We start from the raw sequence: 72,089 nt of genomic DNA, 5'->3' as shown, positions 1-72,089 counted from the left end.
CCCCACACATTTCATCTCAGTCTTGCAGAGAATGATTCTTTCTTCTCTTAGCTGCTGCATCTTTGCATACACACACACAAGCTACACTGACCTTTTCTACCACCATATTTCTTTAACGTTTTGAAGTAACTTGCTGGGTCTTATCCTCTTAGTCCTTATGATATTTCTGTCATCAAAGAACCTTCCTCTAATAGAAATCATCTTCCAAGCTAATTTTCCTTTCTCCAGTGCTTGTCCTTCACGGTATTTTTCCAAGGTGATTCGTGTTCTGTTACTTTTGGCCTGTGTTACTAACTAATCCCTCTGTCCCATGTTGCTGGCCTGTCTGTTTTCTTGCCTCTTCTCAATCTAGGATAACACCCTGAATTTTATTAAAATGTTGTTTACACCCCTTTCTAGCTCATTCCAACTCAGATTATTCTGTAATTTTGTGACTACTGGAAGTATAAAATCAGGCAAGACCAAAGACCAATCCTTAAATATTTACCTGTGCTCCCTATAAACTTGTGTTCTCTTTGTCTGTTAGCCTTGTTTTGGTCCTTCATTCCAGACTTCAGAACAAATAAGATATTTTTTTGCACAAGCAAGTGCAGTCAAGCTTTTTAAGGATGTTTTTGGGAAACATTGGAGCCAGTCTTCCATTCTCATGCTCTCCATTTTTATGTCAGTAGCTGCCTGGATTTGAGGCAGAGGATGATCAAACCAATTGTTTAAAAAAATGGCTTAGATCCAAAAATAATACATTTATTCTGTTCCACTCACCATTGATTTGGTAATGCCATAAAAAAGTATTATCTTTGTCAGGCAAGATCTATGTTTTATAAATCCTGCTTCTTACTGCTCATCATTGCATTACCCTCTGCAAATGAAGTGACTATTTCTTAAGAAGACATTTTCTATTGTTTTTGTCTTTTTCCAGGGCTAGAAGCTAAACATATATCATTGTAATTAGTAAGAACTTTCTTAATTCTTTTATGAATGCTGAGACAGTGCCACATTTGCTTTTCTGTTCAACACTGGCAGAAAGAGGACAAAGACATAGCTGCCTCCTTCCCCTCCTAGCACCTCCACACACCTGTGGTGTGTGATTCTAACCACTTGATGGTGCAGGAGTTGTGGTGGAATGTGGCTACCACTGCTGCTTCTAAATCTCAGGATTTTGCATGATAATTTATGATGAAAGTTATAGTAGCTTTAAGGGAATCCAGGAAGAATGAGTTGAATCATATGTTTGTTATTTAGTTTTTATTTTTTGTTTCAGTTTCTCATTGCCAATAGATTATTGTCAGGAAGCATTAAAGGTCCCCAAAGGATGTGCTGCCAGAGTGTGATGGTCTTATGCCTATGTGCCTGTATCATAAGATGGTCTGGCTATAATTGGTTTAAACACTGCTAGAATTGCCCCATAATTTCTTCCTGACTTATTCTGCAGCTGTGTCCAAGTTCGAAAGGTACATTAAGCAATGCTTCTGAAAGTACTTTGAGTTTTATTTCCACAAGGGCAATACTACTGACTGCTCAGTTCCTCTGCTGTCCTGTGCATTTGGCCACTACCAAACATCAGCAAGCACAATCTCATTTCTGGTGTAAGATATTAGCCAGATATATAAGAAAGTAAAGTTAGGTTGCCTTGAGGTAGGGAGGTGAAGTTATCAAAGGTTGACTCCCTTGACTGCTTTGAACTTCAGCACATGAAGTAGTACACCTTTCTCTTCTGCTAAGAGAAATAAATATTGGAAGGCCTGGAAAGCAAGTTCATCCAGAGTTGTCCTAGAGTCCTAGTGTGAGATGTTATGGACTCATCTGTGTACTCACCTGAAAAATCAAGGTTTACTTTGAAAAACAAGTTTTTTAACTAATACACTGACTTGCAGCATAAGTAACTTAAACATCTATTTTGTTTCTGTTCTTGCTCCACAGTGCTGAGCTTGCCCTGTTGTCCACAGCTGTGCAAGCTGCAGCTGGGAAAGGACAAGGGTTTTGCTGAGGTTCTCTGCCTGTGAATATGTTGTGTTTTGGTTTGGGTTCTAGACATGGCAAACGTTCTCTGAAGCTTACCTCCCCATCCAAACAGGAAAACACTGTTGTATTCCTAAATTGTTTTTTCTTTCTAGTGTTCCACAAAATAAGAACTATAACAGCAAAAAATGCAGCTAGCCACTACTGAGCTCACTGACAACTCCAGGCTGAGAAGCCACACTTAATAGTGGCTTCATTTGGGATGGAGTAGGGAGGGGATGGCTTTACCTGACATTATCAAGTCTGATCATCCACCAGTGAATTTACATCTTGCTCAGTTGTACCCTCATGTGGGAAAGATGAGGTATAGAACTAAGGAAAGAACCCACAGCAGCAATATTCTCTAAATATACCACTGACTGTAAACCAAAGAAGAGTAGAACATTGGATTTCAAAAATAATGGAAAATATCCCTTTCTTCATATCCATGGTCTTTCAAATTATGTTTATTTCCATTTACACACACACACACACACACACACACACATATTTATACACATTTATGCATACATATTTATATTTATCTGGACTGCTTACTAATTAGAATCAATACAATGTGTTGCCTGCCTCCTGTTCATTGTGTCTGCTTCCTTGTTCTGCAGTCAAACCCTAAATGCAAGCAAGTTCCTTTTTCCTGGGAAGTGTATGATCAAATGGAGATCAAAGCAGAATCTGAGTTCAGGGTGTGTAATTTTTGGCTGATCAAACACAGATGTGTTCCCCCCTGCGTGGAAAAGAAGGTTGGAGGAAGTTAACTAACTGGCTATAACATTTCCTTTGCATTATCAATTGGCAGTTCAAAGGGCTCCTCCCAAATCAGAAATAAACTCTCTTTGCTACCATAGGGCATATTAACCACAGACATCCTTGCAAAATAATCTTACAGATGAAATACAGAGTCATACACAGACCCTGCCTCAGTCTGAAAGTCTACTTGGGAGTTTTTTCTGGTCCCTATTTGTCCACTTAGCAGACACCCAGCTAAGGGGATTGTACTGCAGAGTGGAGGGCCAAATGCAACAAGAGCAGAAGTTGCTCGCACTGCTTCTGTGTTTTTTCACATACTGTTTTCTCCAGAGAGGTAGCTGATCCTAAAAAAAGCTGGGAAGATGTGATTCAGATATCAGTGCTATCAGTGGGCAGATGATATGGCCTACACTTTTGATATCATTCTAATCTCCGAAAGCTAGATTGTTTTAAGACATGACATTTAACATATCCCCTGCTAATGTTGTTAGCATTAACTGGTATAGTCCTGGCTATACTTGTTGTGCAAATAAGAATCTGATTCTTCCTTTGATCTTGCTAAATTGCTTAAAGCCCAACAGATGTCAGTAATCCTAGCATCATAAAACAATATGCATTTTACCATCAGAAAGAAATGCATTTTGGTCAGCAAATATATTGAAGTTTCAGTTTCCAAAGAGGTTATAAATAACAGTGCATAAAACAGGATATGTTTTAGGATGAGTGTATAATAGCAGTTTATAAAACAAACATTTGGAAATAACTTCTAAATTATATTCAGAAGTGGAAACAAAAGGGGCAAAAATATTTCAGGATCCACAAATATGGACACTGATTCACACAATTAGGAAAACAGCTAGAGGACTGTGAGTTAATACAGAGCCTCCAGAAGTTGCTTTAAATGTGGATAACTGAGATCACATGTGTACATGTGTAGGGGAAGATCCCAAAAATTCATTAGGAAAAATCAGGTAGCATGGTCTCCTGACATGATTGTATTTCCTAGTAAATTCCATCAGACCTCTGAAATCTAATAGAGATTTTTCTGTTCTAGCTGGTGACTAGAAAAAGGACAAAAGGTTTCTGGTAAAATTACTATCAGAACATTGACAAGGGTATTATCAGGTGAGTTAACATTCCTCCCAGAACAAGGAAGGTGAAAATCCTGTAGCAGGGTATACAGTAAATGGTCCACATGTTAAGCTTGCTGAAAATGCAGATCTGAGCAGAGCTGGTGCTTGTTCAACCATTTGTCCCTCTGCTGTATCTGGAGGTGGTGCTCAGGCTCTGCTCTGCATGGACAGGTCTCACACTGAGAGGGATGAAACCAAGTTCGTCTTCAGCAAGGTCAGACTTGGAGAAGCCAAAAAAAAGTGTCCCCCTGCCTCACTCTGCCGTGGGGTATGGTCTGACTTGGATCTCCATCATGAAGAAGATCCTGTTTCCAGTATGTTCTCTGGGCATCCAAAATGTGTTCACTCAAGCTGTTTCCCAAGCAGTTTCCTCCAAACTTGCTGGGGAAGCAGGTGCAGAAAAGGAGGGTTCCTCTGCTATCCTGTTCTCTCCTACTGGGAGAAAGCAGGTGCTCACCTACAATAAGCAAAAACACGTAATCAAAGCAAATGTGGATGTGTTCTGTAACTCCATTATAGACAATCACCTGTGGGATCTCTGACATTTTCAGACAGAAAAGGAAACAAACCTGTCCTGTTCCTGTCACCTCTGCAACAGAGTCAAGCACAGACATTGACACTTGAGAAAGAGGTGCTCATTTTGTATCTTCCAGTACCCAAAGGTAAAAGGTTTCACTAAGAATGCAGTATGAGAGGGGTATATTTAAACCAAAGCAGAAGAGAAGATTTATGCTGTCTGCTATGTGTGCTTAAAGAAGTCTGCAGCAGTAAAAGCCTATGAAGACTGAAGGATTAGAAACACAGCCGAACAAAGCTCCAAGAGGGCACTTTGGTACAGACCTTAAACTTCCCGATGGAAATAGAAGAGACAGAACAGTTTGCTTATAAAATATAGGCACTAACTGAAAGTGATTGGGTCCTGCCACTTAATAAATTGCCATTCATATGCTGAGGCTTTATCAGTGTGTGGGTGCATGCTCTTAGCCCTTCCTGACTGTAAGATAAAAAATGTGTTAACTTAAACCACCTTCACAGAGCCCAAGCTGGTGCATGTTGGATTTCAGCTCAGCAGTGAGCATGTGTATGCTCAGTAACAAGTGGTACCTGTTAAAGTGACATGAACTGCTCACAGATCTCAGATTATGCAGTGATAGGTGTACTAGAAGCCGAAGACACAGAAAACTTCTGGGCTGAAAACTGTGTAGCTCTATTGATCTGATGCCAGCTGAAGATTGAGCCTATTGCACTTAGAGAACAGATATCTACTTTTGCTTCTAAAAAAAAAATCAAAAAATCAAAAATCAAAATAAATGGTGACTACAGAACCTTTTTCTGGCTTTTGTTCTAAGACTCAGCAAAGCTGGTGAGGGGAAAATATCGAACACTTGGACAGGCATAGTTTAGTTAGAGACTCAACACAGGCAGAAAAAAAGAAGTTCAAACTTGGCCCTGTTGGCTCATCTCGCCCAAGTGAAGAAAATGGGAATGAAACAGGTTGAATGTGTGGTCATCCATCACAAGGACTTCTGGATAGCTTCCAGTGCCCAGAGAGAGTAATCTGTGAGGTTAACAAAGGAACACTGGTGATGAAATGCTCAGTTGGTTTGCTAACAGAAACCAGAGATGGCAAATGGGACAGAGGGGTAGAGAGAGACAGTGGGTAAGAGTGACAAGAGGCAATATGTTGAGCCTGTTCTGTTTCTGCTATATATAGGAGGTAGCGGTTATCTTAGAGAAGGAAATGTAGAACAACATGTGCAGATTTGGAGATGATGTGGAACTGACAACCTGAGAAATACCATCCGTAAAGGAAGTAAGTTGAAGATGCTGAGAAATCTGCCTTATGTGTAGGATATGAGGAATGAGAAGGCAGTGCAAACCAAAGATGGAGAAACCAGAATATGATGGTGTGAACTGTGTTCATTTGCTCATTTGAAATCTTGGTATTGTTGCAGGGCAATGACTCAGAAGCCAGAGGGGGAGTCACTGAGGGAAGAAAGCCCAGGCCAGAATAGATACCCAGGACACATTTGCAAAGAGCTAAAAATAGGAGAAATACCTTAGTTTTCACACAATAAAGAAAGTTGCTAGATGTGAAGAATAAATGTGTGAACATTCTTGGAGTCCATAGTCACTTATGCAGTAATATGCCAAATAGTTTTTCTGTGGTGGCAGTGGTAATTAAAAGTGTAAGAGCAGCACTGGAGGCTCAGCAGCCCCCCAGGCGTCTGGCATTGATACCCGAAAAGAAGCTAAGAATGTATTTCACCAGCCACCATGGGAATCTGAAATTGTGTAGCCAATGCTTTCAGAGCTTCTTCTTGAACTTTAGGACATATTTCACCTACACCAAACCATATATAAAACACCTTGTATGCATTGTTCAGCTGTAGAAATTCTCTTGAGTGCATATATGGCATTTACATGAATGATGTTCCCCCACATCCTGACTCCACTGTCTTGAAACCAGAGACCTTACTCCTCTACAGCTCAAATCTAAAGTGGGTCCCAGGCTTCAGATACAAAATTTCCAGAATGGAGAGATTACCACTGAAATGTGTGTGAGATCCAGTGATGGACACATGGCACACACAGCCTACAGAGCTCTCCCATTCACATTACAGGGGCTTGGGGTCAGACACAGGGCCTGGAAACTCCTGGGGAGACTTAGCAGTGACACTGAAAAAGAGGATGGAAGCAGTCAGTCCAGCTGCCTACTGAGGTCTCTGGGAAGAATGTGAATGAAGCTTGAAGCAAAATAAATATGAAGAAAATGAATGAAACTTGAAGCAAGATGAGCATTAATGACTGAGCTGTGGTAAGGCAAAAGGAGAGCACCAGCCTGGGTAGACAGAAGAGGCAGTGAATCTTCTGTAAGGCTTTTTTTCATAAAATATTGACAACTTTTATTAAAATATATAAAATACCATAAAATATTTCTCATTTGGATGCTGCCCAACCACCCTCACAAAAGAGCACTCTCCACTGACACTCACACTTCTGTGTCTTCTACTAAGCTTTCCTCAGGAGGGTCATGGCAAAATGAGGCTGAAAATCAGGAAATCAACCATTTTCTAAGCTGAGAAGAGCAGTGACAGGATCAATACAGCATGAAACAAACATTGGACACAGCCTAAGCACAGTCTCTAAAGCCTTCATTGCAACTCTGTGGTTTTGGAACATCTCTGAAAGTGAAGAAACAATTTCCTTCTTATTGAAAGCAATGCCCATCAAAGTTACTTTAATGTAGAAAAACAAATGTGGCAATGGGGTTCTGAGGGGCAAATGATGTGAACCCTTGTCACTGATATGAATAAGGGAATTGTTGCTCTTATCACTGTGGATTTGGGGTCCTCACATGTTCTCATAGTTCTCAGCTTTCCATGGCCAAAAATCCTGGCAAACATTGTGTTTACTGCAACAGCACAAATGGCTCTTTTCCACGCACAGAAGTTTTGTGTTTTACATTTCATGTTTTATGTCAGTTCTGTCTGGGTTTATTCCACTTGCTGTCCTCAGAAATCTCTCCCAAGATCCTGCTCCCCAGTAATGTGACTAACAAATCAGAGATGCACCATACTTTCTGCTCAATTAAGAACAGAAAAACAACCCTCACACATGCAGTATCTAGACTATTGCTGAGAACGGTGCTGAGCATTTCAGATGTTCAGGAAAGACTAAAAGGCAGCTAGAATAGAATCTTCACGAAATGCATTTCCTCCCAATCTTTCTTACTCAGTGACACATGATCACTTATCCAAATTTATTTTTTTTAAGAGGAAAGTCGCAGCATTCTATGGTTTTTTTGCTTCCACAGGAATGTGAGAATTTTGGACTCTTTGTAACAAAATGAACCCTTTCAGCAGTAAGAAATCCTGCAACACTAAGTGCCATGCTTCGTGCCCATCCTGTTCTTTCTTCCCCCTAACTCTTCTGGGGACCCTGTGGTTTTATTCCTGTCACCAGCTAATTGTTCTCCAGCTCTGAAATGGTAAATTACAAAATGGAGCTATGAAATAAAGGAGGATGCTGCTCCAGAGACCTGACTAAACAGAAACAAGTGGGGCAATGAAAGCTAACATGGCAGGGCAGCTAGACTGGATGCATGATATTTGCAGATTTAAAGGCCCTTCTAAGTTGTCAGTGGCCTATCAATTTATGCTGGAAGGATTGTCTTTATGCTCCATATGTACATTCCAAATGCTGCAATTCAGGTGCTGATCTTCTTCTGCCACTGAGCCGTTCTGCGGCCTTAGCTAAATCACCTTGTTGGTTCTTCAATAAATTGTGCTCTTGTAAAGCATGATCCCTCTTTAATGTCTCAGTATCATGATATTGACTTGATGGGGACTTCTAATGTTGTAACTTAATTCATAATAATAAAACATAACTAGCTGAGAAAAATCAGACCATTTTCTTATAGCCTTTACTTGGAAGATTTTCCATTTCTTAATGGTCTGAGAGATTTCCACGTTTTGAGGGGAAATAGAAATGGATTTGTAATGTTGTGCACTGGAATATCTTTAAGAAAAATGTATAACTAAAATACCCCTTTAGTATCACTTCATGTTCCTGTAGTCTGCCAGCCTTACACAAATCTAGTCCTGTACAATTTTTTCCTACAAAACAAGCTATTAAAAGATGTTTTTGCTGCTCCTCTGCACTAATAATTTATTTGCACACAAAGATTACTTACAGACTGTTCTTTTTTTTTAGCTGATTTAGTTTGTTAAAAACATCTAATTGATTATATAAGAAAAAGAGATCAATGTACCTTTGCAGATGCCTTTGACTTGTTTTACAGTGATATTTTGCTGTGCTCTACAAAGTTCTATAATCTATACATCTGCTTCTCATTATTATTCTGACTTTTGTTGAGTATATTATCTTTCCAAAGCTACTGTTTGATTTGCCTTTCAGCAAGGGAGACTTCACCTTTCCAAAGTATCTTACTCATATTTTTACTAGGTTTCTGCTCTAAAGCAACCCATTATTTTCAAAGGCTTTCAACAACAGAAGAATATCACTGTGCTCAGAGCAGATGTCTGAACTGGTCAAGAAAATGATTTTTGGGGTTGTGTTTGACCATTTTCAGGGACTTTGGCGGCATGGATTTCTACTACAAGAAAATCTCCAAGCTCACCTATGCCTCAGGCACTCAACATTCACTAAGGCACTGAACCTCTTCTCCTTGTTCATGTGCTCGTGTTCTCCTGTCTTTCATATAAATGCATTGTTACACGTATCTACTAAGAAGAGAATACAATAAAACAAGCTGTAGCCAGTAGTCTCGGTGATGAGATTATTTTGAACTGCTTTTAAAGTTTCTTGTGTTAATGACTGGCAAATAGTTAGGTCCTCTTAAAAGCTTGGCTCCAATACAGTGTAATGGCAGCTGTGAAACATAATTTCCCAAAAAAGCTCTTACAACAGAGGACTTGTGGTATCTCAGATATATACAGCACCTATCTTTACTTCTGAAAGCCCCAAAAACGTACCAATTGTGCAAGCCTGCAGTCCCTTGTTAATTATAATCTGTGTTTATATAGCAGCTCTTTCTCAAAGCTCTTTTCAAACATTAAGACTCCTAGCACTTCTTTTATGTAGGCATTATTATCCCTGTCATTATCATTATCACATCTTCCATTTTATAGGTGGTAAATGAGCAAAATCACACTGTGAGTCAGTAGCTGAATTGGGAATAGAATATCGTAGTCTTGACTTTGTCCCTTGCTTTAATTACTCACTAATATGATTGTTATTTGAGCGTTGAAGTGATTTTGTTCAGTGTAAGATCTCAGCAAATAAGAATGATTCTTTTGATTTGCAAGTTTTTTGTTTGCATAGCTTTCATGCTGATATTTTTCAGCTGTTGGTCTCAGTTTAAGTAGCTAATAAGAGATGCTGTCATCTTCCAATTAAATACATATCAATAAATTTTAATATTATAATTTGAATAATAGACTGGAACAGCTCAAATGAAGCTTAGTCTATCAAGCAATGAAGTATTTAGGTATTATTGTTGTGTCCTAATCTAGTCATAGTAATAACCATGATGGAAATCTATGGAGAAATGTACTTTTGTAAAGTAGCTGGGTTTTAAATGACAGTTGTTATTAATTAGTCTTTTCTTTTAATGTGAAAATACCATATGCAATTACTAAATTAAGTTAAAGCCACTTGTCTATTTTTATTTTTTAGTCAGAACATTTAAGTTGGTATGAAATACACAAATGTGTTCAGTTGAAACTAGACAATTAACCTCATGTTCTCCTTTTCCAGGACTGTTTTAGCCTGGAAAGGCAATCTAACAATTTCATTGGCTCAAACATAGGTAGCTTAGCTTCAAAACATCCCAATGACAGAACCCCACTCGCTTGTTCCTCTGTCATAAGAAATAGAATAAAATATCATAAGAAATAGAATAAAAAAAAAATAAAGATTTTCATAAGTGGTTACTCAGAAGACCCCAAGGTCCAGTCCTGTGAGAAACTGAAGATGCCCTGGGAAGTGAAAGCATGGTACTCCCATACAAGAACCGTAAGACACTCAATATTACAACACGATTGTTTAGAAATAGTGGATTGCCCTTTTTTGTCCTTGTTCATTATCCTTCTCCTTTTCCTCCTCCTTCTTCTTTTAAATAACAAGTTCCAGGATATCTTTGTCATTTCTTTAACTACACTGTAAAAGTCTTGTCCTCTGTCAGTGGTCTGCTTGCCTAAAGGTGCAAAACTTGGTGGTTGGTGAATTGTCATAGAAATGCATGCTGCCTTAAAGGTCTATCTTTCCAAGGGAATAGATCCCTCAAATAAAAGTAGAAAGTCCATTTTTCTCCCTTCTACTTCCCCCAATTATAGACCAAAAAATGCTTGTTGGTTTCAACAAACAAGATCTCTTTCAAGGTGCTTTGAATGCTGTATTTTATGGATGCAGCAGTCACGTACACAGTCTTTAAATACTTGATAACTGTGGGGAAGGAAACCTAGTTGTGCAGTTTGTTTCATAATTATCTGTACTAACAAGGTTACAATTTCCAACATTTGTTCTGCACATGTCAGCATTTTACACTCAGATCTTTAATTCATTTTTCTTTAATGACCTATTCTTTGCTCATAAACCAGACCTCCACATCTCCCAATCACTTTATTAGACAAGTTACAGTGTATCCCACTTCCCCTTCCCCTTGCCCTTGCCCTTGCCCTTGCCCTTCCCCTTGCCCTTCCCCTTCCCCTTCCCCTTCCCCTTCCCCTTCCCCTTCCCTTTCCCCTTCCCTTCCCCTATTATTCCTTTCCTAGAAGACATCACATAATACAGCTTTTTATCCTATCTCAGCTGCGTTTCTACATTTCCCCTCATTAGGAAGACATCCTATTCTCCTGGTATCTGTTCCTGAGAGTTTATGCCCTACTTTAGCACACACTTTGTGGTAAAGGTCCAACTCTTCCTCTCAAACATGTGGAGTAAATATGACAGGCACAGGATTGAAAGTGGCAGATGATATGTACCTATCTGAGAAACACCATAATATTTCTCTGTTTTTTCATGCTATCACAGTTCATGGAATTTTTAAATGCATATTCTTATAAGAATTATTACATATTTTTCTAACTAGAGTAGATGAAACCACATATAGAATATAGTCTTTATAGGCCTGTGATTGAAATGACAAATTATATTTTTATGCTGTATAATTTTCAGTTATGTAATTCCAATTTCTTGAAATCTCTCTTCTCACTGTTATATGTTTCTCCTCAAATAATAGCTATTTATGATTGTCACTTCTACACTGTATCTCTTATGTTCCACCTGCACTTCTTAGTTCTACAAAATGCATTATTCTATAAAAATGTTAATTTTTGCCACATTTTTCCCCATTCTGTAAACTCAGTCTAGACTCCCTGTTCTGTCAACTCAGTTTTCCCTTTGCTTTCCAAGCTTTTCCTTTTTACACTGATGCTATTCCAGCGTGACCCACAAAGGTGGTGAGAGGTAGATTAGCTAAACTTTAGTCCTGGGCTCCTTAAGGCAAGAGAAAATATTTGTATCATAGCAATGATTTAGAGACCTAATTTTAACTGCTGAAGTGTGAAGGTCAGAAGAAGTAAAAAACAGGATTCCTTGGCATAGTGTTACCTAAGCACACAAAGAAAAGTTATGATATCAATACTTTCTTTGAGTACAAACCAGCTAATCAGCCTCCTGCTATCATGCAAGGGCATTACTACATCCAAACATGTTCCTGTAGAGCTTTAAAAAAACTGGCCAACTTTGTTGAGTGTTTATTGCATTGATATTTTCTCCTTATTTCCAGTTGCTGCAGTTGGTTTTATTTTATTTTGGAGAGCATTTTATGTTCTCTCAGAGCACCTCTTGATTAAAATCAGATCATTCTGTTGCTTTCCCAATGTGTTTTCAGTCTAATTTCAGACATGACATGGCAGAAAGTATAATAAAACTTAGCAGAAAGACACAGAGAGAAAACCAAAGAGCCCAGTAATAAGAGATTACATGGTTCTCCAGCAGAGTCTAATACACACAGTGGTGAAGCAAGTTCAAAATGAAATCACAGTAAACAACTGCTTTCTTGCTGATTTCCACAGGTAAAATAAGCTCTTCTGAGACAATGCTATTTTTGTACAAAAAGGATTATTCACAGACACATCGTACATGATATCAGGTAAAGCCAGGAACAATGAAGGGAAAACCTTGAGCTCATTTGTCTGCCAGAGACTTTTCTGTTTTCAAAGGTGCTCATACAGCTCATAAGATGGAGGGCTCTTGCCTTGGAAGAGACCATCAGCTCTGCAGCTTGGGCAGCTCTGTTTACCACATGGGTTTTTGGGGAGGGAAAGAAGCACCTGTGAGGAGCTGTGGCTGCAAGGTACTTGAACCAACACAACAGGCAATTAATGACACATTTAATTTTACTTTTCCTGTGAGCAGGTGCTTGTATCTGACTACAGGGCACAGCACCTTTTGGAATAAGACCTTCACATTTATGGTCCCAGTTTAGAAAATATGGGCATGAAGAAACTTTGTGCTGGTGAAGTTTTGGGATGATACTCTAACTAAAAATTAAAAATTATTCTCACTCCCCATCTCAAAATACAGCCTCAGAAGAAAAAAGCTAAGTGCTACAAAGCTAGTAAAAATTAGTTTTGTTTTAAAATAAATTTTCTAAACTTAATTCAAATTTCTGTGAGAGAAGTGGTGAAAATCCTGACTACAAGCAGGATGACAAATTGAAAGAAGACTGTCCACAAAGACTTTCAGCTATGCAACAATGCAAGAAAAATGCATTTCCAGCAGCTCAGAATTTCTTTTACTATTGCAATAGAGGTAAAGTGGGGATAAAACCAAGGTCTCTTGGATGTTCAGGACCCAGGAGGTAACAGGGGAGCAGAATAAAATGAATGCTGCTAACTTTCTTCATCACACAGTAGTTGATTAAAAAAAAAAAAAAAATTATAAAAGGCCCTGGGCAAAATTTGAGCAATGTACATTGCTGATGAACAGCACAGTGAGCTGGAGTTGACTGGGCATGGATTTTTTTCTAGTAAAGCTAGAAGTAAATGGCTTTGTCATCCATTACACTTTTCCAGCTTTCTTAGATTTCCTCCCTGGAACAAAGCCAGGATATTATGGGGAGCGGGAGGGTTGTTATGTGCCTGGAATGAACAAGAAAATCTCCTGTCTCAGGCTGAGACATGTGCTGCCTGGAGCTGAAAGACCCAAATTCAAGTCCTTTCACTTCCAGCCTTCTGTCTGCGGACAGCAGCAGCAGCCAGACTGTTATCCTAAGTGTCCCGTTCGTGGTGCTGCTGCTCTACTCTGTGTACATCTACAGATCACAGGAGCACATGTGAGGACTACTCTGCCTTTGGCCCATGGGATGACCTAAGGGAAGTGTGGTTGTTTCTTTCTCTCACTTGCAGGTTCTCCCTTACCACCCACTGATGGCAGAGTGCCCTAGGTCACACAGAAGGGATGCAAGCTTGAGGCTGCACGAGCCCACCGTCCTTCAGGACTGGATCTGACCCAGTCACAGAGTTCCACTGAACAAGTGCTTTATTCCATATTAAAAACTGGAGTGACTGTTGTGTGGAATTAGCTCTGAAATGCATTCAAACTGTGTTAGGGGAAGCATGTGAGGGTCTGTTAACATGCAATCAGATTTCAACTGTGGATCATTATGCTTAAACCTCACTCCAGTCTAACTAAGTGGTAAAAATTCCTTTTTCCTCTCTTGGTGATACTCACTGCTACAGCCAGTTGATGTTTCACCTACCACTAGCCATGTTCTCTATTTAAAAACATAATCAAAGTCTGCCCTTCCAAATTCGCTGCATAAGAAAAGTCAAAGGATTAAATGTGGAAGGTCATTACTCTGACCCTGCTGTTCTAAAATGCATTGGCTAATGAATAAAGTAAATTTTAGTGCATTTTTAGTGCATAGTTACAGATAAAACACTGTCCTTCTTTCCTCCCTTTGCAAAAATTTTACTCAGATCCACTTTACATTAGCAGATGTACGCATGTGCAGCTTTAGAATTCTGATGTTATAATTAGATCTGTGTACTTGGTCAGGCAAGCTCAAGATTGTCTACTTAATTCTTCATAGTCTGGACCTATGTTCTACTCCTAGTACCCTTTAGCACCCTGTTGAATTCAGCAAAAGCCTAGAAACCTTCCTCGGTCAGCGTCACATGCATCCTATTTTTTTCTTTTTTAAATTCTCACCATCACATGTGGGAGGTTTCTTCTTTACCAGAACATGAAAAGAATATTTTCCAAAAGTAAGAACAGAAAATGAATATGTAAAATTGTCCTTAAGCTTCATAAAGAATCATCTCCTGAAACTGAAATAATTGTGAGTCCATATCACCCAGACTACCTTCTTCTAAAAGGTGTGGGGTAAAGAAAGAAAAATAGTATCTGCTTGTGAGCTGGGTAACCTGGGGAGCAGAACTGTCAGCCATAGTAAAGCTATTCCAGCTCAGAATCTCTGAAGGACACTTCTAGTATCTGCAGGATCTTAGCTGACATACCAGTGCATATGAAACAAAAAATTGATTTCATTTTGGTTGTAAAATCTGTTATATCAACAGTACTAGGTTTTCAAACCATGTTTAAATCACTGGGTTTCACCTACTGCAGTGGGAGTGTGTAAAGTCCTGAAAGACTTCTACACAGATGGCCTTAATCCCGTGGGGAGATAGCAGATTAATTATCAGGGTTATTGGCATTCTGGGAGTGCTTGGTTTGGCTGGCAAATGACGACATCAATCTCGGCGAAAAAGGCATCATGCATTATTCTATATGCAATCAAGTGCTAAATTTAAACACTGGTGGGACAATAATTTTTTTGCAAGAAGGGTCATTAATAGGCAAGGCCTGAACCACCAAACCTTTACTTACATGAACAGCCTTTGCTCACAGAGGTTACCTCATTAAGCAACTGCCTTAGTGAAAAAAGGGCCTTGTAATACAGGGATTGAGGAATTAGTATCTGAAGGAACAACTTTCCTAATTATAGACTAAAAAAAAATCATGAATGAAAGTCCTTTTGTGGGATTCGGAAGTATGTACTCTGTCTGTTTCTTAATAATGGGAATCAAGAGAAAACTGGGAGTTATCAAGGTTCTAATGAGCACAAACCTTGTTGTAAAATTCAAAAATTATCCCCTTAATATAATGTCCTCTATCACACAGTGACCAATTCTACTTCAGCAAGAAACCTAATCCCCATAAATGTTATACTATTTATATGGTATGCTTGAATTCACTACAACTAATGACCAAATTATTCTTGAAAGAGGACACTCTTAAAGATATCTTGCCCTTTATTTTCATGCCAGACAAAGTAAGGATTTTTCATGACCACATTATCTATATTTTCTATTTATATATTCAAATATAACAGTTAATCAGAGCAAAGGAATAATGCACAATAACTACACAGAATGTTTCCCCCTGTTTTCTAAAACTTCCTGTATTCTGCTCATGGGTATTTGAATCCACTTGATTGGCTTACAGCCAGTATGAACCAGAAAGCCAAGGTATGTGTAATCACAGCAGAGTTATTTCCCTTTCAGTTTACAATCCTTCTCTTCTGACTCTCTTATTAAACATTGTAAAATTAGTTGCCAGAAAGAGCTAGAACAATCTCTGCTTTTAATTTTTTCTAGCTAAAGCAGAAATGTTGCAAAATAGTACATGAGCACACAGAGAAGGGGCTGTGACAGCAGGGAAAGAGTTAAACATTTGCTGAGGTCTCCACCATTGTCCACTCCCTGAACCTATTTTTCATTCTCTACAGTTTAGGAAAAAGCTTGGCGTAATTACCATACTAATATACAAGACACATTTTCACTATTTTCTAATCCTGAAAGCAAGGTATAATGTGAATAATTGAAGACAATGGACAAAAAGTAAAATTAATCCACAAAGGATTTTAAATTTATTTAAGGTAATTTAACTTTCAGTAGCTTTGTGTTGCCTCCCTCAACATGTAAAACCTGAAGACATAGTCATATATCCTAGTGCAATAAATACATAGTCCTAGCTATTCACTTTTCCAATAAACCCCCTTGAGTTAGTAAATTCTTTAGTTTTCAAGTTTATTCAATCCCCAATTTGGTTATTTCTGCCATAAACAGGGCTAACATTCTAAGGTCTCTTCATACCTTTATTATATCTCCTAATATTGTTTTCTTGCAAAAGGCCAATCTTATAGTGTTGTTTGGGGTTTTTTTAAAATTAATTATTTTTAATCACCTGGTAACTTCTGAACAGCAGTCTCAGATCAACTGCTGCAACTTTTCACATGCTTTTGGGATTAAATGCTATCCTTTTTCCCACTTTCAGTTCAGGCTAAAGGATTCAGTGGAGCACAGCACTATTGGTTTATACCTTAGTTGCTTCTGTGTGGGATCAGGAGCATCCTCCAGTGGCACAGACCATGATGAGTGGTCCCCATCCCCTCACCTTGTTTTTCAGCCTCCCATTCAGCTGCTGCATTGCAAAGAATAGTGGGAGGAAATAGGGAATGACCTGAGGATTGATGTGCTGTTTCAGCCTGTGGTGGTTGTTTTCTCCTCTAAGGCAGCAAGCATTGAGCACTGATTAATGCAGACCTCAGATATGCACGTTGGAGGAAGGTAAGAAGGAAGAAAAAAAAGTGCAGGCAGAATGCCAGTGAGGCTACGGAGATGTGTCTGTGTGAGAGAGGTTGGACATGTGTGCAAGGAGTGCTGGGCTGAGAATCATAGAATCATATAATAATTTGGGCTGGAACAGACTTTTAATGCTCACCTATCCAAGTCCACTGCATGGGGAGCTGTGTTTTGGCAATGACACTCGCTGTGCACCTGAGGGAGCTGAGTGAGAGGAGCAGTAGTAAAATGAGTGAGCAAGGGCTTGTACTGGACTGAACGTCTTTCCTCTTTGTGCAGCACCCCCCCAGCATCAAGCTGTATTATTCTGCGGAGGGGAAGGAGTAATGGAAACCCCTATTCCTCCAGTTTTAGAGGAAACATTAAGTTGGAGTCCCTTTGCAAATGATTGGGACTATCCCAACCATCTTGAATGCAGTTCATTCCATGCGGTGTAAATCTTTCTCCACAACAATCACAGAGTTAATAGTGCCTGGCCAAATGTCACAAGCTTTGGTGCATTTATTTATCAGAGACAGTACAGAAGAAATCTGCCTTGAAACAGCAAAGTGCTTAAATGCACAGCTTGCCATCTTCTGTCCACCTCTGTGAAAGGTTCTTGGCTATCAGGGTCAGCAGATCTAATGGATCATTGTTCTTGACTGAAGATTTTTCCAACTCGTGTCACAGTTTATTCTGTACAGATTTTCCTCCAGGCATTTCAGCCACTAGAAAGGATGGATAGTTTCTGTTTTTCCTTGAAGTCCTGTTACTTACACCAGAGCTTTTTAGCAACTCTCCTTCCAGCACATGGGGCTAGTCTAGAGCATAGAACACGGGACCGATGGAACCTCCTGGCCATCAGATCTTGTCCCATGTTGTCAGAGACTACCACATCTGTTTGTTTGTTTTGGAAATGTGAAGAGCTCCATCCTAATGGAATTCTGCCCTTTTAGTACTTCTGAAAGCACTTTTCAAATAACAGATTTTCTTCCGTTCAGAAATCATTCGATTTTTGGCTTAAGTGTGGAGCAGCTCATATGGGCAGCTCATAGCTGTTTATTCTTGACGAAAAAGCCTGCGATGCACTTAGCCTTAGTAAGGCAAGTTTTCACACATATGATGTCCCTGGCATGGCTTCGCTCCCGCAGATTCACACCAGCCTCCCCGGGCGAGGGCGGCCGTGCGGAGGGACGGGGTTTTGGTACCGAGGGCCGCTCGGCAGCCGGCTGCGGCACGGAGCGAGCGCGGCTGGCTCCGGGTGAAGGCTCCGGGGCTGCCTCTGTGCGGCCGCTCTGGGCACGGCGCGACTGCGTGCCTGGGGCCAGGGGCGCAGGGGCTGCCTGCAGTCGGTGCGTGTGGCGCTACCTCCGGCCCTTCTGGGGAAGGGGCTGCGGGCCGCTCTCGGCGCGGCGGCGGCGGGGGGCGGGCAGGGCAGGGCTGGGCGCTGCGAGGGGCAGGCCCGGGCCGGGCCGGGGCGGCGGTGCGGGCGGTGCGGGCGGTGCCGCGGGGCCGTGCGGGCGGCGGCCGGCGGGCCGGGCCCCTGACGTCAGCGGCCGGGGCGGCTGCAGCTGCGGGCGGCGCTCCCCGAAGCGGCGGTGCCTCCGCTCCTGCCTCACTCCGCGCTGCCGCAGCCCCCAGCGCCCGCGGCTCCCGGGCGCTCCCTCGCCGCGCAGGTAACGGGATGGGGGTCCGGGGCGGGCGGCGGCCCCGGCACGGCGGGGCAGGACCCGCTCGGCTCCGGCAGCCCCGAGCCGCCGCGGCGCGGGGCTCTGGCACCCGGCCGCCGCTCCCTCGCTTCTTTTCCCGCGGCAACTAGTTGGGGGAGCGGCCGGGCAGCGCTGCGCGGGGTGCCGGGGAATTTGCGAAGTCGGAGCGGCGGCGCGGTGCCCCGTCCCGGCGCCCCCCGCCGCCCCCCGGCAGGGAGCCGGGGCCGCTCGGAGCGGGGCGCAGGGCGGAGGCTGCCGCAGCCGGGCTTGGGGCGGGGGGAGCTGCGCAGGGTGGGTGCCTCGGGGCGCTGATGTGTCCGGCTCCCTTTGCAGGCTGCTCGGGTACTTCAGAGCGAGCGGGAGGCTGAGCCGGCAGCATCCCGGGCATTTCCAACAAGCGCCCGCCAGCAGCCCGACACCGACTGAAATTTAGACGTCTTCAGACAGGGGAGGAAGATCCTCGTCTTCCGTAGCCTCCTCAATGAGTGCCAAGCTCTCCAAAGAGTTGAGGCTCTCCCTGCCGCCTTGTCTTCTGAACAGGACATCTGCCACCTTAAATACCAGCAGCACCTGCATCACGCAAGTGGGTCAACTCTTTCAGTCCTTCTCGTCCACCCTGGTTTTAATTGTCCTGGTCACACTCATCTTCTGCCTGATCCTCCTCTCCCTCACCACCTTCCACATCCACAAGAGGAAGATGAAGAAGCGGAAAATGCAAAAGGCTCAGGAGGAGTATGAACGGGACCATTGTGCCCGCAGCAGCAATAGCAGCAGCCAGCACCCTGGGACAGTGGTGCAGGGAGAGGCACCCCAAGGAAGAGACAGCCGACTGGGAAGACCCCCCCAGGACTTGGAAATCCAGCGCTCCTCTCCCTCGGCAGCCCCCAGCTCTCAGCAAGCACAGGCTTGTTTGGACACAGCTGGCGCGGGGCTCCTGCAGACGGTGATTTTGTCGTGATGGTTTGGGGGAGACCTCGCGAAGGCACTGATTGATGTTTGTAAATATCTGAGTGATTATTCTAGTCCCCGAAGAAGAAGAAAACATTGCTAATTCAAATGAACGAACAAGCCCATGATTCAAGCGCACGACAGATCACATTACGTTTCTCATTGACTGTGTGAGGAAAGGATGCATCTTTTTACTGGAGAAGGAGCTGCACACAGCTACTAAATATCAAGTCGTCCACCTGCACGAGAGGGTCAGGGGTAGGGGGTCCCTTTTCTCTGGACATTATTACCCCAAGTACAGGGATAATTTGGTTTCCCACGGCTCTTGGGATTCCCACTGCACCCTGTGTCATTGTTACCTGGTGTGGGTTGGGGTATGGGGGGAGAGGCAGGTCTGGTGGGTGCCTTGGGACCCTTGTATCATGGAGTAGACTGGTGGTACACTGTGGTCTCTCCTTTTGTGCTGGGATCTATGCCCCTGTCCCACCTTTCTCACTCTTTTCCAGAACTGGAAAATTGCTTAGTGTAGAAATGGCCATCGGGCTTAACCGCAAGCACCCTCCGACCCCATGGCCCTGTGCCCCCAGCTGCAGCACTGAGTGACCCACTCACTCTCTGGGATGGAGTCAGCTGTCTGCATAGAGTGGTGCCTGAGCATTCCTCTCCCATCAGCTCCCTTCATCTTGAAAAGCATCCCCTTCCCCATGCCATGAACCGTGAAGCCCAAACCCAGTACTGTTCAGTGTGGAAGGGAGAGGTGATGTGCAGTAACTTGCCTGTCCCCTCCCAGGAGAGGTTGTCTTTGTACCTCCTGTTGGTCCTGAAGCAATCTAGTTCTGCACCAGGCACCCTGCACTGAATGCCTGCCTTTACAGCTTTGTCTCCCAGCGAGGAATCCTGCAGCAGTACAGAGATCTTGCTTCTACTTTTTTAGGCTGATGTGTGTTTTCAACCCTTCTAATCTTGTAGACAATTAGGGATGGACAACACTTAATTTTATCGTGTTTCCTCTCTTGGGAAACAAATAATACAGTCGTGCAAAACGTTCGCTCCCAAACCCCGGCAGATACTTATTTTTGAAGTGACTGCTTAGAACTGGTGTCGTTTATCCCTGGCAAATACAGAGAGTTTTGTTGTCTCTGGATGGCGGGTGTGAGTGGCTGCTGGTACTGTGTGTGTTGGAGGACGCAGTGTGGTTTACAGAAAATGCGTCTTTGCTTAGTGAATAAATCAGTGACCATTACTTGAAGGTGCCTTAACAGCATGCCGTATCCAAACTTTGAAACATATAGTGTGGTATCGTAGCAGAGGCAGCCCTCTACTGTACATACTAACATCTGAAAATTACAGCAAAGTGATCCCGAGGGATTTATTCTTTTTTTTTTTTTTTTTTCTTTCTGTTCCATCATTTAAAGTGATTTGAGGATGTAGTAATAGTACCCACTTTTTAAATATTCTGTATCCTTTGTATTTCTTCTCTGACATTCTCTGTCTGCTAGGGTGGCTGACTAAAAAAATCCCAGACGCATAGACCAGGAGTACTGGAACCATAATCTGCGAGTGAATGTCATTGACCAGTTTAAAACTGGGAAAGAGAGTGGCAAAATCCTCCACACTCTTGTAATACCCCCAAAATGCAGAGATTTCAGGGCAGTATTTCTGTTCCCCACTTTTCTCGCTTCCTGATCTTTCCTGGTGTGATGGGAAATTGCTGTTAGGTTTGGATCCGTGCCTCCATGGTTTTAGGGAAGAGCTGTAGCAGGCAGCCCAAGGAGCCGCTCCATCCGCGGAGGTTAGTGTGGCGAGCTGCCGTGCGTGCGACTGAGCGAGGGCTGCTTGCAAGGACGGGAGCCACGGCTGGCCCTTGCTGATATTGGGTACTTCGTTGTTGCTGGGCAAGGAAATTGGCTTTGTTTTGTTTTCCCTAATAAAGGATGCATGAACTTTTGTGTTTAAACTCCTTATGCAACTGCGGCACAGTATTGCACCACAGGGAGTAGATTTAGGACAATGAGGAGTGTTCAGCGAGCACTAATGGAGCTTCCTGAGCGTTGATCTCCACTAAATAGAGAGGTATTACTTTCCCCTTTATTTTGTGCCTTTAAACCACCCCTGTCGCCCCTTTCCCCGCCCCCCCCTCCCATGCCAGACCAACAGTGTATAATTTGGAGTTTTATAAAAGCAATAAGATGTTCCAAATCACTCCAGTGCATTTCTGGTTGATGATTCCACTTCTTTAGTGTCTGAAGTCAGATACTCTTCCTTCTGCCTTATGCACTCAAGGCATGCAATAATTCCCCAGAAGTGTACTGCTTGTCATCACATCTCATTGCAGTTATAAAATTGCCCTATTTTTGAAGAAAAAAAAGAAGGATGGAGAAATATATATATATCTTGATATATATATTATGGATATACAGGTATATGTATTATTTATATAATCTCATGCCACTGAAAGTAGTTGCGAAAGTGTGACTAGAGTTAAAATATTATCATGTAAAACTCTATCCTTTGTTAATTAGCTTTGATTTAATATTTTAATATCTCTGTATGTAAATCTGTGTAAATTATATGGTCTATTAGTAAAATTTCATACTGACTTTAATTTTTTGCAGAACTGTGAGCTTCTTGTGGTGTCATTTAAGGTTTTTTATTTCTAAACTTAAATTAGACAAGATATGAGAAGTTGTAAATTCCTATTATCACACAGAATTACTGCAATAAGGTTCATGCATATTCCCAGTACACAGCCCTATCTTGAGGTATTGCAAGCTTATGAGGTTTAATTGAACGGTCTCAGGAGATCTAGCTGATACAAGCAGGACACGTAGGTTTTCATTTTCATGAAACAATAAGCAATCTAGGGAATAGATGTGGATTTTTAAAACAGAGTTTATGCTTGGAGGTTCTGTCAAATCAATTGCTTCAAAACCCTACAGCTACAGCTAAACTTCTGCACTTAGCATTCAGTATTAATAAGGCTGATGCTTCTTTCCCCTCCCCCTCCTACTTAAACTAGAAAAAAGTAGGAAATTGTTCATATTTCTAAAGCATACATTTTCAGCTAAATGTGAAACTGCCCAAAGGGTTTTGAAAATAGATACTTTATGCAAGTGTAATATCTATGTATCTGTATCCATATATTTAAATATTTTTGTGTAACCTTTTCTACGATATTTGATAGAGATGCCGGGTAAATGCTTGTAGCTTTCTTGAACACGAGGAAAGATTTTTACCCTCTTGATGCGGACATTCTTTTTCCTGTGAGTTTGCACTGGTTTTGACGAGTGACAATGACAACTGGGCAGCTGAGTGCTGACTGATGGAAGCACAGACTGTCTTTGCTCTGTTAGGGGGCACATGCTCCAGCTGGATTTTCCTGGTTCTGATTTGGAGCTGGTTGGCCACTAGCATCCTGCATGTGTAAGAATAAGAAGTGCTGTGGAGCTCAATAGTTCCTGTCTGGTCCAGGCGTTGTTCCATGGAAGAAGCACGACAGCAGTGACTCCTTTTGTAGAGCCTAGTGGGAGCAGAGCTGATGGGCAATGTGATGGCCATGCTGGGACTGCACTGGAGCATCAGTGATGCCTCGTCCTGCACTCCTGTCCTCAGAGCCTGCTGCTGCCCTGGGGATTCGTTTGGCTCCCGCTGGCATCAACAGGAGTGGCTTGCACTGACTGCCAAGGGACTGGGATCCCATCTGTAGTCCAGACGGAGGGTGACAGCTCTCCACATCGCCGCTGGCCCTGCTCTGCACCTGTCCTAGCAGTCTCTACGGGGATGGAAACCGCTGCCTCCCGCGAGGGCCAGGTGCTTCAGCCAGGTGGCACCGGGAACCTGCACTGCTCCTGTTAGCCCAGCTTCTGTGGACTGAGGCACTGAGGTTCCTACGTGGATCATGGACAGGGAATGTCATTTCATTCAAATTTATCATGCCGGCATTCTTTTCTTTGGGGGTTTGTCTACTGCAAACGTGGTTTCAGATTAAATTTGCCGGGCTCTCCATCCAGACACGTTTTAACTTTTGATATATCTCTCTCAGATGTATATCTGTAAATTTATAGATATATATCTCAAAAGAAATGCTGGACAAAAAGCAAAGAACAGAGACTTCACATTATTGATAAAACTATCCTATGACAAAAAAACCCCTCTTTTTTAAAAAAAAATTAAGGTTAATTTTAGAGGCTGCATCTTTAATGTAAATAGCAAGTTACTCTGTGATTAATGTTTTCCATAGAATTTCTGAGTAATTGCTATCTTGTTTCTGGAAATCTGTGTCCAGTGTTACGAAGCAGCTGTGCTTTTTTTTCTTCTGTTACTATGAGTATGAGTGCAACCTTTATGTAGGGAGGAAAAAAGAACATGATTTGACTCTTTAGATAGGAGTGAGTTATTTTAAATGCAGTTATAGGAGTCGGTTGCTTTTTTTCCTTTATTGTGGTTATTCTCTCTGCACGCTCATATTTTTTCTATGGGTACTTGAAACCCTACATTTTAATAAGTATGCAAGATATGAAGGGAAACATGACAAATGATGTAGGAAATATTCTTTTTCCTCTTCTGTGTAAATAGCAAAATTTATAAGGACTTAGATACCATTTCATTTAATTTCTCATCTCTATAGAATTTGGCATGACACATATACAAACCTTTAATAGCACTTTCATTTATATTAAAAGTTAGAAAGAACTACTTTTATCCAGGATTGACTTGCTCATCTCTTTCAGGTATCTAACATTTTTTCCCCTAAGCCAAGTTTTCCATCTGATTGCAAAATAAATTCCTAGTAGAACAGAGCCTCCTTCTGTTCTTAGTCTTTTAGATGTAGGTCTCTGGTCTGAATCCAGCCAAACTCATTAGTGTAGAAAATGTGTTACAAACTTGCAAGAACTGGATGGTGTATGAGCCTTGAGAAGAGAGGTGACTGGCAGGCAAACAGGTGAAATGCCTGGCAGTGGAAGTGGTTGGCTTTCTTGTCTGGAGCTGTGGAAGGGAGGCCTCCCCTTCCACTGGATGGACCTGGGTGAAGGGCGACCCATTCCAGCCACAGCAGAGACAAGTATCAAAGTCCTTGCTGATCCTGTTGCTCTAAAATGTCATTTTCTACATGAGACTAGATCTTATTTCTGTAAATTATATGTAATGTATTTCTTATTCAAGTCAAAGAGGTTTTCATTGCTTCATCAGTACTATATGTTCTCTGTGGATGATTAGAAGAATTAATTTTCCAACCCTTTTAACCTAATACCTCTACAAGCATCAATTTTGTATGAGTTAGGAAATAAATAAATATTTGGATCAGAACCCTGTCAGTAACAATTGCCTTTATTTATATAATCTGGTGTTCCAGTTGGCTTTTCTTTGTTGTTTCCTTCCTTGAAATGGAGCAATATAATCTGTTCATTATCTTACTTTTCTAAGAGGACAAAGACTTTAAAGCAAATACTGCAAAATACAGACATACAAACAGGAACATTTTAACATCGTACAGCAGAAAGAAATCATGCAGACTTTTTGTGGTTGTTTCACAGTCATTCTTTGACCTCTGTTTTTCATACCACCTCCAATCAAGGAAAATTTTAACCTAAAATCTTTTGAAAGAGCTTATGTAAAACACATTGCTTTGCTTTTATGCTTTTACCTTTCCTTACTACACAGTCAGAGACCAAGTACAGGTTAAAACTTTTCAAAAGGTATCCTAGGGGATTATGAGTGCTATAAACAAGGGGCCAGCATAATAGGTTAGAAGGTGAAAATATTAGCTTTATAATACAGTAAAAGCAGGAAGGGCTGTGGGATGAATTTAGGATTCTAAAGGAGTGCCTTAATTTTGTTCCTGGCTCTGTCACTCACGCTGTGAGGCTCTCGGCTTCCAAGCTCTTTATATAATAATGTAACTTATCTATTAAACAGAGTTGGAACCTGCAAATATACAGCCCTGAAATGAATAAATTAAGCATCGTCTACATAAAAAAATACTCATAGCATAATACAACTTAAAAGAGTCTTTATGCTGTAATCACCTGGCTTGGATTGTTCAAGTGCTTACACTTGGCAGCGAGATCCAAGTGGCGCACTGCACAGCTGGGAGACGGATGGCTGGGCAAGATGCTTGAACAGTCACACCAAGAGGCTCAATTTAATTTTTAATTTGAAGTGGAATACGTATTATGGAGGAGAGCCAAGAAAATGAATGTTTATTTTACCATTTCATCACGCATAGCACTTCTTTTCTCAGTGCAGAAAACAGCTCTGTATGGTTTTAAGCAGAGTGCTGACTAAGGTAATAGGAATATAGGGAAAGATAATTCTTGGGAGTAAACCCATCACTAATGAAATTGACAGCACAACCTCCTTGAATACAGTGGGGCCTTGATCAAGAGAATACCAGGTTTCACTCTCTGCTGGCTGTCTATCCCTTGCCAGTGTCATCAGACTCTTGACTGCACAGTATTTCTAGGTCACACAGATTTCTCCTGTCTTTTCACTCACCATCCATACAGTGAAGGATCACACGGGATTACCTACATGTGACACACTTTTGCTCACTTTTCTTTTGCTTTTGTTGCATCTTGCTATCTGACTTTCCCCTAGAGAGCCTCTGCTCTCCCTACTAGGGATAGGCTATGTTGGCCTGGCTTGTCTCTTCCTCCTAATGGGTAATCTCAGCCTATCTCTGACATTAGGAAATTCCTCACTGTAAGTGATCAGTTGGTTGGATTTCTGCAAAGATTCTGTAGGACTTTGCTGTCATCTTGGTCCAGCTTGTCACACGTTTACCCAGAGCCCAACCACTCTGCAGCAAGACAGAAGTTTTTGAGAAAGTGCTAGACTTCAAAATAACCTCAGAAGTACCGGCACAATTCCCAGCATAGTCTACTGTCATTGGAACAGCATCACATTTCCTGATTAAGCTGCCAACACAAGGCCACAGGCTGGAACTGCTGAGAAATCATCATTCTGTCATATCAGGAACACTACTGTAAAGAAAAGCATCAGTTACTATAGAAAAGAGACAAAATAAGGGAGAGGGTATGATTATGAGTATTAATATACAAATATATGTAAAACCTGTGAGACAGATAAGATCAACTGAATGTCTAGTAATGGCTAGCCACTCAGTCCACATTTTCTTCTTTCAAATCAGGTTATCACAATCACTATTACATGTGGTCTTGAATGCTTTTAGACACATCCTTTTACTTTGCTGTTCAATCAGTGGCCCTGTATTTGTTTATGAACTCCAGTTAAACTCTTTAAAGTCTAGTTATTTTCATTATATAAATAGAGTTTCTATTAAATCATCCTTTGGACAGGCCTCAGCAATAGCACAGGGGAGCCTTCACTTCCAGCACACTTTTTAGAGCTCGTTCAATCTGGGTAAACATGATGTATAAAGGAGGACAACAGCCCAGATGATCACATGGGGTCACTGCAAAAATCTGTAAACAATGATTGCATCCAAACTGAAAGCAAGATACCTATTAAATCCTGAGATGGCTACGACTTTTTACCTGTCTACAATGAAGCAAGTTCAAAATATCTCAGCTCACCACTTGAGTTATTTTGGATTTATGTACTGCTGGAAGTGAGCTGACTATGAGCCATTACCTATCTGACAGAGCTGCTCTGAAGCCAGTTCGTGCTGAGATAAAGGGATGAGGATGAACCTAGTGTAGGAGTGGAAAAGGTGGGTGCTATGTGACAGATGGGTGTCAGGACTGTTTGCACAGCACTGTAGCCATACTGCAGGTCTAAGGGCAGTTCCTCAGGCCCATATATTTGCAAGTGAGAAAACAAAATAGCATTACACAATGCTATTGGTATAAGATCTGTACATAATGTTCTTTTATAAGTGAAAACTTTTTACAGCTTCCAGAGAAGCTCTTGAGATTGCTATGCTCCAATTAGACCTCTTTTGTTTCTTTTCAAAAAATTTCTTCTGATGCTCTGGAAAACAGAAACTCAAAATTTGTCAAAATAAAAGTAAGCAACAGGATGCTGTAATCCATGTGAGAAAGGTATGCTTCTGAAAGACACCAGGCTGACAAATCTTTATGTGTTCATAGCTTGGGGACTTCACCGCCAGAGAACTGTGTTTCTTCTTTGCTGATGTGCACCAGTTGTTGCAGTGTGGGGCCAGGAGGAGGAATTCAGATTTCCTCAGGCTGATGGGGTTGGTGAAGTTTCGATGGCACAAGCTGTCAGCAGCAAAATGAAAACACTCACCTCCTATCATGGAAGGCATGGGGGAAAAAAACAAGTTTCAGAAACAAAGATTTTGCTGGGTTAGAACTGGTGATTTGTAAGGAATATCTCCAGGCTTTACTTCACAGTACCTTGGCTCAACTAACATCTCAGCACAGTGAGGCTTCCATTTGCCTCCCCGTCTCCTGCCCTCTTCTACACCACTTTACCTTCACTAACTTACTTTACTCTGAAGCAAGCTCTGGTACACCTGCAGAGATGTGTGGCAAATGAGCTAGAGAATCGTAAGGCAGCAACAGCCCCTGGGTATGCTGTGGAAGAGGCATCCTCCACTTGGGAAAGGGTGCAGGGGCACCAAACTCTTCAGAACAGTTGTGTGAAGAAGAGCTAATGAGACCATGTGCTTTGATCCCCGTCATGGACATCTGGGATTAAAATACTGATAGCCTTCTGGGGTTGTGGAGCTCCAGCTGGCTCTTGTGCTCTGGCACTCCTCACTGCCACAATGCCCACAACTTTCTTCGTAGCCTGTGGTATAAAGCTGCATTGGCTTGCATCCTCCTCTACCTTTCCAAGGAGATCCTTCATGTTTCCTCAGATATCTCCTTGTTCCTCTGTATGACCAGCTCCACACAAGCTCCCACTCCTGACCTGCCTGGCTAGCAGGTGAGGAGGAATTTGACCAGTGCAAACAAAGCCCCAGTTATCCTTGCCTTCCTTTCCTTGATCCCCAGTCCAGCCACCCACCTATTTTCTAAGGAGCCAACAATGTTCAGCTCTCTGTTCTTCCCTCAGACATAGCTGATATTAGCCAATGGACACAAAAACTGCTGGGGGAGGACAATTGACAGGTGGTTGGGCAGGGAATATGCCTGCACTATAATGCAGGCGTTAGTGAAAGGAGTTATTTTTCACATCTCATGAATTGTAAGTAAATTTCAAGATTTTTTTGGTGCCTGACTCAGAGTTTTGAAATGTTTGGATTTGGCAATGCTGCTCAACAATATCTCTGAAGCCCATCTGTGCTGTTTACACGCTCTTTCTTCAGCCCCCCAGGCATTGTCTGTTTCCTTTGGTTTTCCAGACTGTAATCTTTTGAAGCAATAAATTAAGGGTATGTTTGATAATTGTGATGTTTGCATGAAAGTTGTTCAGAAGTTGAATAGATCTCTAAGACTAAAATGGGATCTGGAGGCATATAGCTGCAAAATTATCTACAGTCTGTCACAAACAGGATTTTAATCCAGTAATTCACATCTCCTGCCTGGTAGGTCCAGTGGCTCAGAAGCATTCATTTTTAGGAGTCATAGCTGAATTCCAGCTTGCAAGTGCTGGTGAATTCAATTCATGCTTTTGTAAGTTTTTTCAGTAATTACAAAAGTAGCCAAAAAATACAAGATTTGTCCCTTAAAGGCAATATTTTTATAATATACAGAATGAAGTTAGCATATGCAGTAGTTATTAGGACACTGTAAAAAACAGACATCTGGCAACGAAGGTGAGCCATCTGTGAAAATACAGTTCCTATGGCATGCAATAACCTAAATGATGCCTCAGTTATAAATTCACAGCACTGGGAGTGCAAACAAAACTGTGTCCTGGGGGAAAAGTTTGAGGAAGTGTTACATATGCAGCCCTGTAGTTACTCAGAAAGTGTCAGCTGAAATAAATGAGATGTTTCTAGTCACTATGGAATTTTGCCTCACAAAAAGTCCCCCACCCTATTTTTATAGATTTACCCTTGCCTTTCTTCACTGTTTCCCACTCCAATATCTCTTTAACAACAAAAAAAAAAAATAAATCTTGTGCTGTGCCTCCAAACATTTCTCTGCTCAAACGTCTGCATCAGAGAGCTCCTTAGTGAGCTGCAAACAGAGGCCAAATATGGTCCCCAGTTTTTTGTGCTTATATAAAGATATAGATACATATATATAAAGATATATGTGTATTTCTGTTTATAATCCATGTACAAATTCTCTCACACAAATTTTGGTCTGATGACTCTTCTTGAAGCCCAACATTTAACTTTCAAGTTAATGAGGTTTTCATTAATAAAAGTTTGGGGTTATTTGTTCTTTTGTAACTGCTTCATTTGTGTCAGTAAAAAAAAAAAAAAAAGTAACATCAGTTATTGAAACTTGTGGATATTTATAAGAGTGTAAGCAAGTGACACCAAAAAAATATCTTACAGCCTAATCTCAGAAGGAATTTTCATTTTCATTTGCCCTAAGAGAAAGAGAATAGCATTCATGCTTATCAATAAGTGTTTCCTAGGGTATGCAGATAGTAACAAGGCAAAGCACTGAAGCAAGCTGGCATATTTTTTTCAGTTGATAAATAATTCACAAAACAGCCACACGATAGTGCAGACAATATGCCTTCTAGTGAGAACCTGAAAAACTCAATCTGTTCTATTTACCCAAGAAAAAACTGAAAGGTGATTCGTGCACAATCTTACATGGGAAAGATGTTTTTCATGGAAGTTAATTGGTCAAAATTGAATATCCTGATGTGACACTGCAGAAGCTGATGCTGTATAATATGGATAGCAGAGATAATTGAGCTGTGGCAGATTCTTATCATTCAAGCTGTTATTTTGAAATGCCATTACTTTTAAAGAAGTTATAAGGTTGATGCAAAGATTTTTGGTTAATGACATTCCTCAGATGGATCTCTACAGAAGATTGGACAAGATGATTTGATCACTTTCCTTTAGGCTTTAATCTATTGATCTGCAAAATAAATTTTTCACTGTGAAATATATTTTTTTTGTAAAGGAAAATATTTATTTTTTAGAAATATTGCACAGAAATTGACAATTGAAAGAAAACCATTTCCATACTTTTGTTACAAGACTAGCATTTCCCAGAGGTGAGGGTTTCTCTTTGCTTTTTCATAGCACATCTTCACTACTGCATGACACATTTGACTGATAGAAGTCTTGGAATACACTTGACAAGAGCTGTTAGCTGCATAATGGTACAGGCTGCCTCAAACAGTACTTCAGTCTCCTCACCTGCATGCTTCATTTCAAGAGATGATCTTCAAGGTTAAGAAGTGTTCAAAGAAGGCAATTTTGGGAAAGAGAATATCAGTGGATCAACTCAGGGTTTTCAACTATAATTAAGATTGGTAATAAGCTAAAAGTATTGTGAGATTCACAAACAGCATTTCTATAGATCAAAGACTAAACTTTACAAATTACTGGGTAGAAATAGAATAGCAGTGCTCTAAAAAATCATCTAGTGGCACTCTCTGTGAGCTTTTGGAAACATCACAGAGCAGCAGGATGTATATGTGTACAGCCTGAAGTTTAAACGCAATTTAAATGCAATTGTCCTGACAATTGTATGAAGCCAAGGAATCTGCGATCTTCATTTACATGTTTGTTGTACAGAGAGAGAGAGAGATATTATCCAACATCCTACTGGGAGAAAATTGCCACCTGTTCTAGAAAAGTGACTTGTTAGTATATATAGATTCACAGGAGTGAAATTCAGTAGTCTGAAGAAAGGCATGAAGTACTCTTACAATATCTGCTCCATCAGGTAACCTCATGGATGGATATAGAAATTGCTTCCTGAGTGGTGCAGGTCAGACTGAAACAGCTAAAGCACTTGCATTTTGGAGGAAAGAAGAAGTTACTGAAAGAATCAAAGCCTTTGTGCAGTGGGAGTGTAGTGATAAGTAGAAAAGAAGCTGTGAAATGAACAATAAAAGCAAAAATGGTGGGGAAACTTCTTCCAGGCTTTGCTTTCCTGATGAACTCTGAGTCACTGATAGTAGTCTCATGGCTATGGGAAGAAAGAAGGAGCAGTAAACTCTGAGAACTTAGGAAACATAAGGCATCACCTGGATTCTTAAACTTATCCAGTTGCTTAAGCAGCAACTAGGTGTGGGAATTTGGGTCTGCCTTTGGGACCATTGCCTGATTTAGCCACATAAATCCTTAGTTGGATGAAGCCTAACTAATGCACTAGGGAGCAAGACTCAAAAGTTGCAGTGTCCAGATCTTTTATTTGAAGTAGCTTTATATATATCTCCACAGCATTTGATCTAGTGAAAACCCTCTCCACCCCCACCCAATTCTGTATTACAATTGATACACTTATTAAAAAAGCAGTTATATCCTTGCATAGCCTATCCCAGATTCCATTGCAAAACAGACGTATTTACTCCCTGTGATTTTGCATTGCTCTGCCTTTTTTTTCTATTCATATCTATAACAAGTTTATGAAGATGTGATCTGCTATCTGCACAATTTAAACTATCAGCTCCATGGGGTAGTGACTGTTCACATGTACCAGGCACAAAAATGGTGCTGCATAAACACAGAGGATATGCCTCTAATTAATAAAAACTCTTTTCAATTCTAAGGGTGACTGAAACAAGGGAGAGGGTGTTCATAGAATAACTTGGTTTGGAAGGGACCTCTAACCTTAATTTAAAGCCCTCTTTACCAAATTGGCAAGTCTGAGACCAAAGACGCTCTTCCCCTTCTCCAACAGCTGGACCCCACCTGCCCCCAGGACCAGGTTTCTCAAAGTGAATCCCATGCTCTAAGTAGCTGAGCCCGTGGCTGTTGTAATACTGAGCATTTGCTCTGAGAACTCTCTTCTATGTAATGCAAAGTGAGAGGATCATTCTAAGTGGATGAAATTGTTTGTGACATTAATTCAGTCCCAGATGTGTTGAATTGTTCTAATATGTGAGGCTGAGAAGCTGAAGCCACTGAAAATGAATATGGTATGTTGTTAATGCGCTTGATTATAAGAGAATTAGAGCACTTGTTGAAATAGTGTCAGCTGTGTTTAATTTCCAGCGGCTTTATTTGACATGAAACTCATGTGTGATGATGTATTGCTGTTAGCCTCATGGAAGAGGTTGTATTGTCTTGGATTTTGCTTCTCCAGCTGCAGTGTATTTCCATTACAATAATATTATCAGTATATGTGATGTTTTTTGCTCACCAGAAACAGCAAAACACTTGTAAATGTCATCATCCATGGACAGTGATATTCTCTTTTAAAGATTCCTTCTATAATGAGAATTAGAGAATTATAACCTCAGTTTTGTCACTGCTCACAAATTGCACAGTTTTCAAGCTATACATCTGCTGCAGAGTTGCCAGCAGTGGCAAAACTATTCTGTACTCGGATGTAGAAATACATGATGTGCTGTTCTCTAAGACACAGGGTAATGGTGGCACTGGCCTGTAAATCATTAATAAATGCAAAAAAACCTGCACATTTTAGTGTGAACTGAAGGCAGGTGATACATGCACTACTCAGGAGACTGAAGTCTCTGGTCAGTTCACTTGTTCACTGTTCACTGGCTGCTGCAGATTTTAGCTGGAAACCAGTTGCCAGCACATCTGGTGGCGTACCAGGAGACTCATTTGTGTGGGTGAAGAAAAAGTACAGATATTCTGTTTAAAGCCAGTTTGGGCTTCCAAATTTCTCATTTATCTCTGAGATTCACTTCCCAGCAAATCCTCTGCACCCACTGTTGCCCTGGTCTTTAATCAGCTGTGGAAGTCTAGCAACCTTGAGTCCTTCAGCTCTGGTGCTGCTCTATTCAGCATCTTGTTTTAGTGTTGGTCACCTGGCAGAATGGTGACATGCATGAGAATGGGTGCTGTAAAAGCTGTTGGGCTGGATGAGATTTCTCAAGCTATCTAGTTGCAGTTAATAAGTAGAGTTTAAAGCTAGGTAAAATCAAATATTTAACCCAAGCAGAAATCCCTGGGGACTTGATTACTGTTTGTGCCTGGGACTCACAAGCATGGTCTTCTCCTCAGATGTTGGAAGAGATTCTTCAGCCCTGGACAGTGGAAAAGAATCCTCAGATGTTGGACAGCTGAGTTAAAATTCTCCCTCAGTCCATTGTAATATTAACCCTCCAGTCAGAAAAATAACTATCATGTCTAATGCTGTGCTGGGATGGGTTTTTATCAGCTTTTTCTGACTGATGGTTCCTTATCTCGCATGGATTAATTTAATATTTTCTGACCTGGAATGGAAACTCAAGCAGAATATTTTATTGTTTGCATTAGTCCTGCCCTCTTTTCAGTGCAACTTCTTCTGAGAGATAATGGGTTATGTTAGATAGGTAGAATGGAGGGGGCTTTATTTACCTAGGCTGAAATGAAGCACTGAGTGTCCCTTACAAAGTGTCTGTTGGTAACCTTAGGCAGAGATGTTAATTATTAGTACAGCTCCCGTAAGGCAGGTATGAAGTAAAACATGAGGAACACTATCAGGTTTGTGAGAGGTCACTGGAGATGTTCTACTGATCTAGTGGTTCTTGAGATGTCTGAGGGATCTGAAACTGGCCTGGTGGGCTCGGTGTTTGTGATACATTACTGCTGTATCAATCCATGTTAGAACTTCTAATGCTTATCTGCACTCTGTAAGAACCACCAGGTTTCTCCTTTGATGAGTATTTGGGCTTTAAAAAAAAATCTTTTTGTCTCTCTCTAATGCATTTGACATTGATCATAGCTATAAGCAGGATTTATGTCCTGGGGACATAAAGGGGAGCTGATCTCCTGTGGCATTCTTTAGGCATACCATGTCCTGCACTTGTGAATAAAATGATTACCAGATTGGGATCAGAGAGGAATTTTTTCCTAGGTGAGACCATCACATTGTCAGAGCTCCTTGTCCTTGCTCTATTCAGCACAGTTCTTAAAGCCTGACTAGCAGTTCTATTTAGCCACTAGTAAGCCTTTCCCTCACCCCCATTATTCTGTGTCACTGGTGCCACATGTGCTCTTCTGTGTAGCAGCAGCTCAAGGCTGACTATGTGACCCCTGAGAGTTCTCTGGGGTCTGTGCCATGGAGAGGGATTTGGTACATGCTTTGGACCTGGGTAATTACTATGTGGTTATATGGGGTTGAAGAGATGGGACCCAACATGTCAAGGCCATATTTGTTTTACCCTGATCCTGTTCCCTTTGTTCCTTGCTACTTCATTTGGACATCCACAGCAATTAGTGATTGAAGCAATGAGAGGAAAAATGATAAAATTACAGTTTCAGAGAATACCTTGCTCTTCTCAGAGGTGAAACTTCATTCCTTGACTTGGGTATGCATTGCATGCTGGAGTGCTCAGGTAAGCTTTAGCCATGTGGCACCTGTGCACCATGAAATCATGTGCCTGAAAGAAGAGGGAGAGAGGTGAAAGTAGTCACAGTAGAGACAGGGATGGGAAGGAAGGGAGGAAGGATGAGCAAATGACCAACAAGCTTCTTCTAGCAAAGACATTGTAATTAAGACCAGAAGCTGATGCAATAATAATAGTTTCTTATGTAATGCTAAATACTACCATTTTACTCTAATTTTGATGACAATTTTTCTGTTTCACTGGGCACTGTGCTGAAAGCTTCTTACAAACAAGCTTTTAAGTGCATCATGTAAAATTTCAGCATGTCAGAATAATCTGCTCATTTCAAAGGATCCAGTGTACTGAGGCTTCTTCTTCCTAACTGCCCATGCAGTGCTTTGGATTGCTTATTAGAGAGGGTAAGCATGTAGAATATTAATAGGAAATAGCATGCTTTTCTATTAAATTTACTGGACTGTTGAAAATTCAAGTACTTCGTATTGTCTTTTTAGAATTATGGGCAGTTAATGGAGGAAATATATTCAAGGAGATTTTTAGATCATTTTTACAAGAAAACTAATCTAAAAGATAAGAACTTGAACTGCTGCATTTCAGTACAACGTTAAAGCAGCTACTGTTCTGGATGATCATAAAATTAACCTAATCATGTAGAAAAGTTGTAAAATTATAACACTAACTGCCAAATTTAAAATCTAAGTGCTAAACAAGTTAACGTGTTTCAGACACTTAAAAAATATTTTAAAGCACAACTGTAATGAGGGTGAGTGCTCATGGAATTTTTCTGCATGCATGAGTTTTCCATATATGATAGAGTGTTATAACCATGCCATAACAGAAAACAGATCTGGAAGAAATATCATGAACTCGTCAACCCTGTGTCACTTCTGCTGTACCAGAATGAAGAACCTGTCTTTCACTGGTGAGCAGTTCATTAATCACTGATCACATATCACCACATTTGGTCATTCTTGTGCATTCAAAAATTAATGCGAGCAAAATGTAGCACTTCATAAAATGTTGAGGTGTATTTTCATGTGCCTTTTTCAATTGACAATTCAACAGTTCAAGACAATTCAAGGACAATGCAACAGTTCCTGTTTGCAAATGGCACTCAGCTTTAACAGAATTGTCCCTGGGGAACTGAAACCAATTTCAGAGTAAAGTGTTACAGGCTCTTGTCAGAGTTGGTCAACACAGCTGTAAGATTTTCCTGTTGTAGTCTGGGATTAGTGCAGCTCCTTATAGCCTGGAAGGGTTTAAAAATGATTTCTAATTTCAGTTTCTGAATATCCAAAGTCTAGATCACAAAAAAGTGGTAGATAGATTTTGCATAGCTTTGGAGGGGAAGGGAAACTGGCGGCATGGTCTCACTTTTGTAGATTATATGGGATAGGGACTGACATTTAGGTCTTCAAAACCATTTATACTGAGACTATTCAGATTTCAGGGGACTGAAAATTAGATTTGTGTTGCTTTAATGGGTAATTCTAGAAGTGTAAAGACTCTTAATGTAAATGGAATTTCTCTGATCAGGTGTGATGCCTCAGTCCGTGCATGACACACACAGAATGAATGTGAGGTTCCTTAATATGTCCCATGGTAGCCTCTAAAAGCATTAACTGAATCTGAAGGCTTTGTACAGCCACTCTTCACAAGTCCTCATTTCTTAAATCTGCAGATCAGTGGGAATTCATTGCTTCCCAATCCTGTAGCAAAGTTCCATTGGGACTTAATGAGCTGTTGTGCAGTACATGCCCCTAAGCCTCTACAGGACCTTTACCCAAAGCTCATCATGCCTCCAAGTCACCTTCAGGCCAAAGAGAGCTTTCAGTGTTGATTTCCTTCTAACTCTTGTTCTGTTACTGCTGAGAACATTCCCAACCAACCCTCTCTGTCTACATCCTCTAGGGGAAGAGCCTTGGAAAAGGGCAATTCTTCTGAAGAACTCTGGTTCTCATGACACAGATTTGTCTTGTCACATTTTATTATCGTGTAACACCACAGTCCTTGTAGCACAAAATTCATAATCCAAACAGACAGAAGAGTTAAAAGGTGGACAGGAGCACAGGCCATAGAATTGGGAAGTCATCTGTCCAAGGTCACACAAATTTATCAGTGCTACCACTGGGAATAAAACAATAAGATCCTTTCCCAGTGTGTAGGTGACACTGAATGCCTGCCAAGGCTTTTGCAGATGAATAAACATCAAGCACATTTTAAAAATTATTTTTTTCTGCTGGAAAATATTTTTCCAGACCCCTTAGTTTCTTATATTTCCCACAACTCAGACTTTGCCTTTTTATCATCAAATTGCATGGTCCAGTCCGCCTAACAGAGGCACACAAGAACAAGAGCACAATGCCTGAAGAGAGTACCCACAGACATTGGTGCCTCCTCCCTGAGGAAGTGCTGCAGTGAGATGTCTGTTTTGATTGCTTTTGACCTGTGTGTTTGCTTTGTAGTTAATGGAAGGAGATAACCATCAGAAGGTCAACTCAGGCTCAAATGGGAGGCAATTTAAGTATATGTTACAATTTAGGAAAGGTGAATCTGGCCTCTGTCCTAAGAAGGATGCTTTGCATCTCTGCACAGTGAAGAGAGAGATGACCACTTCCAAAAACTAATAGATGCTTATCACAATATAAAATACCGGTAGAAATGCAATATATTCATTGGCATTCTATACAAGTAAGAGAAAAAAAAAAATTAAGATTGATGACATCCTTTTTTCCCCCCCTCAAGTTGTTGTCCTTCCTTAGTAGTATAAGACAAAAGGAAACAACCAACTAGTTCAGATCCACTTGGGCATAAAAAATTTTGTGAACTAGTCAGAGGTGTAATCTACTGAAAGGATCCTACATAGTTCACCCTTGTTTTCTTAAAATGTTCAGCATAGTTATTTGATTTAAATGATGATAAAACTGTTTCTGAAGCCTTCAGCATATTGGCTGCAAACCAGGCCAAGTGCTCTCTTTTTGTTTCATAAAATGGCTGTGTTTCAATGATAAACATAGCCAAAGGGGAACATTTTGGTTAAACTATTTTAGAAAACCCACAGTGTATTGTTTCCAATTAGTTGAAATCTGCTTTAATAGGACAAAACAATTTTTTCACAGAAGTTTTATTCAAGTTGCCATCTTTCTTTTTGACTCGTAGTGGGGGATGGAAGACCCCTTCCATTCTTGGGTGGCCATTTAGAGTTTGAGACAAAATGTTGACAAGCATTTTGAGCCCATTCAAGTCAACATAGAAGGATTTGGAGTGTACTCTGGATTTGCCCTGAACTTGGCTGTTCAAAAATACGGCCTGGAGCTGGAGGATACTGAGTATCCCCAGGCACTGAAGCTTGTGGGGCCTGGGTAAGAAGGGGTGAAGGGGTGGAAACTCAGGGGATATTTGTGGCTAAGGAGAAAACCCATATTGCTTGCACAAGAAAAAGGAAGGTGGGGAGTGATGGGAAGCATGGATTATTTGAGGAGGGATGACAGAGAGTGTCACCTCAGTGCTGACGGACTGAAGCAGGAGAAGTGAGAGAACTGGACCGTCTCACAGAGCAGGAGGGAGAGCAGAGCAGCAAAAGGAGCTCTTTATCATTCCAGCCAAGATGGAGGGCTATTTGCCCCAAAGATTTTCCCCCACTTCAACAAGTGCCCCCCTCACTGCTGCTGTTAGCCAAGTTTGAGACTGTGCTCCTGCAGAGAGTGCACAAAGGAACTCTCCAGTGTGGATTGTGTGTGAGCCCTGGGCCTCTCTGGCAGGGAGAGCCCAAGTCCCTGTGCACAGTAAGGGTTTTGCTCATCCAACCTATGCTGAACAGGCACAGCACAGCTAAGAGTCCTTTCAGTTTTTTTCTCCCCCTGCTACTCAAGTGCAGTTCTTCCAAAGCAGAATGCTGGGGCATTAAACCTGAGGGTTCAGTTCCATGGTCCATTTGATGTGACTAAACCATCTGCCCGGTTGCTTCTTTTCTGTATTTCCAGTTAGGTAAATTCCCTGATCCAGCCTTCTGTGCATCACAACACAACATCTTGTGTTGGCACAAATGAGAAAATGTGTCTGGGGCCAGAGAGCAGAAGGTAGAGCTGTCCCTTGAAATAACAGCCCAGATTTAGGTCAGCTCAAAACAGTTATGAAGCCAGAGCTTGATCTTCAAGGACTCACAGTCAGCTTCATGGATGTTGACTTCCAAGCAGTAAAATATTTTTTTCAACCACTGCCTATTTCAGTTTTGTCCCACACATTAGGGACAGTTAGTGGGGTTACATCCCTATTTAAGGGAAATGTTAGGCGTAGTTGATCAATGTTTGTAAAATGCCAGATGCTACAGAAAACTGGAGTAAGAGGCACCATCTCAGCTTAGCTTTGAACAAGATGCCTAGCAAAGCATCCAGTTCCTGTGTATTGTAGCACTTAAGCCTTTCAAGCAACCCACACATTGTGCAGCAGGTTATACTTTACAGTGACACTAACACCAGAAACATTCAAAAGAACCTCTGGGAGGTAGCTGCACACTAAGTCCTTTGCAAATGACTCGACCCTACAAGTTGACAACCTGATATTTAGTGTTCCTGCAGTGCTGAACACGCTGGGTTTGCAATTGAACAGGATAGATTAAGTGTAGAAGCTAGCGCAGTAATAGTCATAAATAATAGTAGAAATAAACTCACGTTCCTGAGGACCTGTGGACAATGACACATGGCAGAGTGGAAATACACAGTATGTGAAGCAGGGAAATTAGAGCCTTTCCTTGTTTGTATCTTCCATTTTCCTCAAGAGGAAAAATTATATGCAGTTTCATGCCTTATATTTGAAACACTGGGCTCACATTTTTTTGTGGCAATGGTTTCATGCAGTTCCTCTTAGAGATGAGATCACACTGCTGGATATAGAAACCTCGTCATGTGAGGAGCTACAGTTGTTGACTGTGCTGTGAGAGAGATATTGTGATGATGATTATGTACTAAAAGTACAAGAATGATTAGATTACATGAAACACCTTTTTTTTTATAATGAATAGCTAAAATAGAAGGAAGCTTCCATTTGTTCCTATTTAATTTTTTCCTCTGTATGTTGAGGTCTGACTCTGGATGACTTGAGTATGAAGTGTGGTTTTGGCATGTAAAAGACAGTTTGACAAATTAGTGCTACTATGGAACAATAATAGAGGAAAATACATTTTGATCCTCAAGTTGAGTTCTCTCCTACTCCAGGCAAACATGCAATTTTTTCTCTTTTGTAAGCATATCAAACTCAGTTGTTTGTTGGTGAAAGCAAAGGGGAGAAATAGAAAAAACTGTTGCATAGTTGAATGTTTCATTGTGTGTTAAACCGTCATTCTTATTTTAGCATTAATTATTAGAAAGGTTGATAACAGGAGTTTGAGAAACATGTCGAAACAGAAATGACAGGTAGAAGAAAATCCAAACAAAAAGAAAAATCACAGGCTTATGTCTTTTGCAATATCACAGAATGGCTCTGAGGTTTTTCTTCACTTCTTTCTTTCAGGTAGAATTTCTTAGCTCTAAGCAAATGAAAATGGAAAGACCAATTTTATATTATACTTAAAAAGGAACAGATTTGTTGAGTACTTAGATCTGCTAAAGAAAATCACTTATCTAATCTAACCAATGTACGTATGATCTTTTTTCAATGGCTAAGACCTCTGATGGAAAAATAGTTGACACATAAATCCAGCAGCTCAGAATCAGGAAAGAAAATTAAGGAGTTGTTCGTGGCCTTCTGTTAGTCCCAGCTGTTGCCTGGTAACTGTCTAAAAATTAACTGTGCATCACCTGGCTTCCAAGGACTGTGGCATCACTAGAATCCTGGCATCTACTATGTCTTACACTGAAAATCTGAACTTCATTCCTTGGTTGTGATTTTTTTGTCATAATCAAGGAAGTTAACTCAACTACACAGCTACATACTTATTGTAAAGTCATTTTAAATATTGTAAAAAATAATATATAATATGTATAATAAACTACAAAACGAACTTATTTTAAAGTATGGAAATTTCACATAATCTTTTTCTGATTTTACTATGTAGAATTCCATTCTTTCTTTGAGTGGTGTGGTATTTAATTGCTTTCTTATGTCTGCACCTACTGAACTTCACCCCAGCTTTGCCTTAGACTAGAACTCAGAACAAAGTGCATTGACAGAAGCTGTGGTAGGGATACTCCTGAAATGGAAATCTAGTAGGTAAACCTAGATCATCAGATATACTTTGAGCAGATTTGTAAAATAAACTAGTTTTAAAAAACTTTCCAGGTTGTTTGATGCTGTTTTGAACAGATTTTAGGGTCAATTTGTACCTGCTATTCTAATGGTAGGACTGAGAATAATGTGAAGATTTAGAACTTGTGGAACTTGTGTTCTGCAAATCATAGACCCATTTAGAATGGAAAATGGCCTCAAGATCACCAAGTCCAACTATAAGCTATTCTAGTTAATTGAGCAATTAACCTGGGACTGCAGGCTACTCCCCTCTTTTATGCTTTTGGCCACTTAACAGTGAAGGCCTTGTGGCAGAACTTATTGCAATGCATCAGAAAATCTGAAGTGATTTTTAAAAAATTGTTCATTTACAGATGCTGTGTCAGGTTATTATGCAACACCCATCCTAACATTAATTTTCTATGCTTACAGTGCTCTCCTTTGCAGAACCTCAGAGTGTCCTGCACACATCAGTTAATTAAGTTTCACAATACCCATGTGGGTGCATTGTTTTATTGTCTTAATTGAACAAAAGGGCGAAGAGAAACACAGAGAGATGAAGTGACCTAGACAAGGTCACTCTGTTAATTAAAAGTTTGTTTCAGAAAAGAAGATAAAACACATCATAAGGTAAGTGAAGCAAAGTGAAGGTGAACTTATCATTCCTAACTGAAAACTCAAAATTTGGTTTAGGTAAGCTTCTAAAGGGGGTGCAGAATCAGAGAATGCTGACTTCTCTCACTACAAATTTTATTCAGTTCTCCTGGTACTAGGAAGATCTTGACTGCTTTTCCTGTACTGCACATGGTCTGAGTGGCAGCAGCAGCCTGCGGGAAAAGCAGGTAAATCTATAGATGTGCACTGTGTTAGAGTGTCCTTGGGCAAAATAGGAGAGGAGGGAGTCCCAGTAAACCAGTGAGAGATAGGAGCCCTTGCAGGCTGTCACAGGGAATTCTCAGCCCCAGGGGCTGATAAACAGCCAAAGGAATAGGCTTTCCAAAGTGCTTTTCAGACTGACAGGCTGACTGCCGGTGGGGTGGGTATGAGACATTGTGTGATGCTGAGGAAGTACATTAGGAGACAGTACATGACTTTTTATGGCTATTCAGGGAGGTGGAAAATAGGATTGAGGTGGTCTGGGCAGGAATGAATGTGCAAAGGTAAAGTGGGAAAAAGGAGGTGCTTATGTATGAACAGTGGCTGGTCAGCACACTTGTCTGGCAATGCCCTGAGCCTGGTCAGCACTGCCTGGTCTAACTTCTCATTAAACTCCATTTCCCTACTATTTTCTTGATACAGGGACATGGAGCTGCAGCAGCCTCACCTCTACTGAACTCCTTGATTCATCAACCTCTGGCAATAAATATTTATATGTTTATAGATGCCTGTATCTGTATCTCTATGTCCATAAATGTGAGTCACCTGTGAGTATTCCTGTCACTCAGTTGCATTTTTCAGGTGGTAAGAGGGGAGAAAATTGCAAATTAGGGGCATTTGGGAAAGCCAGCCAGCCATCTCTCTTGACATGAAAGACCTCCTTACACAGCTGAACTATCTTTTTTTCCGGAAAGGTGGCATCAAAGGACATAGATAGTAATTTGTTTCAGGAATGTGGTCCTTCAGAATGCTAAAAAAGCCTCATTCTGCAGCACTAGGAGCCAATCTTTTATATAGCTTATAAAGCTTTCCATACACTGCTTTCTAGCATTGCAGCATCTCATCTAAAATACTTGAAGAAGAACTTTTATCAGCAAATTTTTTCTAACATCAAACCTTCAAGAACAAGCAAACTGAATATATTTACATTTTCAACCTTGTTCTTCATGAGCAAGGCAGGGAGTATGTTGGAAACAAAATGAAGAGGGCTTTTCTTCTCAAGAGGAAAATGAAAATCCAAATTGAGGTCAAAACCCAATAATCATTACTGTCATGAAGTTGAGAAATCCATGTGTATCAGTACACGCTCTTTTTTGGTGGATTCTTTGCATAAAACCATTGATGACAATCTATGTGATAGATAAATTACATCCCACTCATTTTGATTACAGCTTTCCATTTCTCTTTTTGGAATGACTGCCCCAGTACTTTCACATGAGTGAACTAAAGGACTAGAAAAGACAAACAGCTAAGGGGAAAATAACAAAGCAACAGAAATGGTGACAGTAAATTGATGCGGTGAGTAAAGAAGGGTCATTCCCCATCACTGTGTCAGCTGGTGCTATGGAGACTGACATGAAATAGTTACAGAAAAAAAAGGACTAGGCCATTTCATACTCATTCTGTGCTATGGGTAAGGTTTTGTTTACTAAGTAAAGTCCTCATTGCTAGGTTGCCTTTCTGGCCCGATTCTGGTCCTTCAGAGTATTCCCACTGCACGGCACATGCATCAGTAGGAACAGCCAGCAGAGCTGTAACCTGCCACCAGATTCTGTCCTGGTCATCAGCTGGTGGAACTCTGATAAGCCAAGGGGACCTGGAAAATTGGTAGTTTCACTAGTATTATAGCAATGGGGCATCTTTGAAATTCAGGCTTATTATTAAAATTTTTATGTTTCCCTCCTGCTCTTGCAACACATGAATGAATTACTGATTAATTTTAAAAGTCTGAGTTTTCCCTTTGTAGTATTAGTATTACCCATCACTAATTCCTGTCAGGTTATTGTGGAGCTCTGATGAAATTTTTCTGGTATTAAATTGATCACAAAGTGATGAATCAAAGCCAAAGTTCCTGCACTATCTTTCTTAATTCTAGCTAGCATTTATGGCCACTTGACTTGTAAAACTAGCTTCTGCCCAAATGCACTATGAATGGCAAATTTAAAAGCATCTGATGAAAGTGTTTCTGGTGTGTTTGTCTTTTGAAATAGGAAAGATGCCATTTTCCTACACAAGCTTTTTGAAACACTGGTAAAAAATTTGGGCCTACTCAAGGCCAAGTTGTGTGCATGGGATAATTTTCTGAGGCAGTCAATTACCTACAAGCCATATGTCACAGCTTGGGAGACCTGAGGCAGGTGTATGTTGGAAGAACCCACTGTTCCATCTGCCAAGTTTGTTTTAAATGTACACAGCATAAACAAGCTTGAAGTCCAGCTGGAGTGCCACTGACAGTGTGGCAAAGCAGATGACTCTTTAATTTCTTATGGAAGCAATGGACAGAAAATAACCCCAACAGACTAAAGGAGTTTATCAGCTCTTGACAAAAAAAAAAAAAAAAAAAAGTGGATATTTCCTGCTTAATACACTGAGCTCTTAGCAATAAAAGTGATCATGTGGTTTGGTGAGAAATCCATCCTGTGAAACGGTCAAGGGCATTTCTATTCAGCATATGCTGAAAGCCAAACTCTCATTTACAGATCATTTTGGTTTCTTTGAACTTGTCCTCCAGTTCCTCTGCCAGGAAAAGACCCATATTGGTGCAGGTTTGTTCCCTGAAGTATTTCATAATACACAGCCCAAACTAGATTGATTTATGGAAAGTTGAGACCTGGACACCTAGGAAACACCTGGGCTTTGGGCAGCATCCTATGTCCATGGCAGGGTCTGAGAGAAGGAAAATAGGAGTGTGAGGTGATTTTGATAATGATATGAAGTGAAAAACATTTCATTATTCTCATCTGACATTTCTTAGGGAATCCTGTCTAGTATATGTCAGTTATACACTCTCTGTCCCAGAGATCATCCTTATTCTGTTTATAATACTGAGTCAAACATATTGCTAAAGTTGTAATTCTAACTGTGTATGTTTAAATATTCTGTGAGGGTGCCACTTACATGGAGAAATGTCAAGGCTTATCATTGGTTTGATATATATAAAACTGATTTAATTGCTGTTTGAAATAAATGAGCATGTCAGCAATGAGTTATTCTTTGTCATGGCTCTGTCCTTACGTTCATATATGAAATAGAAGGCCTTGTGCTCAAGCCAGCCTATTAATGTGGGAATTGATATGTCTAAGACCAGCAAAGAAATGGCAAGGATAGTTTCATAAACCTGGTGTAAATGCAACTCTTTGTAGGTCCCATTGTTTTTGATTGTGTGAAGTGTCACCCTCTTAAAAGAAGACAGTAGGGCCATGGAGATTCACAAAACTGAGAAGTTCATGTCATGAACCTTTCCCCAAGGGCCTTGCACTTGGGTTAAATAAATGAGAACAGCTAGAGGGAGAGCTGAGCTACAGCCAATTGCACTCAAACTGCCGCTGCCTGAGGTTTACTCCAAGATAAGTGCAATACCTTTGAAGACTGGTCCTGGGTTCTAGATCTGTGTGAAATGGTAATAGGAAGATGAGGTAGAGAATGTGCTTGTTAAACTCTCATATGACAAAGACACGTGAAAGTACATGGAAACTGGAAATTGAATTTGGAATTATATGGAGAAAACTGAGAAAAGTTCTTAAAGCTGATGGGGTGTCTATTTCAGAAAGGACTCATCTGTTGCATAAAAATTGAATGGGGAAAACACAGATTAAGTACTGCTTCCAAAAAAAGGGACATGGGGTTTGCCATGGTTTATAAGATAACCACAAGTCAATATTTTTATGCTATGACAACAAGAAAGCCAAGCATTGGGTTGATCTTAAAAAGGGATCCCTGGAAATAATCTCCCTATTCAGAATGGATATAGTGTTTAGTTTGGGAAGCTGTATTTTGAGAAAGATGTGGAGGAATTGCAAAAGGCTTCTAAATGACGTGGCCTAAGAGTGACAGATGAATGAATTGTTATAGTTTATGCCAGAAAAGAAAATGCAAGGAGATGATATGACAGCAGTCTTCAAATATGGAAAATACATTTGTAGAGGAGAAGACAGTCTTTCATGTTCTCTCTATAAACAGATTAAAAGGCAGTGGGCTTTACTTCCAGAGAGATGAAATCAATGAAAGAAGGACTCCCTAAGGCCTTTTCAATAGTAAGAATTAACCCTGCTTTCAGCAGTGGGTGGCCTACTGATAATGCCTGGTACAATCCCAGAACAGAGTCATGGAAAAGCCTTATTTCCACCAGCAGCACTCACTCCTGTTAGTAACTCTTGACATCAGGGCTACATCCCACTACAGACAACTAATTTTGGCAACCTCGGACTTCTTTTTTTTCAGTTTTAATCCATTTAACTTTGGGAAAATGACCTATGAAACACTCTGCTAGGCTGACAATGACCGTGGTAGCTTGATGTGATTCTAAATTACTATGAACGCGGGAGCAGGGTTTTCCCAGAGGACAGCCAAGTCACCCTTAATTGTACTGAAGGTAACAGTTCTTGTGCCAGCAGAACATCCTACATTCTCCACTGAAATGATTGATCCAAGACAATGAATAGCTGGTCATTCCTGGTAGTTTATTGCAGCCTTAGGCTGCACTTGGTGTTGAGGGGTGATGTAACACAAAATGCTGTGATGTTTGTGCAGCTGACACTACACTAAGCTGTAACAAATAAACCCTCTTAAATGCCAAATCTCCGTGGAAAATAAGTATCTCATTTTGTGAAGTCACGTTGATCTAATTTTTATCTGTTAAGTTAGGGCAAATCCTGCCTTCATTAGTTACCTTTGTTATCTATTCCTTTTTGAATGTACAAGTTAACTCAGCAAAGATAAATAAATAACGGTTGCTAATCTCAGCAGAGGAGTCTGTAACAACACAAGGACTGTGGTTAACTGGGGAATTTGCAGTCAGCAGCTCTAGAATGGCTGGATATCAGCAGTCTGGGAAAGTCAGCCCTTCCTCTAAGCCTGCTCTCAAACACTATGCAATTCCTTCTAGCTTTTTTTTTTTTCTTTCCCTGCTAGCAACTGTCATGTGATATTGCTGGGAAAATATGTCAGGGTAATCCACCCTTGATGCAACTGCATTTTGGGTACAGCCTGGATGTCAAGAAACAGCAAAAAGATCACAAGTGTTTTATTTTATTTATTTATATGACCAGGAGAATAATATCAATACATTTTCCTCTCTTTATCTCCCTTCTCCACTAATTTTACGACTGCTTCAAGCTCACCTTTAACAGATTCAATTGATAAAGATGAATAATGTACATGATTAACACTAAGCACTTGCTTATTTGCCTGAAGTTCCAGGATTTTGACTCACCAAAAATTTCAGGCTGTGCATTTCTGTTTGAGGCAGTGTTAGATGCAGGACCTCTGTGCTCAGTATATCACAGCTGCCTGTGTATAGTGACTTCTGGAGGCTTCACTGGGATTAGCCACATAGTTCAGTCAGAGATGAAATATGTCACAGGATTCACAGAATTCTATATTTTTGATTCTCTGTTTCCTAAAACCGACTTTGGTACCATTATCTCTCAAAAACATTGCACCAGGCTACCCCTGCTGAGACATGGCAGGGATTGAGGCAGAATCTTCCCAGAGAGGCAGGAAGACAGGGATGGAGAAAGCCTCCCAGACTGTGTTTCTCACCCCCCAACTTGACTGAACAAGTTTTTGCTAAGGTGAATTTTTTTTGCCTCAAAACATCGCCTGCAAAGTGAGCTCAAGAAATTACAGTCATTCAACAGAAATTAAAATCTCTTTGCTATCACTGAAGTCACTTTATACATCTGGCAGTTGCAGAGTTTGTAGAGTGGTGAAGTTAATTCATCAAGAACCAGGCTCAAATATCCAAAAAAGCAATTGCTCTATGTGTTCATTCTCCCTTTGCTTTTAAAGTCTACATTTTCTCTTAGTAATATAAATTGTCAGAACAAGGGCTGTGGTGTGTTTACACTGCCTTCCACAAATGTGGCTGCAGACCATGGTTGTGTGTCAGAGATATCTCACTTTCTGTGATGGATAATTCCATCACATAGTTACAACAGAACCACCCTCAGCCTCTAAATACATATCAAGAGTCCTCGCTGCCTCTGCACATCTTTTTTCATGTACATGGCAAACACTGCCAGCCTGAAAAGATGAGGCAGTTGATCATAAACTTGGAAATGGTCATCTGTAGCTGTCATTGAATTGCTCCAGGCATGAAAAGTCCCATAAAATCCCGCTGACCCTACAAAACAATGAATTTCTATTTTAACACAACCACCGTTCTCTGTTATCCCTTCTCTACTGTATGAGACTGTGACATACTCAGTATTGTCTTGGGATCAGTTTGCTTCCTTTACAGATCTGAAAAGGGTACCTGGGAGTAGCAATTAATCCAGGATTCTCATGGATGCTGCACCTTCCTGGACAAGCCTTTTGGCGCTCAGTAGCTCCATCCTGAAGTGCAGTGTGCCTCTTTAGGAAAAGATACAGAGTAGGAGGAGAACAATTATGGTAGAGAACATTACCAAGCCTCATGAAGGAACAGGATCTCTTGGGTCAGAAAGCCTTGTCCACCCCCAAACAGCATTTAATGACCCTTTGACATGATGAGCTCCCCACCAGACTGACCCAGCAGCACCAGTGACTTCATGCAAATTGCTCAGTTGAAATCCAGACATTCAAGTTCCTTATTTAATCTCTTTAGGAATTAAAAAAATATTCTGGCCTTATTGTCTTTAGATGAACAGCTGCTATCTTCAGCATATCTTCTTAAAATGAATAAATGTGTCAATTGCTCCTTTTTTATGTCTGTGTCTAGAGTTCACTGTTTAATTCCAGATTATAATTGCATATTTTTCTGAGGTTTTATCAGTTTCTTGAACTTTACTGAGCTCTGGATAATCACAGCTAGTTGAATTTAAATAGTCCAATTAATTTTGCATAGCAGCTGGGTGCAAGTGAAGGTCATTCTTGAAGCATTCTTAGCCTGCAGTATGGCCAGGTATGACAGGGAAGGGGGTATAGCAGCTTGAAGAAAATCCATTTCCCTTTCTGAACAGCCAATTTGTTGAAAAGTTCTTGGAATGGAGAGTGGTAGTGCCTGCCCCAGAAACATCTCAACTCTGACTGTATTTTTTTCAATTTGTGTACAGAAAATGCTCACATTACATATAGCACATTGCATACAAGATTTTTTTTCTGGTTTTCAGAAGACTTCAATGAAGGGAGGAAACAAATGAAATATTAAATCCCCTGAATGGAAACCTAAATGGTGAGTGTTGCATGTGCAAACTACAGCATGCTTCTGCTATTTCCTTGTAGGGGACATCTCTCCCTATGGCATTACAGCTGATTATTGGGGTTTAAGTTGTTTGGCTGCCAATAATATGGCCTCAGCAGCAGCTGCTTTATGAACAGCATCCAGCTGCCAGTCAGGGATAGCAACTCATCTCTGTGAGGAGCCAACTCATGCAGGATGTCTCTAAACTTCTGCCTGGCCAGAACATGAATCAGGCCATTGAGCTGGATGCTAGTCTTGAAAAGAAAGCGTGCTTCCTCCTGTAGAATCTAGAAGTGCTTGATTCATGTCAGGATACTACAGAAACTTGGCTTTGGTTGGGCTATTCTCCTTCACAGCTACTATTGCTTCTTTCTTTGAGTCAGATTCTTGAAAATCCATGCCTGCTGTATTCCATACTTGACCTGCATTTGCTTGGAGCGGGAGACAGACCTGCATTACCTCCTGAAGTCTCTTCCAACCCAGTTGCCTCCAAACTCTGCTGTGACATTGCTAACAGTACCTTCTCAAAAAACCTTGGTTTCTGCCTGTGACAAACACAAAGCCCAGTTCTGCTCCTATCCTGTAATCAACACTTGTTTTGCCGCAGGTGGTCTGTGTTTGACTGTTAATAAATACAGTGAAAATACCTTTTTAAACATCATCAAACTACATCTGAAATGTATATTTTTGCTGTTTGCTTCAAAACATGAAGCTACATTGGAATAAATCTGTTGTCTTGCACTTCAATGATTTTTATTACACTGACTTTTTATAGAGTGAATAACTTTTTGTATTCTCAAGTTTTTTTACAAAGATAAGCAAGTGCTTCCTTTAATAAATAGCAAGGTTAACATCGCATAGCTATTCTGCATGCACTGTTTATTTTGTGTGTGTAGGCATAACTATGTATTCATTATTTTAAGGACGTGTTAAGACAGTCAAATGAGATGAAAACGTATTTGGGCTTTTTTAACGGAAAAACACATCTAAAAAGCTTATTTTAAAATTAAATTAGTATTTCTACAGCCTATAAATCAACATTTAAGAAAATTTATTCTGTAAATATTCTTCCTTCCACTCACAGTTTGGAAATAACAAGTATTTCTTGACTTCTAGGTTATTGTAGAAATTTTAATTAAAGGCTAAATAGTACAGTTTAACTATTTATTTTACAATGCAGGCACAACTCTGATCCCACCACCAGTGAGCCACTGATTTTGTTAGCTAATGATTTCTATTTTAAGCAAATACAACTAAAAAGGGGTAATCTTTTAAACTGCTGTCTACCTTAAAATTTTATTTTAAAAAGTTCCCATACAAATCTATTTGTAACAATGCTTCATAGAAGCTCTGAATTAGCACCTAGAGATAGCTATCTAGAAATTGCTAGTACTTGTCACAATTGTTTTTTAAATTTGAAACTCTATTAATACTAGAGTGTTTTAGGCAACTATGTAAACACCATCTGGGCAAAATATTTGTAATTATTTACAAACAAAAAAAAGTATCAGGGAAGCTTTTTCACAACACCAAGCTGGCTCATTAATTTAAGAGAATGTGTCCCCCAGTATTGTCCATATGCTGGTTGCTCTTAGGTCAGAGATGTTCACTGCAGTTCCCAGCTGTTTTGGTTTTGTGCTTAATTATTTATAACAAAGAGAAGCCTGAAGAACTGTGCCAACATGAAGTGCCTGGTCATTCCTAAATCAATGCTCTTCCTTGGTCCATGGAGATGTATTTACTGTCTAGGCAGCACAGAGGTGAGTAATACCTTTGGAGTGGTAAAGCATGTCCTCCACCTGGCTGTCTGATGGCCTTTGGGTGAGGGCTTCAGAACGAAGCCAGTGCCCTGTTTGCGAAGTCCTGAGAGGCCATGGGCCCATGTGTCACCAAAAGAGAGGTGTTTGTTTGCACCCCTTTTGCCACTTAAAGTTTGTTCTCTAAAGTCATTCTCAGGCTAACATCCCTACAGGCAGCTTTAAATTGCATGTCACTGGGTGGCCATGACACATTCACAAAATCTTACCTGTGATAATCTGGGCATCCCATCTAGAAGGATGACTCAGGATTTGCAGTATTTTCTAGGTATTTAAAGAAAGCAACCTTCTCCTAGGGTTGTTAATAATGACAGGGAAAAACATCTACATGCTAAAGGCACAAATTCCAACCCGCTGTAGTACAGGTAAGTCAAACAGCTGCATTTGTCCCTGAATTAATTTTGCTGAGCATTTCCAGCAGCAGAAGGGCCAGTGTCCCAGCTGCTGACCCGGCTGCTTCTACCAGACTGTCCCTGGATCCAGTGGGATGTACCGAGTGCCAGCAGGACCACAGGCACCGGGAGGGATGAAGGATGGCTGCAGCAGTCTGCTGTGCTGATCCAGTGCGTAGCCCTTCACAGCTTGAGCTTTTTTCTTCCACTTTTGGTATTGCCAGAAGTAAGGAGATGTTTGAAGTCCTACTGTCCTGTACTGGTCCCCTTGTTCCAAGCTGCCACTCAAGGCAGGGCAGCCGGAGCCTTTGGCTGCAGAATCATTACGGGATGGTACAACTGCCTGCGGTAATTTCCTGGTGCTGTGGGCCCGATCCCAAGCCAGCAGCAGTCAGTGATCAGAGCCCCAGAGTGAATCATGCACCATCTGTGCTCGTGGGCCGACTGTGTGTGGAAAGTGTTGGGTAAATGTGTAGCCACAGCACAGGAAGGCAAATCCCCCTGACTTGCGTGGAGAGGGGCACGTGCCTGTACCTTTTCACAGGTCTGAGCAGGCGGGCAGGGGATGGGTGGTGGGGTGTGTGGTGAACCCCAAAGGCTCACAGGTGCTGCTCCTTGTGCTGGCTGTGAAGGGGTGTGTTTGTGCTGCTGGCAATGGCCACTGGTGTTTCCCACCAAAACCCTGCTAACAAACAGGGGGGACATTAGACAGAGCCAAAAGTACTTCTGGGCCTATTCTTGGAGCAAGCTGGATGAAGCAGCCAGGTAAGGAGGGAACTCTCCCTCAGTGCAGAAATGGAGCAGGAGTAGAGGAAGGTATCTGATCCCTGTCCCCCACGTGCTCTCTGCTTAGCTCACCTGAGCACAATGGCTGAGTGGGTCCCTTGGTGCTGGATCTTTGCTTGGACACAGTAGGCAGTATGATGAGAAGGAGGTTCAAACTGAAGAGGAAGGGGCCTGCAGCCATCTTTATGCTGAGTAGGCTGTGGCAGTCAGTCACGAAGCAGGGCAGTGCAGGAAGGCGGTGTGTACTGCCTGTGGCTGTACTGGGGACATGCACACCTGTTGGGGATGGTTTGCGTGGCCCAAGTGTGCTTCTGCACAAATATCACCAAAGAAATTACTTCTGTGGTCCAAAGGGGAACCTGAAGCCTCTCCAGTGTGGGGAAAGTACACCTGCAAATCTGCATGGGGCTGCCCATACAGTCTGCAAACACTGGCAAAGCTTCTCTGAGTACTTCACTGCTTTTAACACTATGTAATGGGCTCATCTTCCCTGTACCAATAATAAAGGATTCCTTTTATTCCCACTAAACCACAGGTAGGTCACCAAAGGTAAATCTGAACATTTTTGTGTCCTGCTTCACAATAAGCAAAGAATCATAGAATCTTTAAGGTTGGAAAGGACCTCTAAAATCATCAAGCCAAACATTAACCCAGCACTGCCCAGTCTATCACTAAACCATGCCTGATTCCCACATATACACATCTTTTAAATACCTCCAGGGGTGCTGACTACACCAGTTCCTTGGGCAGCCTCTCCCAGTGCTTGACAACAAGTCTTTCAGTCAAGAAATATTTTCTAGTATCCAATCTAAACCTTCTCCAGCACAAGTTGAGGACATTTCTTCTTGTCCCTCTCACTTGTTCCCTGGGAGAAGAGGCTGACCCCACCTGGCTGCACCCTCCTTTCAGGCAGTTCCAGAGAGTGATGAGGTCCCCCCTGAGGCTCCTTTTCTCCAGGCTAAACACCCCCAGCTCCCTCAGCTGCTCCTCACAGCACTTGTGCCCCAGAGCCTTCCCCAGCTCCGCTGCCCTTCTCTGGACACGCTCCAGCCCCTCAATGTCTTTCTTGCACTGAGGGGCCCAGAACTGAGCACAGCATTTGAGGTGTGGCCTCAGCAGTGCCGAGTCCAGGGGGACGGTCACTGCCCTGCTCCTGCTGGCCACACCACTGCTGATCCAGGCCAGGGTGCCATCGGCCTTCTTGGGCACCAGAGGACATGCTGGATCATGATCAGGGGCTCACTAATCCAAATGCAGTCAGGGATTAGGGAATAGGAGGGCAATAACCAGAGCTGTGGTCTGCTGTGTCCCACCATGAACAGAAGAACGCACTGCCTCATTTTAAACAGTCTGTTTAAAATGAAGGTGAGGCATGTTGTCATTGTCCCCTTGGGAGTTTCCAGTTTCTAAATGAGTGCACAATTCTTAGCTTGTAAAAGACGGAGAACTCCAGCCTCTGGGCTTCTGTAACTAAACTATTAAAAATAAATATACTGTAGAGGAGACAAACCTTTAGGGAAAGAGCTAATTGTTTATTCTTGCACCGGATGCTTTCTTTTTTGCAAGGTTGATTTCTGTCTTGCTATTGACAATAATTGTAGAGCACAAAATGATGGAAACAGTAGCACAGAATAATAAAAATACAGTGTGAAAGACCAATTATGTCCTTATATAAGACTGCCTGTATTTTATTTGACTTCACTTTCAATCATTTCAATGAGAGAGATTACAGATTTTCCTCTGGGAAATTATTCTTCAGTTGGCAAAATATAATAATTGGGATTTTTTTCCTGATTTCCTTTCTAAAGTCTTGTTTGTTTAATATCCTCCTATTTCTTCAGATGCTTTCTCTAATCAATTTCTCATGGTTCTTTTTGTTCAAAAACCTTTAGATTTTTGAACTGATACTTGCAACAATGGTGGGAGCAGATTTGACAACTCTCAGCCCTGAAGAAATGCTCAACTCTTTCATTTGCAGTTAGCTTTGTTTGTGTATTATTGTTTTGTATTTGTACTTTTTCCTCATTTATCTTAAAACTGTGACCAACCATCAAATTCAATAATAATAGATAATACCCTTGCTTTTTCTTTAAACAAATCACACATTTAAAATGTTAATATTTTGTGTTGATTGTCATGGGAGGGAGAAACTGGTAGCTATGCTTCAGAACATATGCACTGCTCAGCCATTCCTAACAGCAAGTTTTGCATTAGATAATTTAATCACTAGATTTAATCGTACCATAAAATCCCAGAGCTGTTCAAAAATACTGTAGTATTTCCAGAATTGTATCTATATATTTTCATAATTTCAGGAGTCAGCCTATACATGCTATCAATAACATGTTTAAGGGTTACTGCTTTCTCATAGATTCAGTTCTCGCCTGTCTTCTTTTCCTGGATTAAGAGAAAATAATTACAGAAACTGGGGCTGTGGAAATACCACTTAATGTGGAGACTGTAAAAGAGGAAAAAGATTAGACAGCAATTCAATGTACCGGTACAAGCACTGTGTTTGTAAGTCAGCATTTGCACTTTTGAGAAAATTTTATTTCCTTCTTAATTTTAATCCATAAACTGAAACTTATATTCCTGATATTTTTCCATCAGTGCAACTTTCTACAGGCTGTCATCTCCCCAGTCTAAGTGAGGAGGTCATTATAAGGTAGGAAGAAACCAGTGGCAAGAGACAGAGGGTACTGTCTTTCACTCCTGGAGTAACTTTGATCTCAGTGGGTCTCCCTAGAAGTCTTATTGCATAATGCAAGATCTAACAGGCAGACAGTAATATTGCTCAGGCAGCAAACAAGCAAAGAAAATACCAACCAGAGAAAAATTGAATGGTTTTATGTGGTATATTTTTCAGCTATGAAACCCATGACCGCAATGAATTCCAAAAGGGAGGAAGAAAATTCAGAGCTATAAAATGCAGCCCAGTAGTAACGTTCCTCTGTTGGAAACAGAATGCCAGTAGACTTAGAGAGAGAGAGGGATGTCTGCTTTTTATTAATATTATTTGTTTTTGAATTCAGCTTCTTGCATTGTTCAAGCTGATTGCATACCGGTGAATCAAGATGAAGTGTGGGCTAAACTGAGTGCAGAACAAGGCAGTGGGCAGTGACCACCTCCAAAGCAAACAGCTTTAAGGTAGCAAGGTTACCAAGGCTGGCCCACATAGATTTGTACAGCTGATTCACTTCAGACTGGAGAACTGAGGTATAAGATACAAAGTCAAAGCCTTGTCTGCTCCCCCTCTCCATTTCCTCTTGCTCTCTTCAGTTCCCTGTATCTCATAATTAATTATTTGAATTAGATCCTTGTAAAGAACGATGCTGTTTGTGCTTCCCTCAAATCACAGCAACACTGGCTGCAATATGTACAGCCAGCTGAGAGCACCGTGTCGTTTATCATGCAAAAGCAGGTTTTCTTGTCATGGCTGTCTTGCTGAGACTGCCTGTCACTAGGGACAGGAATCTGTCCTAATCATTTTTTTCCCCCCACTATGTAGACCATATTTCAAATTCACTGGAATTAAATCCCAAGGTGCTGAATATCAGCCATTGATCACATGAGCTGGCACAAGTTAAGTTTCTTGTCAAATTGCTGCTTGCTTTCTTGGCTAGAACAACAGCTAGGGAGATTCTTAATGAAACCTCCTCCTTCTGTATTGTTATTTCCCTTTCCACCTGCTCACTCCAGTTAAAGAAAACACCAGGTGCTCTGTACCATCCCTTCAGCTCCTGCTTCTCGAAATTACAGTCTATGGGATGTTAAAGAGCTGTGTGGAGAACAGCACGGTGCAGCAGCTCCTCCTCACTGCCTGCTCTTCTCCAGCTGTTCCCATCATTGACACACTTGAGAGCAGCAGTGCTGCTGATGCCAGGAACAGATGCAGGATACAAACCCAAGTAGACGCTGCTCAGTGAATCCTACAACAACCAATAGGCACCTACATGCAATGGTGCAGAGCTGTCCATCAGAATTCAAACTCTGGTGCAGCCATATTGCTGATGAGCCAGTGCTCTAGAGCAGCCTGAAGGGGCCTTCCATCTCTGTATTATTTTCCCTATAAGCAAACCACAGTAAAGACCATGCTACATGACAGACATACCTGGTCTTTCACAAGCAGTGGTAGCATAATGTATTATTTATCAAGTGCAGGAATCACACCAAAATGCACTGGAAATAAGACTCAAAAAACAGGCACTAGTAAACCTCTTATTCTTTCAAAGTATGAATAAAGCTGAAGCTTGGCATTGACACTTTCCCTGCCCTCTCCTTTTTTTTTAAATTTCTAAAAAATGTTTCTTTAATCTAAGTTATTTGAAGGGACCAAAAAATATTTTCTGGATTTTTTTTTCTGAAATAATAATTTTGAGTTGTTTTTTCACCTTCAGTAATTATTATTGCAGAAATGCTGTGATCTGTGAAGCTCAGCCCAAAAAAGGCCAGAAGGGCAATTCATCCCTAGGGTGTTAATCACCTCTGATCCCATGGAGCCACCAGTCATACTGCTGGGACTGTCTGTTGAGGGCAGAATCTTTCATGTAAACTTCTGTTTAGGAACATTTGATAGATGCTATCAGTTCTTTCCATGGCTATAGAATGTTGCTGCATGAAGGACAAATTCAGGTCTTTTTCAGTGTCACTGTAAACCCATAGAGCATGAAATCACTATATTGGAATCAAATAAATTACACTAAGAAAATCTCTCTGAGCTTTAGCTGTTGAACACCTTGAAAAATTTAACTCCATGTGATTTTTTGGTAGGATTAAATCAAAGTATGGAGATACAGAAGATACATTGGTTTCAAAATAAATCTCCTAAAGATCTCAGAACTCTCTCCACTCTGCCGTCTTGCTTGCTTCCAAAGTAATCTGTACAGAGCTAATGGCATTGCATTTCTTTCTATAGCAACAGCTTCTGAGAAAAAAAATAGAAGAAACAGAATAAATTATGTGAGCATAAATTCAACTATGTTCCATGGATGACCATTCATGTCATATCAGGTAATTGAGTCCTTAAACACGGTCAAAAGAAGTTTCCTGTCTTTATGGCAGAATGCAAAAAACATGAAGAACCTCCCTGCCAATTAGAAATACACACAGGAATATTGACAGGAATACAAGATAAAAGCCAAACTTGGCAATTACTTCCACATATCTTTGTTGATGTGCTAAGACAATTCATGAAAGGCATTTCACAGCTGCTTTCAAATATGACCCAAGTCGTTACAGTGGTTTTATTTGCAGAGAATCTTTTTTTCCAGCAGTAACCACTGAAAAAATTCTCAGACAACATGAAGGTTCTTTAGAAAAATCTGTGCTGGGCTAGTTTCTCAGACTGCTTTCTCACTGAAGCAAGATGTGTGTTTTTGAACAAGCTAGATGGGGAAAACACAGCCTTAGGATCAGCTTCCTATGGGCTGGAAACACTGATGAAAATCAGGTGATTCAAGTCAGAATTAGGGATTCTGTTTTAAAGATGCTCCTTCCCTGGTACATTTCTATCAGTAACTTTTGGATGGGCAGTGTTTCCTAGAGCAGGGGAGCCTTTTCTCCTCTTTTTACAGCTTAGTATCAGCACTCTGTTTAAAAGAAAGTGATCCCCAATTCCTAAAGATGTTTCTACTCCCGTTCTCCATCAACCCTAAAGCCCAAAGTGATGAATGGGTTAGCTCTACAGATAAAACTAAGCTGATTTCTTAACCTACAAAGACCTATGGTTTGTTTTGATCTTAGAATTTTGAACTTGTTTATGTGAGATGTGTAGCTAGGAATGGAAACAGCTTCTTCTCCTGGTATGGTTAAGGATTATCTCTGAAGCCAGTCTGTACAGAAAAACTCACATGAGCTTCATTCAGTTGTAGAGAGCCAGCACAGGGAAATACAGCTACAGGATAATATGCTTGTGTAAAAGCATTTTGGAAATTCCATCAATGTCACAAAAAATAGGTGGTCTGAACATAATGCAAAAGCATTTGCAGGTTGTCCCTCAGACTTCTGAGACCCCTATATGCTACATTTAGTCTCCAAGAAAAGATTTGCCACCACATGAGATGCAGGACACCTGGTCAAGTGCCATAAGACTCTTGCAGTCACATAGTATGTCTACAATTCCAGAAATGTCAAGTCACAAGAGCATTCCTTCTTATTTCTTTGTATTGCAAAGAAAATCAAAATCAGATTTACCATGGGTATTGCAGCTGCAAACTTAAATGTAGAGGTGTTATTATTTCTCCGTAGTAAATGTGAAATACAAATCTCTGAGCTATTGGATATTGTCAAATTTTCTCACTCTACCTAGCAAGATTTGGGTGACGTTCATTTATTTAATAATTTAAAGACTTCTTTATTCCATTTTCTACTGCAAATGACTAATTCATCCCTCTGGCAATTAGAAAGAGACTGGTGTTTATTTTTTTCTAAAAGTGCAAGGAAACTGATAGCAACAATTGTACGTGAATTTTCTGCTCTGCGTTTGGAGGGATCAGTCAACAACAAGTTTGCAAATGTTTTGCATAAAAGCTTTCTACAGTTTTCATAAATGTTGACTGGGATCTTTAAATTATTCTTGAACAGTATGGCCTGGTTATTGTAATAAATTTGAAACCTATTTGTCTCCAAGTTTTAATTCTGTCTAATCCTTGTTTCTTTGACTCTTGAAGAAGATGACAGAGGGTTTAAAGAAAAAAACAACACACCAGGTAAACAAGGATTATTTGTCATGATTTTTTATAGACCCAAAGCTGAGATCTATCTCTGGTTTATAATCTTAATACATTCTGAATTTTGCATGCAATATGCAGCTGTGATGGCTAGGAAAATCATCACACCTTAGTGAAATGATCAAGAGCTCCACAGTATTCAGTCACAGATATGTGGCAAGTTGGTTAAAGCTGAAATAGCATGTTGGATGAAGAAAGAGAAAATAACTTCTCTTTAGTTTACCACTTTACTTTATCTCTCTTTTTTTTTTGTTTTGTTGGTGTTTTGTTTGTTTGTTTGTTTGTTTTAAAGGATTGCACACTCTTCATACCTTAGAGGAATATCCTGAATGTGAATGCGATAGCTCAGCAAGGTCAAGTTTTCCCTGAAACCTGCCAAATTGTGTTGAGCTGTTTGTTTATTGAGCAGCTTTAAAATCCTGACTAATTTGCTTTTCTAATAAAGAATTTACAGTTTGCCCTTACAAAGCATGCCTTTAATACTAAGACATCTTTGAAATGTCTAGGAAAGTGCAGGAGATAAATTATCTGCCAACAAGAGTGAGAGGAATAAAATGAAGTAGCAGGAAGAAAGAAACAGAGGAAGCAAAGGAGGAAGAACTGAGGAAGTGAGCCAGGGCTGGAGAACAGCTTACTGTGCTAAGACTTGTTAAGCTCCATGGTGTGGTAGAGCTGAGAACAGACCTCTGCTCTCTGTCATGGCAGAGGCTGAATGAAAACACTGCTGGCAGGACCTCATGGTGTGGTTATCTTCTCCCAAAGGGGCAGGTCTGAAAAATACTCTGGCTTCCTCAGAGTCCTGGGTGACTTGTGGGGGGCAGCTCCTCTCTGTGAGCCTGGGCATTGATCTCACCTGTGTGACAGGGGTTACTCCTTTATGCTGCAGGATCTGCTACTGTTTCTCTGTTATCAAGGAGTGATTATATAATTTTTATTTCTTCTTAACATTTCATATCTCATGGCTGTAGAGTAAGCCAGAAATTTCAACCTTTTTGATTTGTGGATAGATGAATAAATTTCTGGGAAACACGAGGGCTCAGTGTTCAAGGACACTGAGTGAGCTGGTGATAGGCTGCCTCTTCTTAGCTCCTTTCCTAGACCCCCTAGAAATAATCCCTGGACCTCCAGAGGAGTTGTAGAACAAAGACTGTAAAGCCAACATGTAGGTTTTGAGGTGAAGACTTTTGGGGGTTTATAACAAAAAGCTTGGCAAAAAGGAGCCTGAATATCTGGTTGAAGGTGAGAGGTCATTGCTGTGCAGCCTGTAAATAAACACTGCTAAAGCAAGTAGGAGGAAGGCACAGAAAAGAGGGTAGAAGCAGAGAGGAACAAACCATTCTAAAAAAAAGCACAAGGCAAAATGCTGCTTTTTACTTGGGGAGTCTGAGTTTGTTATTCTCCCAGTTCCATCAACAGAGAGAGCTGCCAGCTCAGTTGGCAACAAAAGAAATAAGCTCTAATGAGCAAAATAGCAAAGGAGCAATCCCTGTTGCCTCTTCCTGGGGTTCTCATTGCTGTGGGAGAAGATTCACAGGCTTAGATTGAAGGAGTTTCTCTCGGGAAGCTGCTACTTCTCCCAGGTTTGCTAGTAGGATGATCTTCTGACATCTGACCCTAAGGTTCACCCTCAGTTGTTTCCAGGGGGCTGTCTGGACAAATCACCCAGATGGTGTGTTCCCTTGGGACATCCATGGGTTGCATGCTCCCTGGGGAAGTATCCAGGGACCTGATTATTTTCTGGTGCTGATCACAATTCTGATCAGATCCCAAAACCAGAAAAAAACTGTATCACCATAATTTGAATTCAAGCTGTGTGAGCAGCTAAATCTCTGAGCGCTGTAAGGAATGTGCAGTTTAGAAGTCCTATGTCCAAAGCTGGTAGTTAGTAATGACACAAAACAATAATTAAAAGGGGGAAAAAATGTTTGCAGAGCTTAATTAGATGACAACAGAAAGTATAGCTAGCCTGTTTTCCCTTCCCCCTCAGGTATTTTACCAAGTGGAAGAAAATCAGTCATCCACAGATGTACAGGTTTAAGATCTGGATTCAATTTTTATTCTGAATAACAGAAATAAAACTGCATTTGCAATAACTGAAATTCCATTCTATGCTATCAGGAAGCCTTGGGTCAGGAGGGTCAGACCAAAACCATGTCACTCTGTATCAGCCTTATTTCTTACATCCTTTCTTTGCCCCTGGTTGCTGTAGTGGACAGGACAGTGGGCTGTGTGGACCTTTGAGTCTCACACAGAAGGGCTCCCATGTTATCACAGAATATTTTTGGGTTGGAATGGACCTTAAAGGCCATCTAGTTCCAGCCCCCCTGCCATGGGCAGGGACACCTTCCACTAGACCATGTTGCTCCGTTCAAACTGGCCTTGGACACTCCCAGGGATGGGGCCTCCACAGCTTCTCTGGGAAACCTGTGGCAGTGCCTCACTGCCCTGACAGTGAAGAATTTCTTCCTAATGTCTGTCTAAGCCTACTGTCAGTTTAAAACCATTATGTTCTTGAAATTAATTTCCTCTTCATCTGGCATGATGGAAAACAACCCTGTTTGCTTCAAATGACCTAGTTATTAATCCTAGGGAAGCGAGGGACAGTATGTTCTGATTTCTAGAACCACCAACACCCTTCACATAGGAAAACAGACCCTGCTGAAACTAAACCGACATTAATTCCATTAATGGACCTTCTATGCAAAGCACAAACAGTTTCCCAGAAAGGCAAAATGCTGCCTGGCAGATTGCACCACGTTCCCACTCATGATGACCTGACCAACAGGATACTAAGGAGGATTAAATGTTTTCCTCTCCAGCAGAATACTTCCAAACTGGATAGACAGCTCTCAGTAATTACAGGCTATAGCGTATTAGCCCGGAGGTGAGGATTGCAGTGCTTCACAGTGGATTATTTGCTCAGAAACTCAACCATTTGCTGAAAGAACTCTACTGCAGCACTTCGTGCCAGCCTGAATCAGTCCCTTAATCTCGTAACTCAGTACAAGAACTTAGTCCAAATGACATTAGTAAAGAGCATAAAATTGTTAAATATACTGACTCTGATTTACTTTTCATTGAGAATCTATCTGGGTCTGTAGCTGCTCTGCAAACATATCTTCATTAATGTTTGCACTCTGGGCTCAAGTTCCAGTTGCTCTGATTGGAAACACTGGTCTCCTGGGTTTTGAACACTTCTCTTTTCATAGCAGTGTTCAATCACTGAAATCAAACATCAACTTGAATGTGAAACTCCTATAACAGAGAAGAGACTCCAATGAGTCACAAAACCAACCTCCCTTCCTCCCTTCCTCCCTTCCTCCCTTCCTCCCTTCCTCCCTTCCTCCCTTCCTCCCTCCCTATGGCCTATGCATCAAATGCCTGTTTTTTTCCTGAGTGGAAACAGACTTATTTCTAAAAATAATAAAAAAAAAATAAAAAACAAAACCAAAGCACTCACAAAACCTTGAACACATAAAGCCTGAAAATATTCCCCAAACTGAATTGCCTTAGGCAGGAACATTAATAAATCTAAATATCAAGCTGGCTTTTTCTTAAAGCCATCATGGTTGCTGAGGTTGTCGAGACAGTAATATCTGGGAATGTAATTTTGTGGACTTTAGTATGATATAGACAGTCTCATTTCTATTCTCTCAAATGAAGCCACCAAAGGGATGAAGAAACAACCCATTTCACTGCTCATCCATCTGCAGGCCTCTTAAAGCACAGTACACAGATTAAGCTCCAGTGCTCAGCTCTCCAGACTTTCCCTTGCAAATATTACGTGAAACAAAGGTTATGTAAGCATTTCTCTATGGACCCTTTTGCTACTGAAATGAGCAATAAATAACTAGCCAAGCTGGATCACAGGGAGCTGGACAGATCCTGACCTCCTGTTACATCATGGAGGGGTTGGCACTGCCCTGTCTTCCCTACAGACTCCCTGCAGTATCACTGGAAAGATGCAGCCCCAGTGAAGCACAAGTGGAAGTCCCATAGTGAGTTCTGCTCCCTGTAGCTTTACTCCCTGATTTTCCCCATATGCCTGATGTTGGAGGTGGTTTGAGGAATGGAAGAAACAGTCTAACATTTTCTGTAGCCTTCATCCTCTAGGTACAGAACATGAATACATGGCACAGCTGCACTTTGAAAAAAATATTCTCTGTGTTTGATCATTAAAGCAGCAAAAGGAACAGTTTCACTGTGGTCATATGACACATGTACAAGTTTTGCATTGGGAACTACTCCAGCTTGCAAGTAATGCTTAAAATATGTTTTGTTGTTGTCACTACCAGCATGTCCTGGCAGGTCCAGATCGCTTCAGCCCCTTTGTGCCTTCATCAGCATTACCTATTATTTATTCAACCCCTGTGTCCATCATCAACATTATCTATCTCAGCACAAGAGGTCTCAAACACTCCTATTACATCCAGTTTTTCTGTCCAGTTAGGCCTGATGGATGTGACTTTGTCTCCAAGCACTTCTGTGTGCTGTAGAAACAACCATGCAGTCTTTGTAGATTAAACAGAGAGAGGAAATAACTTCCAGGATATTAAACTTCTGTTTAATAAACTTCCTTCTGTCCTTTGGACTGATGATTTCCTGAGGTTGGACAGCTTCTGCATGTCAGACCAACAGTGGTTCTAAACATCGTTAGTAGCCTGGCTGTGGTGGAGGGCATTGCCTTGGAGCTGATGTGCAAGGCTGGAGGCTTATTGCTATAATAGGTAACATACTCAGTATTCTTTTGTTCAATATTTTGTCTTTCTAATGACCTAAATGCAGTTGTTCCTCGTGGAAAACCATATCATAAGCAGCAAATTTGGATTTTACCACTAATAAAGCCAAAAGTGGATTTCAATACAGTTTCTGTTTTTAGTGAATGTTTTTTGCATTTGAATCATCTGTTTTTAAGGGACATGCTCAAATACCGGACAAATATATATTTTTTTTCTGGCTATTTATTGTTGTTTTCGGTGATGCATAATTTTTAATATGCTGAGCAACAGCATCCTGAAAGTTGAGTCAGCTTTATTGAAAGGCCAGATGAAATTGTTCAGACTGAAACTTTATGGTTTTTTACAACCAACAATAGTAATTACCATATTGAAAGTATTATAGTACAAAATAGATTGTGTTATGAGAAATGAGGCCAGATGGAACTCCAGCTGTCTCCTTGAAAAAGAAAACATTAGAATCCAATTAAAATATAGTTTGGATTACGTTACAGAAAAAAGTTTTGCAAGAATTCATTTCAGACCTGTACAACTACTATCACTTTTAATTTACAGCTTAACTCTTCAAGTTCTCTTTGTGCTTGGTCTCAAGAACATCTTTCTCTGTCTGAGCTGTTCCTAATTGCTTTCAACTACAGTGGCAGGGTTAAAGTCCTTGCTAGTTCATTGCTGGATTATGACTGTAGGTTTCTATGTGTCCACGCAGTAGCACCGTGGAAGATACAACACTCTTCACATGATCTTGGACATAAAGGCTTCAGCTTCTTGCTCGGTGTTGGATCTCATGGAGTCAAACACTTTTCTGAGGGACATCTTCCATTGAAAACTCCGATTCAATAATGTGAAAAATTTTCTGCAGAAACAGGTAGTTTTCAAATTAATTTCTTGATTTCCAAATGGCCTAAAATGTTGTTATTGTATCCTATTTTATGCACGTACTGCAATAAAAATGGAAATGAATAATTTCTAATTTGATCAACATAAATAGCTTTGCTTCATCCAAAGCTCAATTTTTAGAACATATTTGCCTTGAAATTTTAGATTTTCATACATCCTTCCAACTGAAACTTAAGATGGACTTCAGAAATCTGAAAAAAATCTTCACTTCCCCCCTAGCATCTTTGAAGACAAACTGGTTATCTGAAGATATATCTCATATTTTTTCCATGGCAAATCTCTCCTTGGGTTTATAGTTGCCCTTGTTCTTGTACCAGTGCAGCACAGATACACTGTCCAGTTTAATTATCTGAGGATTTATGCACTGGGTTAAAATGTTTAAGCCTGGCTGTTTATAGAAAGAGACATGTAAACCCACACTTAGCACTTAAGTAGGTGGCCTCATTTTCTGAAGTACTAACTATTTATCCAGGGGCCATGTTTATTTAATGTCAGGCTCTCAAGTGCAGTGTTCCAGCCTTATCTCTTTGAATTTCATGATGTTAGAAGAAACAGACACTTTTTATGCTAAATATACATGGAAATCACCCTGAGAGCTATATTGTACACAAAAGAGAGGAAAAGACAGAAACAAACCCACCACATAGGGGTTTTTTATGTGTTCATTCTTCTTGGGCTGTCTCCTTGCTCCAGACAGAGAAACACAGAATGTGATGCTCTTTGATTGATCATTGTTTCTGATCACTGAAAGAAATATAGAATTTGCTATCAACTTCACACAGACAACATGAAAAATGAATAGAAAGACAGAATGGTTGAAGGAGGGCTATACATATTATTACCAAGCACAAGGTTGTGCAAAATACTGCAAACCTGAGAATTTTGCAGAAAAATCTAAACAATCCTCTTCAGTCAAGGCTGCAGTCTTGAAATTGCATATCCTGTGGGAAATCCCACTTTTAGATAAGTCAGTTTTGATTTATTGCGTTTCTGATAACGATGATTGCTGGTATTATTATTTACCATAAAAATTATGATGCTATCAAACTGGCAGTACAAGTAGCAAGCATTCTTACCAAAAAATCCTTTCTAACTATACTGTAAGGCTTAATTTCTTAATGCCTTTGACACTTGATTGGAAGATGCCACGCAGCTGATTATTATGAACAGTTGACAGTCATACTTTGTTTTCCTGTGGTTCTAATGAAATAGGAGGCATTTTCTTCCTACAAAAAAAACAACCCAGACCAATCCAAAACAAAACAAAAAAAGTTTCAACATTTCTTAGTAGTTAATATGCAGCTAAAAATAGCAGTGCTTACAGTAGTAAAAAAACCTGCTGGAGTTTGAAGCCATGGAAAACTTACATGATGACAGGCACATTTAGATGACTGCCTTTTGTAGCTGCCATTAACAGTTTTTTTGCAAGGGAAAAAGACAGAGAAAAGGCAAAAGGTGCTGGTGAAAAGGGAATGTGTCAGTAGAGGCTGACACAGGGCTTAATGTCACAGAGCTGTCTAACTCTCTTTGTCATCTACCACATCTGTTGTGGGTGAGTATGAAAACTCTGCTACTCAGAGATTATTAGAAGCAACCACCCATTACCATGCCATCACCTCTCATCTCATTACTGCTTTATGTTTCTGCTGTAGCACCACTCCTACATAGGGTTTTCCTTCAGGTTTCCTTCAGGCAGACAAAGGAACAAGCAGAATATTGATTTTGGCAACTTAGCTGCTGCTGAAGCTGAAAAATTCAGGAGTTCATTCAGAAAGGTATAAGAATATGATGTAGTATACCATCTTGGTATTTTCCCTGGCTACTCCTGTTGCCTGTCTGTGTCTCTCACCAAAGAAAGAAAAAAAGATGAAAAAAACCAAGGAAAAAAGGATATTTTTGAAGTTGATGTCACAGACAAGCAAAATATAATACATGAAAAGGCCAAATTTGCTAGGAGGTGCCAAGAACAAGGGCAAGCAGATGAAGCTTTTATTACTGCAGATCACAGTTTTGCTGAACATTGCATATACTGAATGTTAAAAGAAGAATTAATAAGAGGCAGAATAATTTTTGGCAAAAGAGACAACCAGTTCATCAGCAGAACTTACACTCAGGCCCAGATCACTCGCTAACAGAGGCTTGAGTAAAAGTGATGCTGACCTACATACCGGCAGCACAGAGGAGATTGCAGCAGACCAGGGAAGAACAGGCACACAAACATGAAAAGAGCAGCTGCAAGAGCTTTTAATACCAGAAGTACTGCTCAGTGAGTGAGGGAAAAAGCTAAGAGAATAGCTAAGAAACTTTAACAGCAGACAAGATGGAAAAGCTGTGGGACTCATGGCAAAGAACTATGCCCCACGGGCCATGAAATCCCCGTGAAGACTCAGAATGTAAGAGATGCCACAAGGGATATATTCTCAGAGCAGATCGGGTAGCAGGGAAATGATCACTAAGCCCTGCTTCTATTCTGCAAGCTGAAAGTACTTCCTTAGAAATGCACATTGAATTATCAAAATCTTGCATTTGATATGGGAATATTTGGCAGCAGTCCCTATAGGTCCATGAAAAGATAAGAGCAATAGGGTTTGAGATGGAGGTTGGGGAAGACTGCACAAGAAATTGAGTGTGGCTTACAACACTGCAGAATACATTCCCAGCCACTTTTCTGGGACCCTCGGAAAAGGATGAAAAGCTCTTCCACAAATTATTTTGTGGTGCTGAGTCTTGCATTGTGCCTAGAAGAAATGCTCACTTGGCATCCATCTAGCGTATTTTTACCCCTTGGAAACCGTGAAATGAAACTATGTTAAAATTTGACAACAAATCTTCATTCCAAGGCCCCTGACTTTCCCTTTTACCCTGCAAGTGCATAAAAAAGTCTAACGGAAGATTTAGTCTTTTCCACAAGTTTGCATCTTGATAAGGAATGATAACATATGGCTGGAAATGTGACAGTCATCTGACCCTCTCAAAACATGTCTCAGTGCCCTTTATTAACCAGGCTGGTTTTAGGGAACTGGGTAAATTTTTAAATCTCTATGTGCCAGATTGTTAGGAAGGAATTTGTTTTTCCAGGTTCAGTAGACCGATTTTTTTTTTGCACTGTATTTTACCACAGGCTAAAGAACCTCTTCATGAGCTGAAATGGAAATAAATTGGACTGGTCAGAGCATGAGCAGAGATCAGAAACAGGCCTAAGAGCAATGTAAACACATAATTGAAAAACTGAATGTAAAAAATACTGCTGTGGGTTTCTAGTCTGTATGTAAATTATATATATTACATGTATTTATCACCCACTTGCCTGGTCCCTGGCTTTGGTTAGTGTTGTGTTTAAGATTATGGTCTGGACAGAGAAACAATTAGTATCTTCATTTACTCCTTTGACTGCTGTTAATCACCAGTGACACCAATACTGGGTCCATTCACATTGTTTTACAGACTCCATTTTCTAGTCTTCCCGTGGTCAGAAAGATTGACCAGAAGCCTGGGCCTGCAGTGTGGGTGTGAAAGAGCACTCCGGAGGCTGTGCAGAACCGCTGCCAGGCACAGAGGGATAGAATTTTCCTTTCCTGTGCTGGGTACATATTGGCTCTCGTGCTGGGGAGAATGGGGCAAGCCTTCCCCTGCCAGCAGACCCTTCAGCTGTGGGAAATGCTGTTTTACCTGGTCGTGCTGATGGTGAACTCCCCACCATGGTCACAAGGGCTTGCATGCTGAGAGAGTAGAGCACACTTAATTTGTCTTGTATACAATTTGTTACGTGTTGCAACTGAAGGGAATCTATTCTGACTGTGGTCATTCAGCAAACCCTCTGGAACTCTGATCTATAAAGCATTCCAGAGAACCAAGCTCAAACTGCCATGGCACATAACAACTACTGGGAGCTCACAGGTTGTTTTTTTTCTGCAAAACACTTGGACTTAAAAAAACAGAAAAAAAAAAGTTTTTTTTATTGGAAAAAAAACCCCACACAGCCAGATCCACTTTCCAGATGCTTGAATGTTGATGAAAACACTGGTGTTTGAATTATTTTCATAATGAAATGAGTTATTTTGTCAACCTCTGTGCATTGTATTCATTGAGAGTATGTGTGGAAAGATTCTTTTCTAAAGATCTTGAGTGTGTTGGTCGTTCAATTATAGTGGCAAAGAGTTAGAAATGGCAGGGGAAAACAGTATTGGTAAATTAATACAAAACATATTTTATGGTCATACCTAGCCTTTAAGTGTGTTTTAAAAAGATTTTGTATCAGTATTTGCAAATATTTTAATGTTATTATTAGTGCATGGTGCTCCACAGACCATTAGCCCAATAAAATCAAAGGCCTAGCAAAAAATTACAGCTAAAATAGACAGCAAGGTGGTGAAACAGACTATCATAAACAGGCAAATGATAGAAAGAAAGTCACTAAACCAGCTGCATTTATGTGGTTTGAAATAAAAATTACTTTTAAGAAAAACAGAATGCATCCTAGAAATTGAAGGAGTTTATATTTATTATTGTGGTTGGCAATGCTTTTTCAGGGCATGCTCCTGTAACTGCAGAAGATTCTCAAAGGAATAATTCTAAATGTGATATCAGAAGAATACAAAATGTATTAATTGCAAACTTAGGTAATGATAATGTTAAAAAAAAAAAAATAGAAAAATTGGATTTTGAAGGGATTGTGCTTGCAAGTAAGTGAACTTCCTAGGAAGCTAATGTTGCTGCTTTATTTATTTTCTAGCTGGATGACATTGCGTTTAAAATAAGCTTTCTCTTTTTTTCTTCCAAAGGGGTTCATAATTTAATAAATTATTTTGTTCTGTTTGTTTTCCAATTCTGACCCTGACTACTCAATATAACAGCACTTTGATGGTTTGCATGGTGGTAAACCTAATTGCTAAGTTGCAATGCAAGGTTTTCATGCTGTGGAATCTCTTCCAGGGAACATACAATTTGTCAAAATTAAAGAGCACTATAATGTGAATCTCACTTGTGTGATTGTTCAATTTTAAACAGTTTGGGCTCAGCAGGTCCTTTCAACAGATTTTTCCATATCTAATTCTGCTGCTTGGAACATGCTGTATGGAAAATCTCTTAAAATTGAAACAAACTATTAGAGTGTTGGAGAATGCTTCAGCGCAACTAAGAAATTACAAGATGGTAATAGTGTTTATTGCTTGCAGTAGAATATTGCCTAGAGGTCTTGACACAGTAAGGAGTGGCAATGCATGAAGACTTCTTCAAGGCCAAACTAGAAAGTTTCTCTCACAAAAATCTTACAGTCTAATATGTGTATTAAAAAGAGAAAAAAAATACTTTTTACTTTTTATTTTTTATTTTAAAAATCCTGTTGATTTATGGGAATCAAAGCAAGCAAAGAAACAAGATAAATACATTTTAAAATACTGGACATGCAGAGTCCTATGCGTATTTATTTCATGTGTTTAAGGTCAAATATAAGGAGCAGTTGCAAGTTACACAGTGTAGAACACATGATCTCTCTTAGCCAACCCTCTGCTGCCCCTGATTGCCTTCCCCAGCCTCCCAACAGGGGATTGGTGTCTTCTTGTTTCACTGCTCCTGGAGTGGTTTCTGCCAAAATAACCCGACTTACCTTAAGCACCGCTGTGCACGTTTATAAAACGCATCTTTCTGACGGGATGAGCTGATGAAGCAGCTGTAGATGCAGTTATCCTGCTGTAAGGAGAGGAGAGGGCTGATGAGCAGTTCGAGACTGGCTGAGAGCCGTGCTCTTTCCAGATACCTGCAGCCAAAACAGCATGTCTGGCCTGTACCTAACACCCATGAGCGTGGGCTGGCTCTCAAGGCAAGCAGGAGCTGGAGTAGGCATCCAGAAAATGGGAAGCCAGGTTGATGGGTCAAGGAGACCAAGTATTCAATATTCCTAAGTGGACTTCAAGAGCATTCATATATTGCTAAGTAAAATAGTGAGATGAAAAACAAATAATACTGAAAATAAAGTGTGCAAAAGCAGAGAACAGTTTGAGAAGGGTTGTTAGCAACAAAACCCCCACTGGAAGTACCCAGAGGCTGAGTAGAATATGCATGAGCTGCAAATATGGTATGCAGAATGTGTCCTGGAGTTCAAGTCCTGATTTGATATTCCTTCCAAATCCTCAGATACAGGATGATTAGGATGCTTTTTCCATTCAAAATGGATGTAAGCATTGCTCTGGAAGCCAAATTCAGTCTCCAAAGCAGGGAGCTGTCTGCATTTTCTTCTTCCAGACTAACTGTACTTCTCAGTGACTTAAGTCTGCGTCTCTTTTTTAGCCTAGCGAATCCAATTTTGTAATCCTCTTGGTACTTTCTTACCTTTCCGTGTGTCAATGCTCTTCTGTTTAAGGAGAAAAGCATTATGCACATTATGCCTTTGGGTTTAATCTTGTGAAATGTTTTTGATGAGAAATACCTTGTCTTTCCTCTCCACTCCCTCCTTCCCTGTGAGTTTGCCTACTGATCCACTGCATTTTATTTCCCAGATGTTTCAACCTGCAGAGCAGGAGTTCTTGAAAGCAGACTTATTGAGAGATCAGTTATCACTGCTTGAAAATGCCTGCTGAGGTGTTTGACACCCAGCTACTATCCCCAGAGTGGCTGGCTGCTCCATTGTGATGCTTTAAAAATGGGTGGTAATGAAGCAGATTCTCAGAGCCAGAGCACTCGGCAGATCTTGCTGCTCTCAGTCTCTCGAGCTGAATGCTCCTGAGTCAGAGATGCCTGCAGTCAGGAGTCATTTCCATGAAGCTTCTCAACATCACAGTGTCCTCCACTAGATTCCTAGATCAAATGCTCTTATTTAACTAGACTGAAGGAAAGAAAATTATTCAGGAATAATGCAAATGCAAAAAAATATGGAAGAGGAATAAGAAGCATAAACAGTTCTTCCATTAGTCTCCCTCCCCAAACCCATACACACAAGATGAATAGCTAAGATACCCAGAGAAGAATCACAAACTCTTTCCTTTTACAGCTCTTCTAAGGCAGAAATAAGGAAGCTTTTGTCATCGCTGTCATCCAGCTCTTTAACTTTTTGGTCCTGCCAGCAATTATAAATTTATTCATAGCCTAGAATATCTTGTCCAAAATTCAAACTCATAGTGAATGATTTATCCGAAAGCCTCTATTAAACAATTTTTTCAAAAACAAAACAATTCTTAAGACTTTAATTAAATAGAACCGTGATTAAATTAAAAAAAAAAAGAATCTAATTTCCTTTGCATGAGATGAGGTGGCACTTGGAAAGTGTAACTCAGCGTTGCTTCATGTGAGCATTGCTCAGGGTACATGCAGAGCCTTGGGGTGAGGATATTAAATACAATCAGGAGGCCTCACAGTATTTTACGGATAAAGAATCAAATTTAAACATAAAAGTGGTAATTAAACTGGGATTTCAGCTGAGTATTATACAT

The 72,089-nt window shown here is 40.7% G+C and overlaps 1 protein-coding gene across 1 annotated transcript; it reads left to right on the top strand.

Annotated features, from left to right (window-relative positions):
• The first annotated feature begins 18,373 nt into the window (after positions 1-18,373).
• C2H11orf87 (chromosome 2 C11orf87 homolog) lies at positions 18,374-25,020 on the top strand. The gene is made up of 2 exons (XM_088052139.1): positions 18,374-18,408; positions 19,099-25,020. The coding sequence occupies exon 2, from the start codon at positions 19,247-19,249 to the stop codon at positions 19,721-19,723; it is 477 nt and encodes a 158-aa protein (XP_087908265.1). The 5' UTR covers positions 18,374-18,408; positions 19,099-19,246; the 3' UTR covers positions 19,724-25,020.
• The last annotated feature ends 47,069 nt before the right edge of the window (positions 25,021-72,089 follow it).

Source organism: Pseudopodoces humilis, chromosome 2 (assembly GCF_049639895.1).
Source record: "Pseudopodoces humilis isolate 2021_Gansu_Grassland_sample_001 chromosome 2, ASM4963989v1, whole genome shotgun sequence".
NCBI lineage: Eukaryota > Metazoa > Chordata > Aves > Passeriformes > Paridae > Pseudopodoces > Pseudopodoces humilis.
This window is presented reverse-complemented; position numbering and strand designations above follow the sequence as displayed.

Excerpts from the sequence above, each read along its gene's own strand:
- C2H11orf87 (XM_088052139.1), top strand. The coding sequence starts at position 19,247 with ATGAGTGCCAAGCTCTCCAAAGAGTTGAGGCTCTCCCTGCCGCCTTGT.